Raw genomic sequence first — 71,835 nt, forward strand, 5'->3', positions numbered from 1 at the left:
ATCAAGGAAGGCTGATCTTGCCTTCTGTCGACTGGCGCACCGGACAGTCCGGTGCACACCGGACACTGTCCGGTGCCCGATTTCTTTCCAAAAATGACGCAGTCGACCATTGGCAGCCTAAGAGCCGTTGGCGCACCGGACATGTCCGGTGCACACCGGACAGTCCGGTGCCTTCTTCTAGCCGTTGGCTCGGCCACGTGTCCCGCGCAGATTGCGCGGCCGACCGTTGGCCCGGCCGACCGTTGGCTCACCGGACAGTCCGGTGCACACCGGACAGTCCGGTGAATTATAGCCGTACGTCGCCAGTGAATTACCGAGAGCGGCCACTTCGCTCGAGCCAGTCTGGCGCACCGGACACTGTCCGGTGCATCACCGGACAGTCCGGTGCTCCCAGACTCAGCAGATTCTTGGCTGCTCGAGCCAAGACATTTTCAATTGGATTTTTCCTGTTTCCAGCACTTAGACACAATACATTAGTCCATAAAACAATGTACTAAGTCTAAGAAACATACCTTTATCCTTGATTTGTACTTTGTCCACCTTTTTACAATTAGGCACTTGTGTTGGACACTAAATCACCAAAATACTTAGAAATGGCCCAAGGGCACATTTCCCTTTCAATCTCCCCCTTTTTGGTGATTTATGCAAACACAACATAAAGCTAGTAGAACAAGTACAAAATCACTTCAAATAAGAACTCAAATTATTTTGATTCAAATTTGACATATATGGATCACTCTATGCCACCACTTGGTTTGTTTTTGCAAATCAAACTCAAATTCCTATCTCTAAGTCAAAACCACTTGTAGAGACATAAACAGAGGTTTTCCAAAGAAACTTGATCAAGGATTTCAAAAACTCCCCCTTTTTCCCATAATCAACACTTCTCCCCACAAGAGGCCAACTTTTGACATAAGAGACAATAAGAGAGTTTTGACAAACAAAAAGCTCTATTCTACTAATTTCAAAATCTCTCAAGTGGTAGCTGATCCATTTATCGCTTTGGCCTTTATTTTCTCCCCCTTTGGCATCAAGCACCAAAACGGGATCAATCTTGGCCCTTTAACCCCATTGCCTCACCAAAATCTTCAAATAAGAACACAAAGGCAATAAGAGTATATGAGATGAACTTGGAATAAGTTACCCTCTCATCGGAGTGCAGTGGAAGTCTTTTATGGTCCAAGTCCACCTTTTCCCTTTCAAACCTCCTTTGAGACTAAAACAAGCAAACTCAAGCATATGGTTAGTCTCAAAGGGTCAAGTTGTAGCACAGCTCCCACTAAATATGTGCATCACTTGCAAAAAGGACTTGTGAGGTCCAGGGAGTGTTTGTACAACTTGAGCACCACAATAAGCAACAAAATGCAGAATGAACATGATCAAAGGCATAAACACATGTATGCTACAATTCAATCCAAGTTCCGCGAATCTAGGACATTTAGCTCACTACGCAGCCTGCAAAAGGTCTTTTCATCTAAAGGCTTAGTGAAGATATCGGCTAGCTGGTTCTCGGTGCTAACATGAAACACTTCGATATCTCCCTTTTGCTGGTGGTCTCTCAAAAAGTGATGCCGGATGTCAATGTGCTTTGTGCGGCTGTGCTCAACAGGATTTTCCGCTATTCGGATAGCACTCTCATTGTCACATAGGAGTGGGACTTTGCTCAGATTGTAGCCAAAGTCCCGGAGAGTTTGCCTCATCCAAAGTAGTTGCGCACAACACTGTCCTGCGGCAACGTACTCGGCCTCAGCGGTGGATAGGGCAACGGAAGTTTGTTTCTTAGAGTTCCACGACACCAGGGACCTTCCTAAGAATTGGCACGTCCCCGATGTACTCTTCCTATCGACCTTACATCCAGCATAGTCGGAATCTGAATATCCAATCAAGTCAAAGTTAGACCCCTTTGGATACCAGATCCCGAAGCAAGGCGTAGCGACTAAATATCTGAGAATTCGCTTCACAGCCACTAAGTGACACTCCTTAGGATCGGATTGAAATCTAGCACACATACATACGCTAAGCATGATATCCGGTCTACTAGCACATAAATAAAGCAAAGAACCTATCATGGACCGGTATGCTTTTTGATCAACGGACTTACCTCCTTTGTTGAGGTCGGTGTGTCCGTCAGTTCCCATCGGCGTCTTTGCGGGCTTGGCGTCCTTCATCCCAAACCGCTTTAGCAAATCTTGCATATACTTCGTTTGGGAGATGAAGGTGCCGTCCTTGAGTTGCTTCACTTGGAACCCAAGGAAGTAGTTCAACTCGCCCATCATCGACATCTCGAATTTCTGCGTCATCACCCTGCTAAACTCTTCACAAGACTTTTGGTTAGTAGAACCAAATATTATGTCATCGACATAAATTTGGCACACAAAAAGATCACCATCACAAGTCTTAGTGAAAAGAGTTGGATCGGCTTTCCCAACCTTGAAAGCATTAGCAATTAAAAAGTCTCTAAGGCATTCATACCATGCTCTTGGGGCTTGCTTAAGTCCATAGAGCGCCTTAGAGAGCTTACACACGTGGTCGGGGAACCGTTCATCCTCGAAGCCAGGGGGTTGCTCCACGTACACCTCCTCCTTGATCGGCCCGTTGAGGAAAGCGCTCTTCACATCCATTTGGTACAACCTGAAAGAATGGTGAGCGGCATATGCTAGCAAGATACGAATTGATTCTAGCCTAGCCACAGGAGCAAAAGTCTCCTCAAAGTCCAAACCTACGACTTGGGCATAGCCTTTTGCCACAAGTCGAGCCTTGTTCCTCGTCACCACCCCGTGCTCGTCCTGTTTGTTGTGGAACACCCACTTGGTTCCCACAACATTTTGCTTGGGACGAGGCACCAGTGTCCAAACTTCATTGCGCTTGAAGTTGTTGAGTTCCTCCTGCATGGCCAACACCCAGTCCGGATCTAGCAAGGCCTATTCTACCCTGAAAGGCTCAATAGAAGAGACGAAGGAGTAATGCTCACAAAAATTAACTAATCTTGAACGAGTAGTTACTCCCTTGCTAATATCACCCAATATCTGGTCGACGGGATGATCCCTTTGGATTGTTGCTCGAACATGGGTTGGAGGTGCCTGAGGTGCTTCTTTCTCTTCAACTTGATCATCCTGTGCCCCCCCTTGATCATGCGCCTCCATTTGAGGTACCTGTTCGTCATCTTGGGTTGGGGGATGCACCATAGTTGAGGAAGACGGTTGATCTTGCTCCAATTGTTCCTGAGGCCGTACATCTCCAATCGCCATGGTGCGTATTGCGGCCGTTGGAACGTCTTCTTCATCTATATCATCAAGATCAACAACTTGCTCTCTTGGAGAGCCATTTGTCTCATCAAATACAACGTCGCTAGAGACTTCAACCAAACCCGATGATTTGTTGAAGACCCTATACGCCTTTGTATTTGAATCATAACCTAACAAAAACCCTTCTACAGCCTTGGGAGCAAATTTGGAATTCCTACCCTTCTTCACTAGAATGTAGCATTTACTCCCAAATACACGAAAGTACGATACATTGGGTTTGTTACCAGTTAGCAGCTCGTATGAGGTCTTCTTGAGGAGGCGGTGAAGGTAGACCCTGTTGATGGCGTGGCAAGCCGTGTTCACGGCTTCCGACCAAAAGCGCTCAGGGGTCTTGAACTTTCCAAGCATAGTCCTCGCCATATCTATGAGCGTCCTGTTCTTCCTCTCTACCACACCATTTTGCTGAGGTGTGTAGGGAGCGAAGAACTCGTGCTTGATCCCCTCTTCCTCAAGGAATTCCTCCACTTGAAGATTCTTGAATTCGGACCCGTTGTCGCTTCTTATCTTCTTCACCTTGAGCTCAAACTCATTTTGAGCTCTCCTTAGGAAGCGCTTGAGGGTCCCTTGGGTTTCAGACTTATCCTGCAAAAAGAACACCCAAGTGAAGTGGGAAAAGTCATCAACAATAACTAGACCATACTTACTTCCTCCTATGCTCAGATAGGCGACGAGTCCGAAGAGGTCCATATGTAGCAGCTCTAGAGGTCTTGACGTGGTCATCACATTCTTGCTGTGATGTGCTCCTCCCACTTGTTTACCTTGCCTTGGTTCCCATCACCGAATATGATTGAATCTTGGGAATCCTTATTCTTGACGTAGGAGGTGAACATCTTCTTCTCCCCCGTCATATGGTTTGTGCATCCGCTGTCGATAATCCAGCTTGAACCCCCGGATGCATAAACCTGCAAGGCAAATTTAGGCTTGGGTCTTAGGTACCCAACTCTTGTTGGGTCCTACAAGGTTAGTCACAATTTCCTTAGGGACCCAAATCCAAGTTTTATCACCCTTGCATTTTGCCCCTAATTTCCTAGCAACTATCTTCCTATCCTTTCTACAAATAGCAAAGGAATCATTTAAAGCATGATAAATTGTAGAGGGACCATTCATAACTTTTCTAGGAACATGAACAATATTCTTTCTAGGCACATTTCTACCATGCATATAGGAAGAGCTAGAAGCATACATGGCATAAGAATCATAGGCATGTGAATCAAAAGCATTACAATTCCTATGGGACTGTCTTCTATTATTGTACATAAAAGCATGGTTCTTTTTAGTACTACTTGCCATAGGGGCCTTCCCTTTCTCCTTGGCGGAGATGGGAGCCTTATGGCTTGTTAAGTCCTTGGCTTTCCTCTTGAAGCCAATTCCATCCTTAATTGAGGGGTGTCTACCAATCGTGTAGGCATCCCTTGCAAATTTTAGCTTATCGAAATTACTTTTGCTAGTCTTAAGTTGGGCATTAAGACTAGCTACTTCATCATTTAATTTTGCAATAGAAGCTATGTGTTCACTACAAGCATCAATGTCAAAATCTTTACATCTATTACAAATAACAACATTTTCTACACAAGTTGTTGATTTCCTAGCTATTTCTAACTTAGCATTCAAATCATCATTAATGCTCCTTAAGCTAGAAATTGTCTCATGGCAAGAAGATAATTCACAAGAAAGCATTTCATTTCTTTTAACTTCTAAAGCATGAGATTTTTGTGCTTCTATAAATTTGTCATGTTCTTCATACAACAAATCTTCTTGTTTTTCTAGAAGCCTATTCTTATCATTCAAGGCATCAATCAATTCATTAATTTTGTCTACCTTGGTTCTATCTAGGCCTTTAAATAGACATGAATAATCTATTTCATCCTCATCACTAGATTCATCCTCACTTGAAGAAGCATAAGTAGAGTCTCGAGTACATACCTTCTTCTCCCTTGTCATAAGGCATGTGTGACGCTCGTTGGGGAAGAGGGATGACTTGTTGAAGGCGGTGGCGGCGAGTCCTTCATTGTCGGAGTCAGACGAGGAGCAGTCCGAATCCCACTCCTTGCCAAGATGAGCCTCGCCCTTTGCCTTCTTATAGTTCTTCTTTTTCTCCCTCTTGTTCCCTTGATCCTGATCACTATCATTGTCGGGACAGTTAGCAATAAAATGACCAAGCTTACCGCATTTGAAGCATGAGTGCTTCCCCTTGGCTTTGGTCCTGCTTGGCTGTCCCTTGCGACCCTTAAGCGCCGTCTTGAATCTTTTGATGATGAGAGCCATCTCTTCATCATTAAGTCCGGCCGCCTCAATTTGTGCCACCTTGCTAGGTAGCGCCTCCTTGCTTCTTGTTGCCTTGAGAGCAAGGGGTTGAGGCTCGTTGATTGGACCATTCAATGCGTTGTCCACGTACCTCGCCTCCTTGATCATCATCCGCCCGCTTACAAATTTTCCAAGGACTTCTTCGGGCGACATTTTGGTGTACCTGGGATTCTCACGAATATTATTCACCAAATGAGGATCAAGAACGGTAAAGGACCTTAGCATTAGTCGGACGACGTCGTGGTCCGTCCATCGCGTGCTTCCATAGCTCCTTATTTTGTTGATAAGGGTCTTGAGCCGGTTGTATGTTTGGGTTGGCTCCTCGCCCCTTATCATCGCGAATCGTCCAAGCTCGCCCTCCACCAACTCCATCTTGGTGAGCAAGGTGACGTCGTTCCCCTCATGAGAAATCTTGAGGGTGTCCCATATTTGCTTGGCGTTGTCCAAGCCGCTCACTTTGTGGTATTCATCCCTGCACAATGAAGCTAGAAGAACAGTAGTAGCTTGTGTATTCTTATGTATTTGCTCATTAATGAACATGGGACTATCCGTACTATCAAAGTGCATTCCACTTTCTACAATCTCCCATATACTAGGATGGAGAGAGAACAAGTGACTACGCATTTTGTGACTCCAAAATCCGTAGTCCTCTCCATCAAAATGAGGAGGTTTACCAAGTGGAATAGATAATAAATGAGCATTTGCACTTTGAGGAATACGTGAATAATCGAAAGAAAAGTTCGAGTTGACCGTCTTTCGTTTGTCGTAGTCGTTGTCGTCGTTGTCCTTGTGGGAAGAAGTGGACTCATCGCTGTCGTCGTAGTAGACGATCTCCTTGATATGCCTCGTCTTCTTCTTTTTCCCTTCTCTCCGTCTATGGCCTGAGTCGGAGTCGGTAGGCTTGTCGTCCTTCGGCTCGTTGACGAAGGATTCCTTCTCTTTATCGTTGATCATGATACCCTTCCCCTTAGGATCCATCTCTTCGGGCGGTTAGTCCCTTTGTGAAGAGAACGGCTCTGATACCAATTGAGAGCACCTAGAGGGGGGGGTGAATAGGTGATCCTGTAATACTTCAAAACTTAAGCCACAAAACTTAGTTAATCGTTAGCACAATAATTGCCAAGTGGCTAGAGAGGAATCCTCAACAAAACACAATAACCAACAAAGATCAATCACAGAGATGGCACGGTGGTTATCCCGTGGTTCGGCCAAGACCAACGCTTGCCTACTCCACGTTGTGGCGTCCCAACGGACGAGGGTTGCAATCAACCCCTCTCAAGCGGTCCAAAGACCCACTTGAATACCACGGTGTTTTGCTTTGCTTTACTCAATCCCGTTTGCGAGGAATCTCCACAACTTGGAGCCTCTCGCCCTTACACTTGAAATTCACAAAGAAGCACAGAGCAAGGGAGGGATTAGCAACGCACTCAAGACAAGAAATCACAGTAACACCACGCACACAAGTCGCAATGAGAGCTCACAACACAACTCAATGAGTTCACCACTCAATTAGAGCTCTAATTGCTATCGCAAAGAATCAAAGGCGTGGAATCGATGTCTTGGTGCTTAGGAATGCTTAGGAGATGCTTGATATGCTCCTCCATGCGCCTAGGGGTCCCTTTTATAGCCCCAAGGCAGCTAGGAGCCGTTGAGAGCAATCAAGGAAGGCTGATCTTGCCTTCTGTCGACTGGCGCACCGGACAGTCCGGTGCACACCGGACACTATCCGGTGCCCGATTTCTTTCCAAAAATGACGCAGTCGACCGTTGGCAGCCTGAGAGCCGTTGGCGCACCGGACATGTCCGGTGCACACCGGACAGTCCGGTGCCTTCTTCTAGCCGTTGGCTCGGCCACGTGTCCCGCGCAGATTGCGCGGCCGACCATTGGCCTGGCCGACCGTTGGCTCACCGGACAGTCCGGTGCACACCGGACAGTCCGGTGAATTATAGTCGTATGTCGCCGGTGAATTCCCGAGAGCGGCCACTTCGCTCGAGCCAGTCTGGCGCACCGGACACTGTCCGGTGCACCACCGGACAGTCCGGTGCTCCCAGACTCAGCAGATTCTTGGCTGCTCGAGCCAAGACATTTTCAATTGGATTTTTCCTGTTTCCAGCACTTAGACACAATACATTAGTCCATAAAACAATGTACTAAGTCTGAGAAACATACCTTTATCCTTGATTTGTACTTTGTCCACCTTTTTACAATTAGGCACTTGTGTTGGACACTAAATCACCAAAATACTTAGAAATGGCCCAAGGGCACATTTCCCTTTCACCGCTGGCTCACCGGACAGTCCGGTGCACACCGGACATGTCCGGTAAATTATAGCGGAGCGAATTCCCGAAGCTGGCGAGTTCCTGAGACGCCCTTTCTTGGAGCACCGAACACTGTCCGGTGTACACCGGACAGTCCGGTGAATTATAGCGAAGCGCCTCTGGATTTTCCCGAAGGTGAGGAGTTCAGCGTGAAGTCCCCTGGTGCACCGGACACTGTCCGGTGGTGCACCGGACACTGTCCGGTGGCACACCGGACAGTCCGGTGCGCCAAACCAGGGCACACTTCGGTTATCCCTTTGCTCTTTTGTTGAACCCAATTCTTGGTCTTATTATTGGCTAAGTGTGAACCTTTGGCACCTGTATAACTTACACTGGAGCAAAACTAGTTAGTCTAATTATTTGTGTTGGGCAATTCAACCACCAAAATCAATTAGGAACTAGGTGTAAGCCTAATTCCCTTTCAATCTCCCCCTTTTTGGTGATTGATGCCAACACAAACCAAAGCAAGTATAGAAATGCATAATTGAACTAGTTTGCATAATGTAAGTGCAAAGGTTGCTTGGAATTGAGCCAATATAAATACTTATAATATATGCATGGATTGTTTCTTCATTTTTAACATTTTGGACCACGCTTGCACCACATGTTTTGTTTTTGCAAATTCTTTTGTAAATCTTTTCAAGGTTCTTTTGCAAATAGTCAAAGGTAAATGAATAAGATTTTTCGAAGCATTGTCAAGATTTGAAATTTTCTCCCCCTGTTTCAAATGCTTTTCCTTTGACTAAACAAAACTCCCCCTAAATGAAATCTCCTCTTAGTGTTCAAGAGGGTTTTGATATATCAATTTTGAAATACTACTTTCTCCCCTTTTTAACACAATCGGATACCAATTTGAAATTTCCAATTGAAAATCATTAAAATTAGGTGGTGGTGCGGTCCTTTTGCTTTGGGCTAATATTTTCTCCCCCTTTGGCATAAATCGCCAAAAACGGAGTCATTAGAGCCCTTAGAATTACTTTCTCCCCCTTTGGTCATAGATAAAGGAGTGAAGATTATACCAAAGACGAAGTCCTTTTACTTGGGACTTATGCTCTCTCCCTCAAAGATGGCGAGTTGCCCGTAGCGACGGCGAGGAATGAGTTACGGAGTGGAAGCCTTTGTCTTCGCCGAAGACTCCAATTCCCTTTCAATACACCTATGACTTGGTTTGAAATAGACTTGAAAACACATTAGTCATATGAAAGAGACATGATCAAAGGTATATGAATGAGCTATGTGTGCAAATCAACAAAAGAAGTTCCTAGAATCAAGAATATTTAGCTCATGCCTAAGTTTGTTAAAGGTTTGTTCATCAAGAGACTTGGTAAAGATATCGGCTAATTGATCTTTAGTATTAATGTATGAAATCTCGATATCTCCCTTTTGTTGGTGATCCCTTAAAAAGTGATACTGAATGGCTATGTGTTTAGTGCGGCTATGCTCAACGGGATTATCCGCCATGCGGATTGCACTCTCATTATCACATAGAAGGGGAACTTTGGTTAATTTGTAACCATAGTCCCTGAGGGTTTGCCTCATCCAAAGTAGTTGCGCGCAACAATGGCCTGCGGCAATGTACTCGGCCTCGGCGGTAGAAAGAGCTACCGAATTTTGCTTCTTTGAAGCCCAAGACACCAAGGATCTTCCCAAGAACTGGCAAGTCCCCGATGTGCTCTTTCTATTGATTTTACAACCCGCCCAATCGGCATCGGAATAACCAATTAAATCAAAAGTGGATCCCCTAGGATACCAAAGCCCAAACTTAGGAGTATAAACTAAATATCTCAAGATTCGTTTTACGGCCGTAAGGTAAGCTTCCTTAGGGTCGGCTTGGAATCTTGCACACATACATACGGAAAGCATAATATCCGGTCGAGAAGCACATAAATATAGTAAAGAACCTATCATCGACCGGTATACCTTTTGATCGACGGATTTACCTCCTTCGTCGAGGTCGAGATGCCCATTGGTTCCCATGGGTGTCTTGATGGGTTTGGCATCCTTCATTCCAAACTTGTTTAGAATATCTTGAGTATACTTCGTTTGGCTTAAGAAGGTGCCCTCTTGGAGTTGCTTTACTTGAAATCCTAAGAAGTACTTCAACTCCCCCATCATAGACATCTCGAATTTTTGTGTCATGATCCTACTAAATTCTTCACATGTAGACTCGTTAGTAGATCCAAATATGATATCATCAACATAAATTTGGCATACAAACAAGTCATTTTCAAGAGTTTTAGTGAATAAAGTAGGATCGGCTTTTCCGAGTTTGAAGCCATTATCTATAAGAAAATCTCTAAGGCATTCATACCATGCTCTTGGGGCTTGCTTGAGCCCATAAAGCGCCTTAGAGAGTTTATAAACATGGTTAGGGTACTCACTATCTTCAAAGCCGGGAGGTTGCTCAACATAGACCTCTTCCTTGATTGGTCCATTGAGGAAGGCACTCTTCACGTCCATTTGATAAAGCTTGAAGCCATGGTAAGTAGCATAGGCCAATAATATACGAATTGACTCAAGCCTAGCTACGGGTGCATAGGTTTCACCGAAATCCAAACCTTCGACTTGGGAGCATCCTTTGGCCACAAGTCGAGCTTTGTTCCTTGTCACCACACCATGCTCGTCTTGCTTGTTGCGGAAGACCCATTTGGTCCCTACAACATTTTGATTAGGACGTGGAACCAAATGCCATACCTCATTCCTAGTGAAGTTGTTGAGCTCTTCTTGCATCGCCACCACCCAATCCGAATCTTGAAGTGCTTCCTCTACCCTGTGTGGCTCAATAGAGGAAACAAAAGAGTAATGCTCACAAAAATGTGCAACACGAGATCTAGTAGTTACCCTCTTATGAATGTCGCCGAGGATGGTGTCGACAGGGTGATCTCGTTGGATTGCTTGGTGAACTCTTGGGTGTGGCGGCCTTGGTTCTTCATCCTCCTTGTCTTGATCATTTGCATCTCCCCCTTGATCATTGCCGTCATTTTGAGGTCGCTCATTTGCTTGATCTTCACCTTCATCAACTTGAGCCTCATCCTCATTTTGAGTTGGTGGAGATGCTTGCGTGGAGGAGGATGGTTGATCTTGTGCATGTGGAGGCTCTTCGGATTCCTTAGGACACACATCCCCAATGGACATGTTCCTTAGCGCGATGCACAGAGCCTCTTCATCACCTATCTCATCAAGATCAACTTGCTCTACTTGAGAGCCGTTAGTCTCATCAAACACAACGTCACAAGAAACTTCAACTTGTCCAGTGGACTTGTTAAAGACTCTATATGCCCTTGTGTTTGAATCATATCCTAGTAAAAAGCTTTCTACAGTCTTAGGAGCAAAATTAGATTTTCTGCCTCTTTTCACAAGAATAAAGCATTTGCTACCAAAGACTCTAAAATATGAAATGTTGGGCTTTTTACCGGTTAGGAGTTCGTATGATGTCTTCTTGAGGATTCGGTGTAGATACAACCGGTTGATGGCGTAGCAAGCGGTGTTGACCGCCTCGGCCCAAAACCGATTCGAAGTCTTGTACTCATCAAGCATGGTTCTTGCCATGTCCAATAGAGTTCGATTCTTCCTCTCCACTACACCATTTTGTTGTGGCGTGTAGGGAGAAGAGAACTCATGCTTGATGCCCTCTTCCTCAAGGAAGCCTTCGATTTGTGAGTTCTTGAACTCTGTCCCGTTGTCGCTTCTAATTTTCTTGATCCTTAAGCCGAACTCGTTTTGAGCCTGTCTCAAGAATCCCTTTAAGGTCTCTTGGGTATGAGATTTTTCCTGCAAAAAGAATGCCCAAGTGAAGCAAGAATAATCATCCACAATAACTAGACAGTACTTACTCCCGCCGATGCTTATGTAAGCGATCGGGCCGAATAGATCCATGTGTAGGAGCTCCAGTGGCCTGTTAGTCGTCATGATGTTTTTGTGTGGATGGTGAGCACCAACTTGCTTCCCTGCTTGGCATGCGCTACAAATCCTGTCTTTCTCAAAATGAACATTTGTTAATCCTAAAATGTGCTCTCCCTTTAGAAGCTTATGAAGATTCTTCATCCCAACATGGGCTAGTCGGCGGTGCCAGAGCCAACCCATGTTAGTCTTAGCAATTAAGCAGGTGTTGAGTTCAGCTCTATCAAAATCTACTAAGTATAGCTGACCCTCTAACACTCCCTTAAATGCTATTGAATCATCACTTCTTCTAAAGACAGTGACACCTACATCAGTGAAAAGACAGTTGTAACCCATTTGACATAATTGAGAGACGGAAAGCAAATTGTAGTCTAAAGAATCTACAAGAAAAACATTGGAAATAGAATGGTCAGGAGATATAGCAATTTTACCCAATCCTTTGACCAAACCTTGATTTCCATCCCCGAATGTGATAGCTCGTTGGGGATCTTGGTTTTTCTCGTAGGAGGAGAACATTTTCTTCTCCCCTGTCATGTGGTTTGTGCACCCGCTATCGATGATCCAACTTGAGCCCCCGGATGCATAAACCTACAAAACAAGTTTAGTTCTTCACTTTAGGTACCCAAATGGTTTTGGGTCCTTTGGCATTACATACAAGAACTTTGGGTACCCAAACACAAGTCTTTGACCCCTTGTGCTTGCCCCCAACATATTTGGCAACTACTTTGCCGGATTTGTTAGTTAAAACATATGATGCATCAAAGGTTTTAAATGAAATGTCATGATCATTTGATGCACTAGGAGTTTTCTTCTTAGGCAACTTAGCATGGGGTGGTTGCCTAGAGCTAGATGTCTCACCCTTATACATAAATGCATGGTTAGGGCCAGAGTGAGACTTCCTAGAATGAATTCTCCTAATTTTGTTCTCAGGATAACCGGCAGGGTACAAAATGTAACCCTCGTTATCCTGAGGCATGGGAGCCTTGCCCTTAACAAAATTCGACAATTTCTTGGGAGGGGCATTGAGTTTGACATTGTCCCCCTTTTGGAAGCCAATGCCATCTTTAATGCCAGGGCGTCTCCCACTATAAAGCATACTACAAGCAAATTTAAAATTTTCATTTTCAAGGTTATGCTCGGCAATTTTAGCATCTAATTTTGCTATATGATCATTTTGTTGTTTAATTAATGCCATGTGATCATGAATAGCATCAATGTTAACATCTCTACATCTAGTGCAAATAGTAGTGTGTTCAATGGTAGATGTAGAGGGTTTGCAAGATTTTAATTCTACAACCTTAGCATGCAATATATCATTTTTAGTTCTAAGGTCGGAAATTGTAGCATTGCAAACATCTAATTCTTTAGCCTTAGCAAGCAATTTTTCATTTTCAATACTAAGGCTAGCAAGAGACATGTTTAATTCTTCAATCTTAGCAAGCAAATCATCATTATCATTTCTAAGATTGGGAATTGAAACATTACAAGCAATAGAATCAACCTTAGCTAACAAATTTGAATTCTCATTTCTAAGGTTGTCTATAGTCTCATGGCAAGTGCTTAGCTCACTAGATAAATTTTCACATTTTTCAACTTCTAGAGCATAAGCATTTTTAATTTTAACATGCTTTTTGTTTTCCTTGATTAGGAAGTCCTCTTGGGAGTCCAAGAGATCATCCTTCTCATGGATGGCACTAATTAATTCATTTAATTTCTCTTTTTGTTGCATGTTTAAGTTGGCAAAAAGAGTACGCAAATTATCTTCCTCATCACTAGCATTATCATCACTAGAGGACTCATATCTAGTGGAGGATTTAGATTTAACCTTCTTCTTTTTGCCGTCCTTTGCCATGAGGCACTTGTGGCCAACGTTGGGGAAGAGAAGTCCTTTGGTGACGGCGATGTTGGCGGCGTCCTCATCGTCGGAGGAGTCGCTAGAGCTTTCGTCGGAGTCCCACTCGCGACAAACATGGGCATCACCGCCCTTCTTCTTGTAGTACCTCTTCTTCTCCTTTCTTCTCCCCTTCTTGTCATCGCCCCTGTCACTGTCACTAGAGATAGGACATTTTGCTATAAAGTGACCGGGCTTACCACACTTGTAGCAAACCTTCTTGGAGCGGCGCTTGTAATCTTTTCCCCTCCTTTGCTTGAGGATTTGGCGGAAGCTTTTGATGACGAGCGCCATTTCCTCATTGTCGAGCTTGGAGGAGTCGATGGGTGTTCTACTCGGTGTAGACTCCTCCTTCTTTTCTTCCGTCGCTTTGAATGCGACCGGTTGAGCTTCGGACGTAGAAGGACCGTCAAGCTCGTTGATCTTCCGTGAGCCCTTGATCATAAATTCAAAGCTCACAAAATTCCCGATAACTTCCTCGGGGGTCATTAGTGTATATCTTGGGTTGCCACGAATTAATTGCACTTGAGTAGGGTTAAGGAAAATAAGTGATCTTAGAATAACCTTAACCACCTCGTGGTCATCCCATTTCTTGCTTCCGAGGTTGCGCACTTGGTTCACCAAGGTTTTGAGCCGGTTGTACATATCTTGTGGCTCCTCCCCTTGGCAAAGACGGAAGCGACCGAGCTCCCCCTCGATCGTTTCCCGCTTGGTGATCTTGGTGAGTTCATCACCCTCGTGCGCGGTCTTGAGCACGTCCCAAACTTCCTTGGCGCTCTTCAATCCTTGCACCTTGTTGTACTCCTCCCTACTTAGAGAGGCGAGGAGTATTGTTGTGGCTTGGGAGTTGAAGTGCTCAATTTGGGCCACTTCATCAATATCATAATCTTCATCCCCTACGGATGGTACCTGCACACCAAACTCAACGACATCCCATATACTTTTGTGGAGTGAGGTTAGATGAAATCGCATTAAATCACTCCACCTAGCATAATCTTCACCATCAAAAGTTGGTGGTTTGCCTAACGGGACAGAAAGTAAAGGTGTATGTTTAGGAATGCGAGGGTAGCGTAGGGGGATCTTACTAAACTTCTTGCGCTCATGGCGCTTAGAAGTTACGGAGGGTGCGTCGGAGCCGGAGGTGGAAGGTGATGAGGTGTCGGTCTCGTAGTAGACCACCTTCCTCATCTTCTTTTTCTTGTCCCCACTCCGATGTGACTTGTGGGAAGAAGCTTTCTTCTCCTTCCCCTTTCCCTTTTTGCGGGACTCTTCCGATGAAGCCTTCCCGTGGCTTGCAGCGGGCTTGTCGCCGGTCTCCATCTCCTTCTTGGCGTGTTCTCCCGACATCACTTCGAGCGGTTAGGCTCTAATGAAGCACCCACCTCTGGTACCAATTGAAAGTCGCCTAGAGGGGGGGTGAATAGGGCGAAACTGAAATTTATAAAGTTAATCACAACTACAAGCCGGGTTAGCGTTAGAAATATAATCAAGTCCGCGAGAGAGGGTGCAAAACAAATCGCAAGCAAATAAAGAGTGTGACACGCGAATTTGTTTTACCGAGGTTCGGTTCTCGCAAACCTACTCCCCGTTGAGGTGGTCACAAAGACCGGGTCTCTTTCAACCCTTTCCCTCTCTCAAACGGTCTCTCGGACCGAGTGAGCTTCTTCTTCATAAACACTTTGGAACACAAAGTTCCCGCAAGGACCACCACACAATTGGTGTCTCTTGCCTCAATTACAAGTGAGTTTGATCTCAAGAAAGATTGAGAAAGAAAAGAAGCAATCCAAGCGCAAGAGCTCAAAAGAACACAAGCAAATCTCTCTCACTAATCACTAAGGCGTTGTGTGGAATTTGGAGAGGATTTGATCACTTGGGTGTGTCTATAATTGAATGCTAGAGCTCTTGTAAGTGGTTGGAAGTGTGAAAACTTGGATGACTTGAATGGTGGGTGGTTGGGGGTATTTATAGCCCCAACCACCAAACTAGCCGTTTGGTGGGGCTGTCTGTCGCATGGTGCACCGGACAGTCCGGTGCACACCGGACATGTCCGGTGCGCCAGCCACGTCACCAAGGCCATTGGGTTCCGACCGTTGGAGCTCTGTCTTCTGGGCCCGCCTGGATGTCCGGTGGCACACCGGACATGCACTGTAGAGTGTCCGGTGTGCCACCACGCGCGTGCCTGACTTTTGCGCGCTCTGGCGCGCATTTAATGCCTCTGCAGGTGACCGTTGGCGCGAAGTAGTCGTTGCCCCGCTGGCTCACCGGACAGTCCGGTGCACACCGGACATGTCCGGTGAATTATAGCGGAGCGAATTCCCGAAGCTGGCGAGTTCCTGAGACGCCCTTTCTTGGAGCACCAGACAGTCCGGTGAATTATAGCGAAGCGCCTCTGGATTTTCCTGAAGGTGAGGAGTTCAGCGTGAAGTCCCCTAGTGCACCGGACACTGTCCGGTGGCACACCGGACAATCCGGTGCGCCAAACCAGGGCACACTTCGGTTATCCCTTTGCTCTTTTGTTGAACCCAATTCTTGGTCTTATTATTGGCTGTGAACCTTTGGCACCTGCATAACTTACACTGGAGCAAAACTAGTTAGTCTAATTATTTGTGTTGGGCAATTCAACCACCAAAATCAATTAGGAACTAGGTGTAAGCCTAATTCCCTTTCACTAAGTTTGTTAAAAGTTTGTTCATCAAGAGGCTTGGTAAAGATATCGGCTAATTGATCTTTAGTGTTAATATATGAAATCTCGATATCTCCCTTTTGTTGGTGATCCCTTAAAAAGTGATACCGAATGGCTATGTGTTTAGTGCGGCTATGCTCAACGGGATTATCCGCCATGCGGATTGCACTCTCATTATCACATAGAAGAGGAACTTTGGTTAATTTGTAACCGTAGTCCCTAAGGGTTTGCCTCATCCAAAGTAGTTGCGCGCAACAATGTCCTGCGGCAATATACTCAGCTTCGGCGGTAGAAAGAGCTACGGAATTTTGCTTCTTTGAAGCCCAAGACACCAAGGATCTTCCCAAGAACTGGCAAGTCCCCGATGTGCTCTTTCTATTGATTTTACACCCCGCCCAATCGGCATCGGAATAACCAATCAAATCAAATGTGGATCCCCAAGAATACCAAAGCCCAAACTTAGGAGTATAAACTAAATATCTCAAGATTCGTTTTACGGCCGTAAGGTGAGCTTCCTTAGGGTCGGCTTGGAATCTTGCACACATGCATACGGAAAGCATAATATCCGGTCGTGATGCACATAAATAGAGTAAAGAACCTATCATCGACCGGTATACCTTTTGATCGACGGATTTACCTCCCTCGTCGAGGTCGAGATGCCCATTGGTTCCCATGGGTGTCTTGATGGGCTTGGCATCCTTCATCCCAAACTTGCTTAGAATATCTTGAGTATACTTCGTTTGGCTTAGGAAGGTGCCTTCTTGGAGTTGCTTCACTTGAAATCCTAAGAAATACTTCAACTCCCCCATCATAGACATCTCGAATTTTTGTGTCATGATTCTACTAAATTCTTCACATGTAGATTCGTTAGTAGACCCAAATATAATATCATCAACATAAATTTGGCATACAAACAAATCATTTTCAAGTGTTTTGGTGAAGAGTGTAGGATCGGCCTTTCCGACTTTGAACCCATTAGTGATAAGGAAATCTCTAAGGCATTCATACCATGCTCATGGGGCTTGCTTGAGCCCATAAAGCGCCTTGGAGAGTTTATAAACATGGTTAGGGTACTCACTATCTTCAAAGCCGGGAGGTTGCTCAACATAGACCTCTTCCTTGATTGGTCCATTGAGGAAGGCACTCTTTACGTCCATTTGATAAAGCTTGAAGCCATGGTAAGTAGCATAGGCCAATAATATACGAATTGACTCAAGCCTAGCTACGGGTGCATAGGTTTCACCGAAATCCAAACCTTCGACTTGGGAGTATCCTTTGGCCACAAGTCGGGCTTTGTTCCTTGTCACCACACCATGCTCGTCTTGCTTGTTGCGGAAGACCCATTTGGTTCCTACAATATTTTGGTTAGGACGTGGAACTAAATGCCATACCTCATTCCTTGTGAAGTTGTTGAGCTCCTCTTGCATTGCCACCACCCAATCCGAATCTTGTAGTGCTTCCTCTACCCTGTGTGGCTCAATAGAGGAAACAAAAGAGTAATGTTCACAAAAATGTGCAACACGAGATCTAGTAGTTACCCCCTTATGAATGTCGCCGAGGATGGTGTCGACGGGGTGATCTCGTTGGATTGCTTGGTGGACTCTTGGGTGTGGCGGCCTTTGCTCTTCATCCTTCTTGTCTTGCTCATTTGCATCTCCCCCTTGATCATTGCCGTCATCTTGAGGTGGCTCATTTGCTTGATCTTATCCTTCATCCATTTGAGCCTCATCCTCATTTTGAGTCGATGGAGATGCTTGCGTGGAGGAGAATGGTTGATCTTGTGCATTTGGAGGCTCTTCAGATTCTTTAGGACACACATCCCCAATGGACATGTTCCTTAGCGCGATGCACGGAGCCTCTTCATCACCTATCTCATCAAGATCAACTCGCTCTACTTGAGAGCCGTTAGTCTCATCAAACATAATGTCACAAGAAACTTCAACTTGTCCAGAGGACTTGTTAAAGACTCTATATGCCCTTGTGTTTGAATCATATCCTAGTAAAATGCCTTCTACAGTCTTAGGAGCAAATTTAGATTTTCTACCTCTTTTAACAAGTATAAAGCATTTGCTACCAAAGACTCTAAAATATGAAATATTGGGCTTTTTACCGGTTAGGAGTTCGTATGATGTCTTCTTTAGGATTCGGTGTAGATACAACCGGTTGATGGCGTAGCAAGCGGTGTTGACCGCCTCGGCCCAAAACCGATCCGAAGTCTTGTACTCATCAAGCATGGTTCTTGCCATGTCCAATAGAGTTTGATTCTTCCTCTCCACTACACCATTTTGTTGTGGCGTGTAGGGAGAAGAGAACTCATGCTTGATGCCCTCCTCCTCAAGGAAGCCTTCAATTTGAGAGTTCTTGAACTCCGTCCCGTTGTCGCTTCTAATTTTCTTGATCCTCAAGCCGAACTCATTTTGAGCCCGTCTCAAGAATCCCTTCAAGGTCTCTTGGGTATGAGATTTTTCCTGCAAAAAGAATACCCAAGTGAAGCGAGAATAATCATCCACAATAACTAGACAGTACTTACTCCCGCCGATGCTTATGTAAGCAATCGGGCCGAATAGGTCCATGTGTAGGAGCTCCAGTGGCCTGTCGGTCGTCATGATGTTCTTATGTGGATGATGGGCACCAACTTGCTTCCATGCTTGGCATGCGCTACAGATCCTGTCTTTCTCAAAATGAACATTTGTTAATCCTAAAATGTGCTCTCCCTTTAGAAGCTTGTGAAGATTCTTCATCCCAACATGTGCTAGTCGGTGATGCCAGAGCCAGCCCATGTTAGTCTTAGCAATTAAGCAAGTGTTGAGTTCAGCTCTATCAAAATCTACCAAGTATAGCTGACCCTCTAACACTCCCTTAAATGCTATTGAATCATCACTTCTTCTAAAGACAGTGACACCTATATCAGTAAATAGACAGTTGTAGCCCATTTGACATAATTGAGAAACAGAAAGCAAATTGTAGTCTAAAGAATCTACAAGAAAAACATTGGAAATAAAATGGTCAGGATATATAGCAATTTTACCCAATCCTTTGACCAAACCTTGATTTCCATCCCCGAATGTGATAGCTCGTTGGGGATCTTGGTTTTTCTCGTAGGAGGAGAACATCTTCTTCTCCCCTGTCATGTGGTTTGTGCACCCGCTGTCGATGATCCAACTTGAGCCCCCGGATGCATAAACCTACAAAACATTTTAGTTCTTGACTTTAGGTACCCAAATGGTTTTGGGTCCTTTGGCATTAGATACAAGAACTTTGGGTACCCAAACACAAGTCTTTGACCCCTTGTGCTTGCCCCCTACATACTTGGCAACTACCTTGCCGGATTTGTTAGTTAAAACATATGATGCATCAAAAGTTTTAAATGAAATGCTATGTTCATTTGATGCACTAGGAGTTTTCTTCTTAGGCAATTTAGCATGGGTTGGTTGCCTAAAACTAGATGTCTCACCCTTATACATAAAAACATGGTTAGGGCCAGAGTGAGACTTCCTAGAATGAATTCTCCTAATTTTGCTCTCGGGATAACCGGCAGGGTACAAAATGTAACCCTCGTTATCCTGAGGCATGGGAGCCTTGCCCTTAACAAAATTAGACAATTTCTTAGGAGGGGCATTGAGTTTGACGTTGTCCCCCTTTTGGAAGCCAATGTCATCCTTAATGCCAGGGTGTCTCCCACTATAAAGCATACTACGAGCAAATTTAAATTTTTCATTTTCAAGGTTATGCTCGGCAATTTTAGCATCTAATTTTGCTATATGATCATTTTGTTGTTTAATTAAAGTCATGTGATCATGAATAGCATCAATGTTAACATCTCTACATCTAGTGCAAATAGTAGTGTGCTCAACGGTAGATGTAGATGGTTTGCAAGATTTTAATTCTACAACCTTAGCATGCAATATATAATTTTTACTTCTAAGGTTGGAAATGGTAGCATTGCAAACATCAAAATCTTTAGCCTTAGCAAGCAATTTTTCATTTTCATTTCTAAGGCTAGCAAGAGAAATGTTTAATTCTTCAATCTTAGCAAGCAAGTTATCATTATCATTTCTAAGATTGGAAATTGAAACATCACAAGAAATAGAATCGACCTTAGCTAACAAATTAGCATTCTCATTTCTAAGGTTGTCTATAGTCTCATGGCAAGTGCTTAGTTCACTAGATAATTTTTTACATTTTTCAACTTCTAGGGAATAAGCATTTTTAACTTTAACATGCTTTTTGTTTTCCTTGATTAGAAAGTCCTCTTGGGAGTCCAAGAGGTCATCCTTCTCATGGATGGCACTAATTAATTCATTTAATTTCTCTTTTTGTTGCATATTTAAGTTGGCAAAAAGGGTACGCAAATTATCTTCCTCATCACTAGCATTATCATCACTAGAGGACTCATATCTAGTGGAGGATTTGGATTTAACCTTCTTCCTTTTGTCGTCCTTTGCCATGAGGCACTTGTGGCCGACGTTGGGGAAGAGAAGTCCCTTGGTGACGGTGATGTTGGCGGCGTCCTCGTCGTCAGAGGAGTCGCTTGAGCTTTCGTCGGAGTCCCACTCGCGACAAACATGGGCATCGCCGCCCTTCTTCTTGTAGTACCTCTTCTTCTCTTTTCTTCTCCCCTTCTTGTCATCGCCCCTGTCACTGTCACTAGAGATAGGACATTTTGCAATAAAGTGACCGGGCTTACCACACTTGTAGCAAACCTTCTTGGAGCGGGGCTTGTAATCTCTCCCCCTCCTTTGCTTGAGGATTTGGCGAAAGCTTTTGATGACAAGCGCCATTTCCTCGTTGACGAGCTTGGAGGCGTCGATGGGTGTTATACTCGGTGTAGACTCCTCCTTCTTCTCCTCCGTCGCTTTGAATGCGACCGGTTGAGCTTCGGACGTAGAAGGACCGTCAAGCTCGTTGATCTTCCGTGAGCCCTTGATCATAAATTCAAAGCTCACAAAATTCCCGATAACTTCCTCGGGGGTCATTAGTGTATATCTTGGGTTGCCACGAATTAATTGTACTTGAGTAGGGTTAAGGAAAATAAGTGATCTTAGAATAACCTTAACCACCTCGTGGTCATCCCATTTCTTGCTCCCGAGGTTTCGCACTTGGTTCACCAAGGTTTTGAGCCGGTTGTATATATCTTGTGGCTCCTCCCCTTGGCGAAGACGGAAGCGACCGAGCTCCCCCTCAATCGTTTCCCGCTTGGTGATCTTGGTGAGTTCATCACCCTCGTGCGCGGTCTTGAGCACGTCCCAAACTTCCTTGGCGCTTTTTAATCCTTGCACCTTGTGGTACTCCTCCCTACTTAGAGAGGCGAGGAGTATGATTGTGGCTTGGGAGTTGAAGTGCTCGATTTGGGCCACTTCATCAATATCATAATCTTCATCCCCTACATATGGTACCTGTGCTCCAAACTCAACAACATTCCATATACTTTTGTGGAGTGAGGTTAGATGAAATTTCATTAAATCACTCCACCTAGCATAATCTTCACCGTCAAAGGTTGGCGGTTTGCCTAATGGAACGGAAAGTAATGGAGTATGTCTAGAAGTGCGAGGGTAATGTAAGGGAATCTTACTAAACTTCTTGCGCTCATGTCGCTTAGAAGTTACGGAGGGCGCGTCGGAGCCGGAGGTAGATGGCGATGAGGTGTCGGTTTCGTAGTAGACCACCTTCCTCATCTTCTTTTTCTTGTCCCCACTCCGATGCGACTTATGGGAAGAAGCTTTCTTCTCCTTCCCCTTTCCCTTCTTGCGGGACTCTTCTGATGAAGCCTTCTCGTGGCTTGTAGTGGGCTTTTCGCCGGTCTCCATCTCCTTCTTGGCGTGTTCTCCCGACATCACTTCGAGCGGTTAGGCTCTAATGAAGCACCGGGCTCTGATACCAATTGAAAGTCGCCCAGAGGGGGGGTGAATAGGGCGAAACTGAAATTTACAAAGGTAATCACAACTACAAGCTGGGTTAGCATTAGAACTATAATCAAGTCCGCAAGAGAGGGCGCAAAACAAATCGCAAGCAAATAAAGAGTGTGACACACGGATTTGTTTTACCGAGGTTCGGTTTTTGCAAACCTACTCCCCGTTGAGGTGGTCACAAAGACCGGGTCTCTTTCAACCCTTTCCCTCTCTCAAACGGTCCCTCGGACCGAGTGAGCTTCTTCTTCTCAAACACTTGGAACACAAAGTTCCCGCAAGGACCACCACACAATTGGTGTCTCTTGCCTCAATTACAAGTGAGTTTGATCTTAAGAAAGATTGAGAAAGAAAAGAAGCAATCCAAGCGCAAGAGCTCAAAAGAACACAAGCAAATCTCTCTCACTAATCACTAAGGAGTTGTGTGGAATTTGGAGAGGATTTGATCACTTGGGTGTGTCTAGAATTAAATGCTAGAGCTCTTGTAAGTGGTTGAAGTGGAAAAACTTGGATGACTTGAATGTGGGGTGGTTGGGGGTATTTATAACCCCAACCACCAAACTAGCCGTTTGGTGGGGCTGTCTGTCACATGGTGCACCGGACAGTCCGGTGCACCGGACAGTGTCCGGTGCGCCAGCCACGTCACCAGGTCGTTGGGTTTTGACCGTTGGAGCTCTGACTTCTGGGCCCGCCTTGATGTCCGGTGGCGCACCGGACATGCACTGTAGAGTGTCCGGTGCGCCACATCGCGCGTGCCTGACTTCTGCGCGCACTGGCGCGCATTTAATGCTTCTGCAGGTGACCGTTGGCGCGAAGTAGTCGTTGCTCCGCTGGTTCACCGGACAGTCCGGTGCACACCGGACATGTCCGGTGAATTATAGCGGAGCGAATTCCCGAAGCTGGCGAGTTCCTGAGGCGCCCTTCCTTGGAGCATCGGACACTATCTGGTGCACACCGGACAGTCCGGTGAATTATAGCGAAGCGCCTCTGGATTTTCCCGAAGGTGAGGAGTTCAGCGTGAAGTCCCCTGGTGCACCGGACACTGTCCGGTGGTGCACCGGACACTGTCCGGTGGCACACCGGACAGTCCGGTGCGCCAGACCAGGGCACACTTCGGTTATCCCTTGCTCTCCTTGTTGAACCCAATTCTTGGTCTTTTTATTGGCTAAGTGTGAACCTTTGGCACCTGTATGACTTATACACTAGAGCAAACTAGTTAGTCCAATTTATTTGTGTTGGGCAATTCAACCACCAAAATCATTTAGGAAATAGGTGTAAGCCTAATTCCCTTTCACTTTTCCCACCTTCACCAGAAAATTTAGAGAAGTCTGGTATTCTAGTTCCCTGTGGATACGGCACGGTGTCGAATTAGTGGCTATAAGGCTTCCGATACGATTGCCCTGTACCTGACACACTAACACCGAGTTTGTCCCTAAACACCCCAGCTACTTCGTCTCCGATCCTCTCCGCCATGTCTGGCGACCATCCATTGAGTTTGTGGGTGGAAATCTCAGGTTGCCTGACATCACTCTATCGGCTTTCCTCCCAGGGATGTTTGAGGTGTGTGTTAGGTGTCCTATTAATGTCACCAGCTCCTGCCCTATGCCTCTCAGGCTCTCTTGTGGCCGAACAGTATTCAGCCCTATGTCCATGAGGTGGTATGGTATGATTATAATGTGTTGCTGGTGGGGCACCATAATGTTGTTGCGATGAATGTGGAAACTGTGCGTATTGCGCAGCTCTCGGCTCTGCGTACGCATATCTGAACGGTCCGGTGTAAGAGGCCGGATGGTCCGCGACCTGGCCAAACGGTCCGAAGGTATATACGGATTGTCCAGCCGTATATGGTGCTACGTGGGTAGTCTCGTACCCAGACCGTCTGTCGTAAAGGACTGGACGGTCCGCGATCGGGCCGAATGGTCCAGGGCTGTACCCAAACGGATCGGTCATATATGGCGCGACTTGGGCAGTCTGCGCGTGGACTCGTGTAGAGTCGGATGGTCCAGCGTAATACGTCGGTCGGTTCATGCCATGTCCGGACGGCCCGACGTAAGATGGCGGACGGTCCGCAACATATCCGGACGGTCCGGCGTGATGCACCAGATAGTTCGTGATGGGGCCGAATTGTTCGAGGTTGTACCCTGATGGTCCGGCCATGTACGGTGCGACCTGAGCGTTTTGTGTGCGGGCCTGCATCGGGTCGGACGGTCCGGCGAAATACGCCGGACGGTCCGCGGTATAACCGGACTGTCTGAGATGATGCTCGGACGGTCCGGCCGCGTCCAGTACGTGTCGCGTGCCTAGTGGTTGCGGTTGTGATGGTGACTCGAAAGCGTGTATTGGCATACCATATGATGGCTGGGTCAAGGGTGACCCGTTTATAGCCGATGTGTTAGATGCGGGTGGCTCTGTATTAGACTCTCGCGATGGAAAGCTAGGAGCAACTGATTTCTCGTATTCATGTAGATGCATTTTAATAGATTCATCTACATATTGCTTTAATTGATCTCCTCGTTGATCCATGAAAGTCGTAAGAGATAGATCTGGAGTACTTACAGCGGGACCCTGAAGTGGAGGTAGGAGAGATTCCATATCGATCTCCCCTTGACGGATGATCTTCTGGTGGCGATCCACCGTGAAGTGTGGCAAGTACTTTTCCGTCGCCTCCTTGTGCCGTTCGGAGAGTTTATGCAGCAGTTCTGCCTCTTCCTTGTCGCGATGTTCGTTCCATTGCCACATCACCTCCTTCTCATCGCGCATTACAAGGTCTTCAAAGGGTCTTTGGTCATCAGCCGGGAGCGCCTCCATGGCCGGCTTGATGATGTTGGTGGTGGAGATCTTGGTGTGATCCTTAGAACCGGCCATCTATGGGCCGATTTCTAGCAGGTCTAGACACCTAGTCCCCAGCGGAGTCGCCAAAAGTATGTTGACACCTTTTCGGGCGCCAAACACTGCGTGAGAACCGGTGGCGGTGCCCTCTGCAGAGGCGCGAACGGTTCGCGGCCAGGGGCCGGACAGTCCGCGACCTGGTACAGGGGCTGGCGTTCCCTGCCTGACGGCCGGACGGTCCGCGTGTGCGCAGGGGCGGCGAAGGTCGCCGATGGCGCCTGGATCTCGCTCCCGGGAGGGACCCCGTCGAGGAGGAGAGATCCTAGGGGTTATCTAGGCTCGGCAGGCCGACCTAGACTCCTCTAATCGACGTAGAGTCGAAGAGAAGCGGAGAATTTAGGGATTGAAATACTAAACTAGGGCTAAACTAGAACTACTCCTAATGCGTAAGGTAAAAACGAGGAATAGATTTGATTTGATCGATTGTTGGGGGTTTAATCGGTCGTAGCCCTTCATCTATATAAAGGGGAGGTCTGGATCCGCTTCGAACTGATTTCCGAGTCAATCCCACGGTTTTAGGTAACAAATCCCGCGAGAAACTAGGAACCCTAACTATCTCTGCGCACGCGCGGACCGTCCGCGCCGCGGGCCGTCCGCCTCAGGGCCGGACCGTCCGCAAGGCCTTTTTGGCTTCCAACAATGCGTTAAGCTAACTAAGCACGCACGAGTGGCGCTAGATCCTGGCCTGATGCCTGGACAGAGCACCTTCTTCCTCGAACACCTTTAGACCTTGTTCGGTTATTCCCGATACACATTGATTGGATGAGATTGAAAAAAAAAAATTAAGAAGAAGTTTGACTCGTTTAGGATTCAAACTCATCCAATCTCACTCAATCCACATGAATTGAAAGCTAACCGAACGAGCCCGTTTAGGATTCAAACTCATCCAATCTCACTCAATCCAAACTCGTTTACTGAACTTTTTTTTTCTTCAAGAAAATGTATGCAACCTTTCACTGAACTTTATGCCTCATCTCGCATTTTTCAGTTTACACAGAGCAGCACGCAGGGAAACACTATCTCCGTCCGCCACCCACCGGGACAAGTGTTCGATGCTACTAGCTAACATATATATGTATGTATATCTATACAGAGTGAAGCGATGCTGATGTACAGTACAGATACAGATATGGTAGCTAGGACTGGTCGAGCAGGTTCTGGAGGTAGAGGTTGAGGATGTATCTGCCGGTGGAGAGGACGTCGAGGCGCTTCTCGCTCGGCTCGTACCGCCCCTTGCGCAGCTGGTACCGGTGCGTCACCGCCGACACCGTGTACGCCTGCCCCTCGATCGTCACGCTCTCGCCGCAGTGGATGTTCTGCTCGCCGTAGTCGTCCGTCCGTGTCCGTGTCCGTCGTCGTCCATAACCAAGAACAACAGCACCGTTAGCTAGGAACCGGCAGCGGCGTTTAGCAGAGTTACTGCTGAATATTCAGCAGAAGGAACTCTAGAAAATAATACTCCATTCAGAATGAGCTCAGAATCTGAGCAAGGAGACGTGAATTTCCGCACGCATGCCAGCGCATTCAGCTTCTTGAACATGCCAATTTGCCATGCAGGCTGGGGGCACGCAGAAAGAAAACAGATCGGGAGAGAGACGTCGCGTACGGTGGGGAAGCAGCGGACGCCGAGGCACCGCGGAGGCGGCGTGATCTCGACGACCTTGAAGGGGTGCTTGTGCTCCTTGCCGTCCCGCTCCCTGTCCCGGCCGTCCCTGTTCTTCCTGCACACCACCGCGAAACGCGGCTGCGCATGCAGGCCGAAGCAGCAGAGCAGCAAAGGGAGATTAGCGAGCCGCTTCATTCGTCACCGCAGCTGCAGCAACGACGCTAGCTGTTCGATCTGGGAATATCATCACATCACAGAGCGCGCGGCAGACCGTGCGCGCTTACCTTGTGGTACGCGAAGGAGGTGGACGCGACCATGGCCATGGGGGGCGGACACTGCTCGCTCGCTCGCTCGATTCCTGCTGGTGCTTGAGAGTTGAGAATTCGACCTTTTGCTCGACGCTCGTTTCCTGCGAGGCCGATGAACCGCGGATGCGTCGTGTGGCTAGGTTACACTACAACTACAACGCGGCGGCCATCGGTAGGTAGGCAGGCAGATATTTTTGATTCTGTGCTGGTTTTGGTGGCCGCGGATGGCTACGCGGTTGATTTGGGCCTGGCCGCCGATGTGCATGCTTCGGGCAGCAGACCAGGAAGTGTGGAACGCGCCGCGCCACGCGCCGGCGTACGTGCGGCTTGTTCAGAGCCTGCTTTGAGGCTGAAAACGAGCCGGTTCAGTTTGGTGGCGGCTCACGAGCCACATATATATAATTATATTATATAGTAAATTATTAATATATAAATACGAAAGATATAGAATCATTGTGAGTAATCTAAATTATAAATTGTTATATATCTATCATAAAACGCTAAAGAACAAATTGACTATCTATAAAATTATCTAATATCCGTTATTATTCTAGATATTAAGTAATTTGGCACAGACGAGACGAAACGAGCCGGCTCAGCTTGCTACAGCAACAAGCCCAAAAGGATGGCTCAGCTCGAGGCTCACAAGCCGCTCCGAGCCGACTAGCGAGACTCGAGCTTATTTTCCAGCCTAGCCTCTTTGCTGTACATGCATAGCAAGGGCCTTGCCCAGCCCAGCTGATCAAAACGGCTGGAGAGGGAAAAAAAATAAAACTGCAGCTACGCAAAATACACAACAGATAAGCCAGAAGGATGGAATTTCCTGTCACAAACCACAACTTCTGGCGATGGTCAGTCAGGACTCAACGGACCCATGGCTCATGGGTGAGAGACTAAGCGTGCGTATCATTCTTACATACATTAACACATATATATAGCTGGTAAGCTGTATCATGAACATCATCGATTCATCCTCAGGCAGATCACAGCTTAAGCCCGACAAAATAAGGGAACTGCGTGTGGCGTATGGCAATGCCATCAGCGACATCACGCATTCGGGCATGTGTTTTAGACAACTTATAAAGCCCACCAGCGTATCAGGTGGACAATGGCAAAAAAGGATGAAGCAGGGTCGGCGCTTCTCTTGACGATAACCATGTTCAGCCCCAAAGGCCATCCGCGGGCTGGCTATCAGGCACAATGGTGTCGTCGTCTAGCAGCTCCATTTGCCTCTTTAGTGCCTTCTTGTAGCTACGGGAGCCACGGAGGATGGAGCTAATGTGCAGACCTTTGAAACTCTTCTGAGATCTGAACAAGTGGGAGCAAAGCAGACTCAGGTGTCAGTAAGCGTCAGCTGACGGCAAGGAAACAAGCATGACTGTTACGAACTCAGTTCAGAAATAAGGGATTATGAACCTGGACACAGCAGGGGTAAGTAGAGTAGACAAACAATTTTATCAAACAAGTCACTGTATGGTGGTGGTTTCAACCAGCCAAGGCCCTGCTGTTTGTTTCCTTTCAGGATTATATAATCCAGCTTATGGATTATATAAGCACCTAATGATCTGCTTATGGATTATCATAATCTAGGTATCTAGATTATATAATCCACCTAATACTTTATGCTGTTTGTTTGTCTCTTAACTTATTTAAGCTTGATTATATAATCTAGAGGGTAAACAAACATGACCTAAGTTTATTCTCAAAAGGCAGCCACTTTACAGCACTATGCTGTATTTGGTGAAACACCATTATCCTCTGCCACCAGTGTATATTAGGACAGTATCAGAACACGTTTTCCCCTAGACACAGTAAGTAACTAAGTATTAGGGTTTAGGTTTTTACTATAATACTATGTGGCATTTATACTTGCTCGTCCACATTGTCACAAGCTGGTAAGGAAAATAGGCTTTTCTCTAATAACTATTTTCTCAATTTGCAGGTCAGAGAACATACAGTGATACGGTGCCATCATCATCAGGAACCTCGCTTTCACCAGAGGCTGCAGATGAAATACCTGTCAAAGGCAAATTGATTAGACACATGTGGACCTGGATATCTGATGCCACGTCTAAAACAATCCATGAGCAGTTTAGATGAATAATGAACCTGCAAAACATGCTCTGAACAGAGTAGATTGCTACCAACATTCATGTCCTAAGTTAACTAGAACTTACAAACCTTTTACGGATTAGAGTACATCAGCACCAGAGATATTAATGCAACACTCCAATGAACATGTGAATATGACTATCCCTACTAGATGTGGACCGATCCGCATTCTAAAGGAGGGAGGCAATTTTTCACTAATTTTGGCTGCAGGAACGGTATCCACCCCGAAGGAGCATAGATAGATAAACAACGCAAGGGAAGTAATGTTGCAAGTCCCAAGGAACAAACTAATACCTAACCAAGTGCAAATGTGATCCTATTCCATGTGATACTATCTCATTAAGGTTCCTACCTGAATCAGCAGATGTAGATGACTTATTAGGTGATCTTTCCATGACAGTCTTGGTGTCCAATTCATCACCAGAACCTTCGCTGATAGAGTCATTGAATATTGCACCAGAGCCTACTTTCCTACTCGCCTTATTGGAGTTTCCACTGGTCTCTTCATACCTTTTACTTGGTACTTTCCGGACTGCAACTCTATATCGGTTAGCACTTTGTGGCATGCCCTCTGTGCTGTCACTTGATGCTCGTGGGCTCATGGAAAAATCCTTCACAAGGTTGGTTACAGGTTTAGGATTTGGAGCCACCTTTTCCTTGATAGTAGACCCATCAGGCTTTCTAATCTTAGCATGGGCCTTTGTTTGAGGAGTGAATTTTCTCACTTCTTTATTTATATGTGCATGATCCTTTTCAGTGAGCAACTTGTTCTGATCATCATCAACACTCTGGTGGTGATTCTTCTCAGGGCTACGATTCCAAGTGGCATCTTCTGGTTCATGTTGCATTATACTGGCATTCTGAGTAGCTTTACTGTTGCTCTCTTTTCCATTGTCTTGACCTGTCCTTTCTTTTTGTACAATAGAAATAAGTGATTCTTGGGTACCAATATCAATGAATTGAGTATCACAATTAGGATGGTCCTTTCCAGCAGTAGGTACTTCCATATTAGATTTGCCCTTTCTCTTCTTCTCCTTGCCTTTATTCACATTCTCATTTCCTCCATTCATGTTTTCTGTTGCAACAGATGACACAACAGCTTTGCTGGTACCAAAATGACCAGTTAAGCTAGCTATCTCTGAGGGAAGAGATTCTATAACATCATTTGGTTCAACGCTACCAGTACCTTGCTTTCGTTTCTTCTTTTTATTCTTCACTTCCCTTAAACTTCCATCTTCATTGTTTTGCTTACTTTCTGCGACAATTGATGAACCATCATTCAAATTGCTGCGGCTAAAATGATCAAGGACATTGATTCTACCATTAGCAGGATGAAACATGGTGTTGTAATCAGATTTAACAGCACTAGCAGAACTTGTAGTCCTGACTCCCTTTTCAGTCCTGGAGTTCACCAAATCTGCACTAAAACCATGTTCCAGAGGACAATCCTGACTTTGTAGTTCAGAGTTCAAAGATGTTTCCTGCTCCTTTTGAGAATTAGGGCTGGCGGATTTGAGGGCCATGGCATCTTTCTGAACTACATGCAAGGCTGGGGTTCCTGCAGCATTTTCATTATCATGGGTCCCAATGGTGTCAGTTACATACTCATCCTGGCTGTCCTTAGCTGTGTGACTATCCAGCCCATGAGTAGAACAATTAGTTTCTTGTTCTTTAGGACTCAAAGTCTCAGAAGACCAGTCTTTCTGCTCTACGTTCCCAGCAGTGCTCAAGGGAGTGTCAACTACAGAACCTCCCTGAACCAAATTTTCTTCTGTGTCATTCACTTCCTTCAAGTCCAATGTATCAAGTACCTGCTTTACAGAACCTTTCTTTCTTTGACGCTTAGTGGCTTTGCGTTTTTCATCAGCTTGAGCAACCACATTTGCAGTTACTATATCCTCATGATCACTTGTTTTATCAGCAAACCTCAAAGAATCAGACTCTTTTAATTTTCTATTAGCATCTTCTTCGGGTACACCACTTGATTGATGAGAAGAGTCAGCCATGGTGGATAGCACTTTCAATTTTTTCCCCTTAGACTTCCTTTGTCTAGGTGAGTTAACAGGAGAAGCAGAGTGAACTGTTGCAGGATATTTCGGAGGTAATGCTGCAGTAGTACTACCAACTTTAACAGCAATGGATTCAGGAACTTCTATTCCATTCTGATTGCTGCCTAGGTGAGTTTGTCCTGGTAATAGATTTTCATCCAGATCCTTACTTAAGCCGTCTTTAGATCTTAGATCTGCCAATACCTCATCAACAACATGTGTTGCCGCTACATCTAGATTTTCACTAAGCTTCCTGTGCCCAGTAACTGTTTCTCCTTCTATAATGACTAAGTTTGTTTGCTTTGCATTTATTGGAGCAGCACCTGTGCATTGTATCGAGCTTTCGTTTGTTACAAATCCAGAAGATTTGGTCAGATCTTGACTAGGATTCATACCCTTTAAGGATTCTGAATGGTGTCTTCTTTTTTTCTTTTTCTTTCCATCACCACTTGGATTTTCTATTACATTTGAATCCCCCTGATGCACAATGTTTGACATCTGTTGCATAGAAGGTTCGTGGACAATCTCCCTTTTAGTAGAAGCTGTATCTTGTTTGGTCGCATTTTCACTATACCGATGATCTTTTTCACCAGAAGCATCCACGGAAGGCATGTCAACAGAACCAACCTTTGATTTCTTGCGCTTCTTCACTTGCGAGGTATTTTGACTTGTTTGCCTCTTGTCAGAGACATCTGTACTTTTGCCATCTTTCTCCATGTTGCTTGTTTCAGGTACACCTGCATTATGACATCCCTCATTGAGGTGTTTTATTTCTTCATGCCTGTCCCCTCCATTTAAAGGGGCACAACTTCCTTTTGTAGTCTTTCCTTCAATAGCTACATTTTCACCTGTAGAATAAATGTCATCTGCAATTAAAGGATCCCTACATCCCTTGAGAGCATGATCAAACTTCTCTTGTTCAGAGATTAAATCAGTAGATGCTTGATCATCGCTCACAAACTTAACACTTTTGCCCCCCTGGTTTCCATCATTATGTTCATATGATGAAAGAGGCAAACCAGATGCTTCAACTACAGTTTCACCTTTGCTAGTCAATTCAGCATTATATGCTTTGTCACCTGGATGATACAAAAAATAAAAGAAAATCAATACCCCTAATGAAAATACTCTCAAAATTTGTCATTAAGAAGATAAATAAGGTGGATTTATAGTTCTATAATATATACGACATTCAAGGCAAGTATGGAGCATTCTGGGTCTTTTGGCCAGAGGAAAAAATGTATAGACAAATTTTCCATTAGTTGTTCAGCTCAAGTATCAATGGCCTGCAGTTAATACCAAGTTGCATGATGAAATACTTCAAGCCTATGATAAATATATTTGCAATTGAATGGCATGTGGTACATTATAGTATCTCATGCTAGACTACAAACAATTTTCAATAATGTAATACAATATATGGATATTATTGCTCTGTAGCCCTAGACTGTTGTGAGATAGAACCTCACCTGTGGATTTTGATAAATCCGCTGGGGCTGCCCCAGACGATGGTTCTGTCGTTATTTGAGCAGAAGCATATTTAGAAGGGACCAATTGACGCCTTTTCTTTTTCTTCTTACCAGCAGCACTTGGGTTTTCTGGCTGGATGAACTCCTCATCTAAAGTGTCATGGCCTTGATGATTTGAAGTGTTTAGAGTTTCCCTAAGAGAAGTAGGGTTTGTTTCCAGTAAATGCCTATTTGATGTGTCAGGAGAACTAGTCCTAGATTTTTTCTGCTCCTTTTCTTGTGAAAGATTATCCATTGCATGTATATTATGGATCTGTATCCCTGGGCTGTTATTAGACAGAACTTCACCTGTGGGTATTAATAAATCAACTGCTGTAGCTGACGGTTCTGTTGTCTCTTGAGCAGAAGCAGATTTTGAAGGGGACAATTGACGCCTTTTCCTTTTCTTCTTCTTTCCAACAGTGCTTGGATTTTCTAGCTGAATGGACTCCTCATGTAAGGTGTCATGGACTTCTTGATGATTAGAAGTGTTTAAAGATTCCACAAGAGAAGTAGTGCCTGTTTCCAGTAGATCCATACATGATGTGTCAAAAGAACTAGTCCTACATTTTTTGTGCTCCTTTGCTTGTGAAAGATTATCCTTTGCTTGTATCTCTTCCAGCAGTTGCTCCTCTACCATGACTTGCTTTTTATCAGAAACATCATCACCAACCCCATGGTCTCGACTTGCATGTAGCTCCTCCACAGCATGTGACATATTACTCTCATTTAAAGATTTATCAACACATGCCTTTGATGTGGAAATAATATAAGCACCTTCAGTTTGATTAGCATGTTTTATCTGGCCACTGTAACTCTTTGCTTTGTCAATAACTTGAGCAATTCCTGCTTCAGTATAACTGGCCAGACCCACTGCATTGTTCTTCGGTACTTCAGTATTTAGCTGTGATGAGGATGGCACCAAGGTACAATTTGGCAACACATCATGTGTTTGAACAGTATTCAGCACGGCATCATCATTACAACCTTCAAAAAAGAAGAGATACTTCGATTACAACAGCTAGAGGTAAAGAACAAAAGAACTGATATAATAAGTTATGGAAAAGGAAGCAGCTTCAACCTCGCACCTCAAGGGTCAAGACTCAGGACAGCTACTAACCACATGCTGTTTTCGACAAAAAGTTTCTTATGCATCAAAGAGAGGTTTAAACACGAAGAAGAAACTCCTCACTGGAATAGGATGGATGTGTAGTTTTATCATCTACTGGGTGACAGACACCTTTAGATTGATCTTGATACAAGAGGCACGCATAAAGATTCTTTTTTGGAAATACACAAACTTGAATATCCAGTTCAACTGAATTGTGTAGCCAATCAAGCACATTAATAACAAGCAAATTAGTAAGAAGGAATGGTAACTTGATATGTTCCATATGCCAGGGATAATTCCTTAGGGTGGGTTTACCTTCAAGGCCTCTAGGGAGCATATCACAAGCAACATCTGGTGCCACTGCAGGCAGCTCCTGAACATGGTTCTTTTCATAAATTCCAAGACTAACACCATTCAATCTTCTAGTGTCAGTTGCTGGCGCATCTTGGCAGCAGTGTGTGGCTGCTGTAGCCTCTGCCATATTGACATGAAGAAAGCACCCACCTTTGATTTTGGTGAAGGCACTCATCACTGTCATTGAATCAGAGAGGCGATACAGTACACCCTTCCGCCGGACCTGGTGAATAGCAAACACTTATATAAGCTAACAATATTATTTTGCAAGGTTTTGATATGATTAGATAGAAATGCTACATTCCTAGTTATTCCCTCAATTATCAATAAGTGACTTTGACCCCATGCCTTCGATTTACATAATAATTTTGAATATATCTTAAGAAACATGTCCATCAGAACATGACCCTCCAAAATTTGCATGCACAGCTAAACCAGATTATGAAACTGCAATAAGATAACAAATCATTTGACTTAATTGGTCAAAATACAACAAAGCAAATGGCAGATTACATGCAAGAACCACCCATCCATTACTTAAAGCTACACCACTATTGATGTTTATGGAGAAAATCACATTTGCAGACTCATAGCACCTCTAGGCGTGATAAACTAATTCAGCACCAACTGACGAGTGACGAGTCCATCAAGAATCCTCTGCGGGATGCAACCCCCAAACCTTAGAAACAATTACTTGACACCAAAATATGACTAGCTCTAGCGCCTAACTAAAATGCGTCTATGCGATCTTCATGGGCTGATTGCAGTCACAAAACTTCCCATGAAAAACGACTACTACGAAACAGCACCTGGAAGGACTTCACGGTGACGGGGCCGAGGTCGGGGAAGGCGACAGCGTGTTCCACAGCCACCTGCGCTGCGCATAGGCCAACACACGAATCAGTTCCGACGGGCAATCGCGGCACGAAGAGACGGGGGAAAAAGGCGCGAGGGGAGTACACTTGAGGCCACGGATGTCGGTGTCCGGGGCGACGAGCAGGGCGAGATGGGTGCCAAGATCGGTGTCAAGGAACAGGGAGATGGGGACGTCTCCACCTTCGCGGTGTGCCATTAGCAGCGGCGGCGGGGCGGCGGTGGTCATAGCGGGGCAAGCGGCCGCCGCTACCAGGGAGGCGAGGGCAAAGACGAGGGAAGCCGTGAGGGTCAGGGTACGTTTTAGGAGATGCAAAGGCGTATTTCTTTTTTTTTCTTTTTATCCGCAAAGGGATATTTGTTGGGGGCACGTTTAAAAAACTCTAAATATAAAAAATCAGCTTTAGGAGGGCGTTTGATTTCTATGGACTATTTTTTATCTCTTCATTTTAGTCTATTTTAGTCTCTAAATTACCAAATACAAGACTAATTAGGTTATTTTAGTCTCTAATTGCCAAAGATAATTTTTCTTTTGTGTCTTTGTGTTTATTGTTTAGTAATTTAAAGGCTAAAATGAACTAAAATGAAGGAACTAAAAATTAGTTCTTAGAAACCAAACAACCTCTTAGTTTAGATCATTTGGATGGAGCTCTGGCATTGAGACTCTAGCACACGCAGATGCATCATTCAAGCCCAAATAATAGCATTGAGGGTGTGTTTGATTGGAATGAGCTAAATTTTAGCCACATTATATTTGACTACTATTTAGTGATATTAAATATAATATAATTATAAAACTAATTACACATATAAGGAGTAAATGGTAATATGAGTCTTTTAAATCTAATTAGCCAATGATTCGATCATGTGAGGCTACATTAAATATGTGTTAATCATAGATTAGATTAATTAGGCTTAAAAATTTTGCTCGTGTAATTAGTTTTTATAACTAGGCTACATTTAATGCAAGTGATAGCCTAATAGACATTCAAATATCCGATAAGGCACGAGCTAAACTTTAGTCCCTAGAACAAAACACTCATAAGGTGTTACCAGACGTAACAGGACGTGAGCCAAGGCACAAACAATGGCTCGGAGCAGCAGACACTCAGGCAACCCATCTAGAAGCGTGAGTATGTGTGGCACGAGCAATAGAGAGGGGAACATTTTTTTCTCGATAACAGAATTGTTGTTTTCTATGTACTCCCTTCCTCTACTTCTACCTTAAGACTTTGTCCTTCATTTAGTCCCTAGAACAAAACACTCATAAGGTGTTACCAGACGTAACAGGACATGAGCCAAGGCACAAACAATGGCTCGGAGCAGCAGGCACTCAGGCAGCCCATCTAGAAGTGTGAGTATGTGTGGCACGAGCAATAGAGAGGGGAACATTTTTTGTCGATAACAGAATTGTTGTTTTCTCTGTACTCCCTTCCTCTACTTCTACCTCAAGACTTTGTCCTTCATGTATCATGTGTTCTTAACTATTCCATGTACCCTGGATATTAAGAGAAGAAATACTACCATCATAATGCGTCAATTATGGTTTTTTATGCCTGAATCCTTGTGACATCACACTGGTATCAAAGACCGTCTTGGTGATTGATTTCTCGTATATTCTCGACTTTGATCCATAAAATTCCAAAGGGGGAGGTGGGGACCGCGTGTGTTTTTTGTAAATTTGTTGCCCTAGTTGGATCAGCTTGGAGGAGATACATCATGGTGTCTTTCCGTCCGGATCCATAGGCTCGTTACCTGGTCGACAAGATGTCTAAGTCTGAGCAAACGTTGGTGACCTCTATCACCAAGTTGACGGAGAAGCTCGGTTCGTTAGAGCAGAAGATGGACTTGTACTGGACCAATCTGGGCAAGGTACATGCTAAGGTGGATCTCGCTATGACCTCAATTAGCTTGGTATAGCAGGAACAAGTGAATGTTGTGAAAGTGCTCAAGTGAGTGCATGATTCCAACGGGCAGACAAAGGCAGGGGAGATAGGCAGTTCCCTAGGTTCATCGTCGGTGTGTTCATCTAGGTCGTTGTCGCCATACAACCAAGTGAATCCACCCTTTACATCTCTATTTAGTACAAGCACATGCATCATGTTCGAGCGTCTAATGATCAGCACAAGTTCTGGATGCCCAAAATGGATTCCCCTTGTTTTGACGGCAGTGATGCTCGCATTTGGGTGGATAAGTGTGATGCATATTTCACCGTGTTTCAAATTCCACCTATCTTTCGTGTCTCTATCCTTTCGATTCACATGACTAATGTCGCTAGGGACGGAGCCAAAAAATTAGGAGGAACTGAACTAAACTGCTGCGGTATAGAAGACTCTTCTGCATTATATTATGTACATTTTAGATTAAGGGAGGCTCTAGTGGGTCTCCATGTGATCCGAAGCGATAGGTGGGTCTCGAGCCCCACCCTCCCCACCGCTGGATCTGTCCCTGGATGTCAAGATGCATTGGTACCAGTCTTACAAGCACACATATGGGTTTCAGTAGTGGGATCGATTTGTTATGGCTATTGTCGTGGTTTCAAAAAACTGGGGGACAATGAGATTTGTGTTTGGCGGGGGATGCTAACACGGACTCACTCCAAATAGTGAATCATTGGTACTCAACGAGGAATCTAAGACAAAGGGTTATACTGGTTCAAGCTCGCACCCTACTCCAGTGTAATGCTAATCGTATTATTGCTTGTAGCGTGTTACAAAAGGTGTGCTTGTGTGTCGGAGAAGAAGAGGGGCCTTCCCTTTTATATCTCGAGGGATAGACCTTATATCAATGTCTACAGTTTTAGAGAGAGGGAGAGAGAGAGAGAGTCCTTCGGTTGTCATGGTGGCCCCTCTAGGTCATGTGGTGTAGTGCTTTCGGTATGGCGCCATCAGTCACACCTATTCCTGTGGCAAGTTCGGGTTGATGTCCCCGTGGTAGCATGCGGCGGGTCCCACGGCTTAGCCTCGTGGCTCGATTTAGATGGCACGCTTTCTCCTATCGTCGTGGACCCTACGTCGTCCTTCTGTGCACACTGATTCACCTATTCAGTATGGTGCCCCGTCTTGTCGCTTCTGACATATCGACTACTATGGAGACTTCGGTACTGAGGTCACCTCTGACCGGGGCTGCTTCATCCCATCAGACATCATGGTATGCTCATATTATAAAGAAGGGGTGTACAATCGTGTTGACGACTACCGTGTTGGCTCCTGGTGATGTGTCCCGCTTTGGTCGACGAATGCTCGCGGTACCGATCTAGGACTCGGGTTTGCTTGGCGTGGACTTTGTTGGTTGCTTCGCCTCATGGATTTTCTCGGCGGTACGTGGTCTGCTAGTCCACCTCATAGACTTGCTCGGTGGGGATTTGATCATCCTACCTCGTAGGCTTTACTCGATGGATATGCTTGGTTGGGACTTGGTCGTCCTGCCTCGCAGGCTTTGCTCGATGGGTGCTTGGTTGGCCGCTCCACCTCACAGACTCGCTCGACGGGGACCTTGTCGTCTCGCCTCGTAGGCTTTGCTCGGTGGGGACCTAGCGAGCTGGGTTAGAACAGGGGTTACAGGCTTACTCTGGGTACCCTATTCTTAGGCATCTGATAGTTGTCATCGCTTAGTTTGTGGTGGATACTCACTAAGCTAATACCATGGAACTGTTAAATTTGCGCCAGACTGGCTCTATGAGAAATAATGTAAATCATTTGAGTAGTTGGTTTTAACATGTTAGGTTATATGAGCCATCTGTGAGTTCTAATATGCTTACTGCTCAATTCTTGGTTGGTTTGAAAGAGTGAGAGCATCTTGAGGGGGTGAATAGGTGATCTAGCAAAATATGACTTAAAACACAACAACTTGGTCTAAAAGTTAGAGCCAACACAAATTAAACCAAGTTTGAAGGAGAGAAAGAGAGAGAGAGAGAGAGCTTCCCTTCACTTGATTGGTCTATCAAGATATAAATTAGACTTAGAGCAATATCACAAGTGAGAATAGAGAACTTAAGAAGATAGAAAAATCGCAATAATTAAAATAGCACAAGAGTCACAACGTTTTTTATCCGTGGTTCGGTCAAGCGTAATATGCTTGCCTACTCCACACTGTGGCGTCCAAATGGGTGAGGGTTGCACTCAACCCCTCTCAAGTGATTCAAAGATCAAACTTCAATACCATGATTCTTCCTTATATCTCAATACCTCGTTTCTGAGGAATCTCCACAAATTTTGAGTCTCTCACAGCCTTACACAACGATCTCAATCAACACTTAGAGTAAGGAGGGAGAAAGAATACACACACAAAAGCACAACATAGCAGCACACACAATAGAAGCAAAGACAAGAGCGCGAGTATAAGATCACACAAGAATAACTCAAAAACAACGCTCTAATCTCTCTCAAGTCACTATAGGGAATGGTCGCAGTGCCAGAGTGTTGGTGTGCTATAGAGATGTTTGGATGACAAATGGAGGCGCCTTGGGGTCCCTTTTATAGCCCAAAGAGGCCTAGGAGACATTGCTTGTTCCTTGTAAATTTGCCAAATTCTTACACTATACAGGGCACCGGACTGGTCCGGTGCACATTGGACCGGGTCCTGTAGCACCCAATATGGGGATCTGATTCGCTAGTTTCCAAATCGGGCGGGCACCGAACCGTCCGGTTGAAAGTTCCCTTTGACCGGGAACAGATCTAGATGTCGCCTAGAGGGGTGATTAGGCGAATAAAAATATCACTTTAAACCTAGAGTTTCTTACTCTACTCGAAGACTGGATCACAGAGAAATGAAAGATAATTCGAGTAGATCACACCAGAAATGAAGTTCCTGTCTCAAAAACCCCTGCACTTCAAAGACAACTTATACCACAGATAAGTATTGAAGTGCAAATATAAAAGCAATAAAGACACAAAGATAGAACATAGCATAGAGCAGAGCACACAGACACATGGATTTATCCCGAGGTTCGGCCAAGCCTGAAATGTTTGCCTAGTTTTTGTTGTAGTTAGCCACACCTTGGCTTGGAGTCTATTTCAAATCCTTCCTCCATTTGCTCAAATATGTCAATGTGAAAGATAGAATGTTCCACTATGTTGATGATGGTTACAACGATGTTGCGACTGCTTACAGTCTTCTTGACAGCACTCCGGTAGAGTAATAATGCTCAAGATCTTGCTCTTGCTCTCAGTAGCACCTCCCCTCTTGAAAGTCGCCTAGAGGGGGGTGAATAGGGCGAATCTGAAATTTATAAACTTAAGCACAACTACAAGCCGGGTTAGCGTTAGAAATATAAACGAGTCCAAGAGAGAGGGCACAAAACAAATCGTGAGCAAATAAAGAGCGAGACACAATGATTTGTTTTACCGAGGTTCGGTTCTTGCAAACCTACTCCCCGTTGAGGTGGTCACAAAGACCGGGTCTCTTTCAACCCTTTCCCTCTCTCAAACGGTCACTTAGACCGAGTGAGCTTCCCTTCCCAATCAAACGGAACACTAAGTTTCCGCAAGGACCACCACACAATTGGTGTCTCTTGCCTTGGTTACAATTGAGTTTGATCACAAGAAGAATGAGAAAGAAAAGAAGCAATCCAAGCGCAAAAGCTCAAATGAACACAAATGTCGCTCTCTCTAGTCACTATTTAATTTGGAGTGATTCCGGACTTGGGAGAGGATTTGATCTCTTTGGTTGTGTCTAGAATTGAATGCTATATCTCTTGTAATGTGTTGAAGGTGGAAAACTTGGATGCAATTGAATGTGGATGGTTGGGGTTGTGAGACCTTGTTTGGTTTTGGTAATTGATTGACAACTTATGTGGACTAATAAGTGTTTATGTTGAGATACACATGTGATTAGTCCACAGGTACACTAGTGTGAGTTATTTTAGCCATGGTGATGATGTGGCTTGGTGATATTGAGATGCTCAACTAGTGTGATAAAGGAGCTCATTGCATATGAAGACATGACATGGTGTCATGTGGCTATATGGAGAAGATCAAGAGATATGGCTTGGCTTCGATGGACCAAGTGGCTAGTGTGAAGGGCAAGTCAAAGGCTCATGTGTGAGGGACCGCGTGGCGGTGAAGCAAGAGCAAGGACTTAGCACCGATGGACATAAAGCAATGGTGAAGAGCAAGCTATGTTGAGATTGATGAACCAAGAAGGCCATGTGATAACATGGAGTGGATCATATCATTATAGAATTATCAAGACATGTGTTGATCTGGGTTTTTGATCAAGTGGCTTGATGATGATGGTGGAGGAACTTCATGCTATGGACAAATGGTAAAAGGTATCATGGTTGGCTACACTTATGGATGCCCATTGTTCATCATTTAAGGAGATGGAATTGAATGCTCAAGGCAAAGGTATAACAATAGGTTTTTGTTTTATCGGTCAAAAGGTGCTTAGAGGTTGATAATTGACCGGGTTAGTAGGCTAGATAGCCGTACTATCAAGAGGGGTCAATTATCTTACTTGACATGTCTTTAGTGCCTCATTGCTCATATAGTTGGTGCATTTGCATGAGGGCTAACAACGCTTTGGTTCGTGAAAGAAACTTATTCAAAAGCGATTTCTTGAATGTGGGCTGAATTGAGGTACCGCGGACCGTCCGGGCCAGCATGGCGGACCGTCCGCAGGTCTAACTTGAGATTGAAAGGGAAATGTGCCCTTGGGCCATTTCTAAATATTTTGGTGATTGAGTGCCAACTCAAGTGCTTAAATGTGAATTTATGCCATGGATGAATAAAGTGCAAATCAAGAGCAAAGGTATGTTTCTAAGTCTTAGTACATTGGTTTTGTGTACTAATATACTTGTCTAAGTATTGGAAACAGGAAGAAAAAGAAAAGAAAAGAGTTGGCTGTGTACAGCCAGAAGGCTGCTTCGGTCTGGAGCACCGGACTGTCCGGTGGTGCACCGGACAGTGTCCGGTGCGCCAGGCTGCCTCGGCCGAAGAGGCCGCTCTCGGGAATTTGCTGACGGCGTACAGCTAAAATTCACCGGACTGTCCGGTGTGCACCGGACTGTCCGGTGAGCCAACGGTCGCCGGTCGGCCGGGCCAACGGTCGGCCACGGATTCTGCGCGCGACACGTGGCAAAGCCAACGGTCGGAAGGGGGCACCGGACTGTCCGGTGTGCACCGGACATGTCCGATGCGCCAACGGCTCCCAGATCTGCAATGGTCGGCTTCGCCATTTAAGGAAAGAAATCGGGCACCGGACAATGTCCGGTGTGCACCGGACTGTCCGGTGCGCCCGATGACAGAAGGCAAGGATGGCCTTCCAGATTTGTTCTCAACGGCTCCTAGCTGCCTTGGGGCTATAAAAGGGACCCCTAGGCGCATGGAGGAGCACACCAAGCATTACTACAACATTCCTAAGCACCAAGACATCGATCTCACGCATTCGTTTCATTGTGATAGCATCTAGAGCTCTTGTTGAGTTGCGAACTCTTTGAGTTGTGTTGCGAGCTCTTGTTGCGACTTGTGTGCGTGTTGTTGCTCTGATCTTTTGAAGTCTTGTGTGCGTTGCTCATTCCCCCTTTGCTCTGTGTTCTTTGTGAATTTCAATTGTAAGGGCGAGAGGCTCCAAGTTGTGGAGATTCCTCGCAAACGGGATTGAGAAAAAGCAAGCAAAACACCGTGGTATTCAAGTGGGTCTTTGGACCGCTTGAGAGGGGTTGATTGCAACCCTCGTCCGTTGGGACGCCACAACGTGGAGTAGGCAAGCGTTGGTCTTGGCCGAACCACGGGATAAACCACTGTGTCATCTCTGTGATTGATCTCTTGTGGTATTGTGTTTTGTTGAGACTCCTTTCTAGCCACTTGGCATTTATTGTGCTAACACTTAACAAGTTTTTGTGGCTATAAGCTTAAGTTTTACAGGATCACCTATTCACCCCCCCTCTAGGTGCTCTCAATTGGTATCAGAGCCGTTCTCTTCAAGATGGATCCTAAGGGGAAGGGAATCGTGATCAACGTCAAGGAAAAGGAGTCCTTCGTCAACGAGCCAAAAGATGACAAATCCAACGACTCTGGCTCGGGCCACAGACGTAAAGATGGGAAGAAGAAGAAGACAAGACGTATCAAGGAGATCGTCTACTACGACAGCGACGAGTCTACTTCTTCCCACAAGGACGACGACTACGACAAACAAAAGACGGTTAACTCAAACTTTTCTTTTGATTATTCGCGCATTCCGCACAGCTCAAATGCTCATTTGCTCCCCATTCCACTTGGCAAGCCTCCTCACTTTGATGGAGAGGACTACGGATTTTGGAGTCACAAAATGCGTACACACCTATTTTCTCTCCATCCAAGCATTTGGGAGATTGTGGAAAGTGGAATGAAATTTGATAGCTCGGATAGTCCTTCGTTTATTAATGAACAGATCCATAAAAATGCACAAGCTACTACTGTGTTGCTAGCCTCTTTGTGCAGGGACGAGTATCACAAGGTGAGCGGCTTGGACAATGCCAAGCAGATTTGGGACACCCTCAAGATCTCTCATGAAGGGAATGATGTCACCTTACTCACCAAGATGAAGTTGGTGGAGGGCGAGCTCGGACGATTCGCGATGATAAGGGGCGAGGAGCCGACGCAAACATACAACCGGCTCAAGATCCTTATCAACAAAATAAGGAGCTACGGAAGCACGCGATGGACGGATCACGACGTCGTCCGCCTAATGCTAAGGTCATTTACCGTTCTTGATCCTCATCTCGTGAACAATATTCGTGAGAATCCCAGGTACACGAAGATGACGCCCGAGGAGGTACTCGGAAAATTCGTAAGCGGGTGGATGATGATCAAGGAGGCAAGATACGTGGACAACGCCTTGAATGGACCGATCAACGAGCCTCAACCCCTTGCTCTCAAGGCAACAAGAAGCAAGGAGGCGCTACCTAGCAGGGTGGCACAAATTGAGGCGGCCGGACTTAATGATGAAGAGATGGCCCTCATCATCAAAAGATTCAAGACGGCGCTTAAAGGTCGCAAGGGACAGCCAAGCAAGACCAAAGCCAAGGGGAAGCGTTCGTGCTTCAAATGCGGTAAGCTTGGTCATTTTATTGCTAACTGTCCCGACAATGATAGTGATCAGGACCAAGGGAACAAGAGGGAGAAGAAGAAGAATTATAAGAAGGCAAAGGGCGAGGCTCATCTTGGCAAGGAGTGGGATTCGGACTGCTCCTCGTCTGACTCCGACAATGAGGGACTCGCCGCCACTGCCTTCAACAAGTCATCCCTCTTCCCCAACGAGCGTCACACTTGCCTCATGGCAAGAGAGAAGAAGGTAATCACTCGTAATGATGTCACTTATGATTCTTCTAGTGACGATGAGTCTAGTGATGATGAAATAGATTACTCTAGTTTGTTCAAGGGATTGGATAGAAATAAAATTGATAAAATCAATGAATTGATTGATGCCTTGAATGAAAAGGATAGGCTTTTAGAAAAGCAAGAGGATTTGTTGTATGATGAACATGGTAAGTTTGTAGAGGCACAAAAATCCTATGCTTTAGAAGTTAAAAGAAATGAAGTGCTTTCTAGTGAATTATCTTCTTGTCATGAAAACATTGCTACTTTAAAGAGTGTTAATGATGACTTAAATGCTAAACTAGAAGTAGCTAGTAAATCAACATCTTGTGTAGAAATTGTTGAAACTTGCACTAAGTGTAAAGATCTTAATGTTGATGCTTGTAGTAAACATCTAGTTTCAATTTCTAAATTGAATAATGAAGTGGCTAGTCTTAATGCTCAACTTAAGGCTAGCAAAAGCGAGTTTGATAAGCTAAAATTTGCAAGGGATGCCTACACGATTGGTAGACACCCCTCAATTAAGGATGGACTTGGCTTCAAAAGGGAAGCCAAGAACTTAACAAGCCATAAGGCTCCCATTCCCGCTAAGGAGAAAGGGAAGGCCCCTATGGCTACTAGTGCTAAAAAGAACCATGCCTTTTTGTATCATGATAGGAAAAATTCTAGAAATGCTTTTAGAAGTTATGATGCTTTTGATTCACATGCTTATGATTCTTATGCTATGACTGCTTCTAGTTCTCATGTTGTGCATGATAGAAAGGTTGGTAGAAGAAATGTTATTCACAATATGCCTAGGAGAAATGTTGTTAATGCTCATAGGAAAGTTCATGGACCTTCTACAATTTATCATGCCCTAAATGCTTCCTTTGCTATTTGTAGAAAGGATAGGAAGATAGTTGCTAGGAAGTTAGGGGCAAAATGCAAGGGAGACAAAACCTGCATTTGGGTCCCTAAGGAAATTTGCACTAACCTTGTAGGACCCAACAAGAGTTGGGTACCTAAGTCCCAAGCCTAAATTTGCCTTGCAGGTTTATGCATCCGGGGGTTCAAGCTGGATTATTGATAGCGGATGCACAAACCATATGACGGGGGAGAAGAAGATGTTCACCTCCTACGTCAAGAATAAAGATTCCCAAGATTCAATTATATTCGATGATGGGAATCAAGGCAAGGTAAAAGGGTTAGGTAAAATTGCAATTTCTAATGAGCACTCTATCTCTAATGTGTTTTTAGTAGAGTCTCTTGGATATAATTTGCTATCTGTTAGTCAATTATGCAACATGGGGTATAACTGTCTATTTACAAATGTAGATGTGTCTGTCTTTAGAAGAAGTGATGGTTCACTAGCATTTAAGGGTGTATTAGACGACAAACTTTATTTAGTTGACTTTGCAAAAGAGGAGGCCGGTCTAGATGCATGCTTAATAGCTAAGACTAGCATGGGCTGGCTGTGGCATCGCCGCTTAGCACATGTGGGGATGAAGAACCTTCACAAGCTTCTAAAGGGAGAACACGTGATAGGTTTGACTAACGTACAATTCGAAAAAGATAGACCTTGTGCAGCTTGTCAAGCAGGTAAACAAGTGGGAGGAGCACATCACAGCAAGAATGTGATGACCACATCAAGACCCCTGGAGCTACTACACATGGACCTCTTCGGACCCGTCGCCTATCTGAGCATAGGAGGAAGTAAGTATGGTCTAGTTATTGTTGATGACTTTTCCCGCTTCACTTGGGTGTTCTTTTTGCAGGATAAGTCTGAAACCCAAGGGACCCTCAAGCGCTTCCTCAGGAGAGCTCAAAATGAGTTTGAGCTCAAGGTGAAGAAGATAAGGAGCGACAACGGGTCGGAGTTCAAGAACCTTCAAGTGGAGGAGTTCCTTGAGGAGGAAGGGATCAAGCACGAGTTCTCCGCTCCCTACACACCACAGCAAAATGGTGTGGTAGAGAGGAAGAACAGGACGCTAATCGACATGGCGAGGACTATGCTTGGAGAATTCAAGACCCCCGAGCGTTTTTGGTCGGAAGCCGTGAACACGGCTTGCCACGCCATCAACAGGGTCTACCTTCACCGCCTCCTCAAGAAGACGTCATATGAGCTTCTAACCGGTAACAAACCCAATGTATCGTACTTTCGTGTATTTGGGAGCAAGTGCTACATTCTAGTGAAGAAGGGTAGAAATTCTAAATTTGCTCCCAAAGCAGTAGAAGGGTTTTTGTTAGGTTATGACTCAAATACAAAGGCGTATAGAGTCTTCAACAAATCATCGGGTTTGGTTGAAGTCTCTAGCGACGTTGTATTTGATGAGACTAATGGCTCTCCAAGAGAGCAAGTTGTTGATCTTGATGATGTAGATGAAGAAGACGTTCCAACGGCCGCTATGCGCACCATGGCGATTGGTGATGTGCGACCACAGGAACAATTGGAGCAAGATCAACCCTCTTCCTCAACTATGGTGCAACCCCCAACTCAAGACGATGAACAGGTTCATCAACAGGAGGCGTGTGATCAAGGGGGAGCACAAGATGATCATGTGATGGAGGAAGATGCGCAACCGGCACCTCCAACCCAAGTCCGAGCGGTGATTCAAAGGGATCATCCTGTCGACCAAATTTTGGGTGACATTAGTAAGGGAGTAACTACTCGATCTAGATTAGTTAATTTTTGTGAGCATTACTCCTTTGTCTCTTCTATTGAGCCTTTCAGGGTAGAGGAGGCCTTGCTAGATCCGGACTGGGTGTTGGCCATGCAGGAGGAGCTCAACAACTTCAAGCGCAATGAAGTTTGGACACTGGTGCCTCGTCCCAAGCAAAATGTTGTGGGAACCAAGTGGGTGTTTCGCAACAAACAGGACGAGCATGGGGTGGTGACGAGGAACAAGGCTCGACTTGTGGCAAAAGGTTATGCCCAAGTCGCAGGTTTAGACTTTGAGGAGACATTTGCTCCTGTGGCTAGGCTAGAGTCTATTCGTATCTTGCTAGCATATGCCGCTCACCACTCTTTCAGGTTGTTCCAAATGGATGTGAAGAGCGCTTTCCTCAACGGGCCAATCAAGGAGGAGGTGTACGTGGAGCAACCCCCTGGCTTCGAGGATGAACGGTACCCCGACCACGTGTGTAAGCTCTCTAAGGCGCTCTATGGACTTAAGCAAGCCCCAAGAGCATGGTATGAATGCCTTAGAGACTTTTTACTTGCTAATGCTTTCAAGGTTGGGAAAGCCGATCCAACTCTGTTCACTAAGACATGTGATGGTGATTTGTTTGTGTGCCAAATTTATGTCGATGACATAATATTTGGTTCTACTAACCAAAAGTCTTGTGAAGAGTTTAGCAGGGTGATGACGCAGAAATTCGAGATGTCGATGATGGGCGAGTTGAACTACTTCCTTGGGTTCCAAGTGAAGCAACTCAAGGACGGCACCTTCATCTCCCAAACAAAGTACACGCAAGATCTGCTGAAGCGGTTTGGGATGAAGGACGCCAAGCCCGCAAAGACTACGATGGGAACCGACGGACACACCAACCTCAACAAAGGAGGTAAGTCCATTGATCAAAAAGCATACCGGTCAATAATAGGGTCTTTACTTTATTTATGTGCTAGTAGACCGGACATTATGCTTAGCGTATGCATGTGTGCTAGATTTCAATCCGATCCTAAGGAGTGTCACTTAGTGGCGGTGAAGCGAATTCTTAGATATTTGGTTGCTACGCCTTGCTTCGGGCTCTGGTATCCAAAGGGGTCTACCTTTGACTTGGTTGGATACTTAGACTCCGACTATGCTGGATGTAAGGTCGATAGGAAGAGTACATCAGGGACGTGCCAATTCTTAGGAAGGTCCCTGGTGTCATGGAACTCTAAGAAACAAACCTCCGTTGCCCTATCCACCGCTGAGGCCGAGTATGTTGCCGCAGGACAGTGTTGCGCGCAACTACTTTGGATGAGGCAAACCCTTAGGGACTTTGGCTACAATCTGAGCAAAGTCCCACTCCTATGTGATAATGAGAGTGCTATCCGCATGGCGGAGAATCCTGTTGAGCACAGCCGCACAAAGCACATAGACATCCGGCATCACTTTTTGAGAGACCACTAGCAAAAGGGGGATATCGAAGTGTTTCATGTTAGCACCGAGAACCAGCTAGCCGATATCTTTACCAAACCTCTAGATGAGAAGACCTTTTGCAGGCTGCGTAGTGAGCTAAATGTCTTAGATTCGCGGAACTTGGATTGAATTGTAGCATACATGTGTTTATGCCTTTGATCATGTTCATTCTGCATTTTGTTGCTAATTGTGGTGCTCAAGTTGTACAAACACTCCCTGGACCTCATAAGTCCTTTTTGCAAGTGATGCACACATTTAGGGGGAGATGTGCTACAACTTGACCCTTTGAGACTAACCATTTGCTTGAGTTTGCTTGATTTAGTCTCGAAGGTGGATTGAAAGGGAAAGGTGAACTTGGACCATGCAAGACTTCCACTGCACTTCGATGAGAGGGTAACTTATTCCAAGTTCATCTCTATGATCTTATTGCCTTTGTACTCTTAATTGAAGATTTTGGTGAGGCAATGGGGTTAAAGGGCCAAGATTGATCCCGTTTTGGTGCTTGATGCCAAAGGGGGAGAAAATAAAGGCCAAAGCAATAGATGGATCAGCTACCACTTGAGAAACTTTGAAAATAGTAGAATAGAGCTTTTGGTTTGTCAAAACTCTTGTATTGTCTCTTTTGTCAAAAGTTGGCCTCTTGTGGGGAGAAGAGTTGATTATGAAAAAAAGGGAGTTTTTGAAATCTTTGATCAATCTCCTTTGGAATAACTCTCTATATGCTTCAACATGTGTGTTTGACTTAGAGATAGAGATTTGAGTTTGATTTTCAAAAACAAACCAAGTGGTGGCAAAGGATGATCCATATATGCCAAAATTGAATCAAAATCAATTTGAGTTTTATTTAAAGTGATTTTGCACTTGTTCTAGTTGCTTTATGTTGTGTTGGCATAAATCACCAAAAAGGGGGAGATTGAAAGGGAAATGTGCCCTTGGGCCATTTCTAAATATTTTGGTGATTGAGTGCCAACTCAAGTGCTTAAATGTGAATTTATGCCATGGATGAATAAAGTGCAAATCAAGAGCAAAGGTATGTTTCTAAGTCTTAGTACATTGGTTTTGTGTACTAATATACTTGTCTAAGTATTGGAAACAGGAAGAAAAAGAAAAGAAAAGAGTTGGCTGTGTACAGCCAGAAGGCTGCTTCGGTCTGGAGCACCGGACTGTCCGGTGGTGCACCGGACAGTGTCCGGTGCGCCAGGCTGCCTCGGCCGAAGAGGCCGCTCTCGGGAATTTGCTGACGGCGTACAGCTAAAATTCACCGGACTGTCCGGTGTGCACCGGACTGTCCGGTGAGCCAACGGTCGGCCGGGCCAACGGTCGGCCGCGGATTCTGCGCGCGACACGTGGCAAAGCCAACGGTCGGAAGGGGGCACCGGACTGTCCGGTGTGCACCGGACTGTCCGGTGTGCACCGGACATGTCCGGTGCACCAACGGCTCCCAGATCTGCAACGGTCGGCTTCGCCATTTAAGGAAAGGAATCGGGCACCGGACAATGTCCGGTGTGCACCGGACTGTCCGGTGCGCCCGATGACAGAAGGCAAGGATGGCCTTCCAGATTTGTTCTCAACGGCTCCTAGCTGCCTTGGGGCTATAAAAGGGACCCCTAGGCGCATGGAGGAGCACACCAAGCATTACTACAACATTCCTAAGCACCAAGACATCGATCTCACGCATTCGTTTCATTGTGATAGCATCTAGAGCTCTTGTTGAGTTGCGAACTCTTTGAGTTGTGTTGCGAGCTCTTGTTGCGACTTGTGTGCGTGTTGTTGCTCTGATCTTTTGAAGTCTTGTGTGCGTTGCTCATTCCCCCTTTGCTCTGTGTTCTTTGTGAATTTCAATTGTAAGGGCGAGAGGCTCCAAGTTGTGGAGATTCCTCGCAAACGGGATTGAGAAAAAGCAAGCAAAACACCGTGGTATTCAAGTGGGTCTTTGGACCGCTTGAGAGGGGTTGATTGCAACCCTCGTCCGTTGGGACGCCACAACGTGGAGTAGGCAAGCGTTGGTCTTGGCCGAACCACGGGATAAACCACTGTGTCATCTCTGTGATTGATCTCTTGTGGTATTGTGTTTTGTTGAGACTCCTTTCTAGCCACTTGGCATTTATTGTGCTAACACTTAACAAGTTTTTGTGGCTATAAGCTTAAGTTTTACAGGATCACCTATTCACCCCCCCTCTAGGTGCTCTCAGAGATGATGGGCAGAAACACGGAGTTTTTGTGTTTCGTGAAGTTTTTGTACTGCGGACCGTCTGGTCCCAGGTGGCGGACCGTCCGTAGTTGAAGGACTGGTGTTTGGACAGAACTCGAGTAGTTCTGTTTTGGTTTTATTTTTTGAACTGCGGACCGTCCGGGGCCTGAGTGCGGACCGTCCACAGTACAAAAATTTTGTATTGCGGACCGTCCAGGGTCTAGGTGCGGACCGTCCACAGTACAAATATTTTGTATTGCGGACCGTCCGGGGTCCAGGTGCGGACCGTCCGCAGTACAAATTTCAGCAAATGTGCAGAGTCAGCAAAACTTCGTTTTGGCTCAGTTTTATGTATCGCGGACCGTCCGACCTTGAGAGGCAGACCGTCCGCAAGTCATTTTTGAATGCTCTGACATTTTTATAACCGTTTATAGCCGTTGGGATTCTTATGCGGACAGTCCAAGCTTGTATTGCAGACCATCCGCATGTGCGCAGAAAAGGGGCAATTGACCCATAACGGCTAGTTTTGGAGAGGGGGGCTATATATCCTTGTGTTGCCCGGGTTGAAAGCTAGAAGGAGGCCATTTGGAACACTTGTGAGCATATTGGAGCCTTTCCTCTCCCTCTCTCTCACTCATATTGGTTGGGATTGCATTCTAGTGAGATTGAGAGCCATCTAGTGCATTGCATCAAGTTGTTGATCTTTGAGGCACTAGGGAGATCATCAAGTGAGGTCGTTGGCTTGTTACTCTTGGAGGTTGCCGCCTCCTAGATGGCTTGGTGGTGGTTCCCCGTGAGCTCTTCAAAGGAGACTGTGAAGAGGCCGCGGTGGTGATTGTGAGAGGCGTTGTGCTTGCCTCGCCGGAGCGGTGAAAAGCAATTCTAGTGGAATCGAGGTTTGAGGGTTCATTGACCAATCCGGCTCAAGAGATCAAGTGGAGACTTGATAGAGGAGCGGTTGGGAGCTTTGAATCTACCTCAACGTGGACTAGGGGTGACCGGCAAGTCATCGACACCACGGGAAAAAAATCATTGTGCCACGTGTCATCATCTTTCCGTTGGTTTGCAACTTTCCTCACTAGCTTGTATTTACTTGTTCATATACTTATGCTAGTGAGTATTTGTTGCTCGTATATGCTCTTGTATATCTAGTCATATCTATAATAAAATAGTTGCTCACTTGTTGTTAGCTTGTGTAGCTAATCTGTTTTACTTAGCTTGTGTAGCTAAGTAGTTGTTTCTCTCTAGTAGTGCTTGTGCTTTGTGCTCTTTGCTTACTAGTATGTTTAGGAGCTATCGTTGTGCTTAAAATTACATTTGCATAATTTGTATGTCGTTGCTAACCAGATATGTATGGGAGAGCTCTTTCACTATCTTGGCACCTTAGTTGTTTCAATTAGAATCTTTTGTCAGGTGTTTGTAATAGTTAGAGGAGTGTAGTCTTGGCTAAACCAAAATAGTTTTAGTTCCGTATTTATTTGTGTTAGCCATTGTAATTAGTTTTAGAAAGGACTATTCACCCCCCCTCTAGTCCGCCATCTCGACCCTACAAGTGGTATCAGAGCCTGGTTCTCTCATTTGGTGGTCTTAACCGACCCAAGAGTAAGCTGGATGGCGACTAAAGGGCTAGAGGTTACTTGTGAACCACATATTTTTGATGGCACACATTTTGCACAGTGGAAAACTTGCATGAGCCATTATTTTCATACAATTGATGTAAAATTGTGGTGGATCATAAGTGTAGGCTTTTATGAACCTTTTGATGAGAACACAAAAGATCTCACCCAAGCCAAAAAGAAATGCTTACATCTTGAACATCGAGCTACTAACATTTTATATCAATGGATAAGTGATAAGGTGTTTAAGGAAATTATGTATATGGAGACCGCTCATGATATTTGGACATATCTTGATGACATATATGGGAGGATCTCTAGAGAGAATGTTGAGCACATCCACAACACGGTGGTTGTGAAAGATTGCTTCACCTCATGGTCAAGTGATGATGATGAAAGACACACCACAAGTTCACTTGATAATAATGATTGTGTTGGCTCTAACTCAAGTAATGCAAATGATGGTTCTATCTCAAGCATACTTGATGATTATGGTGATTGTTCATGCTCGGACAATGATATCGCTACTACAAGCCCATCCATTACATCACATTGCTTCATGTCACAAGGTAATACGAAGGTATATAATGCTAATGTGACTAATCATTCATATTCATATGATGAGCTTGTTGGTATACTTGCAAGCATGAACATCGCTTTAGAAATTGAGAAAGATAAAACAAGAAACTTGGAAAATGAAAACTCATTTCTAAAGTATTCATGTGAACAACAAAAGCATCTACTTTATGTTGTTACTTGTTCACATGAGGAGCTAAAATTGAGTCATGAGGAACTTAGTGTTGCTCATGAAAATTTGATACAAGAGCATGCTTTTCTCACTAACGAGTTTTCTAGTAAAGAAAATAAAACTAGTGATAATTCATCCCATGAATTATATGATCAATTGAAAAATGTTGCTAATCCATGTGATGAAGACAAGAAGCATGTATCCACCTCTTGTGATGATTTATTAGCTATGCCATGTTCTTCAAGTATAGATTATTACTATTCTTCCTTGTCTTGTGAGACTAACCTTTTGAAGGAAAATAATAAGCTCAAAAACAAAGTGAAGAATTTAAGCAACATGTTTGAGAGATGACATAAATCAAAAGTCACTCATGATCTTATATTGAAAAATCAAAGAAGATATGATGACAAGAGTGGCCTTGGTTTCAACAAGAGCAATATCAAAGGCATACAATTCAAATTAAAAGGAAATGAGCTATCTCACTTCATGTGCTATAAATGCCATGAGATGGGTCATCTTGCAAAGGCATGCCCCAATAAAAGGAAGCTCAAGTTGAAGAAGGAAGAAAGGAGGCTAAAGCATGACAAGTGCTTCAAGTGCCACACTTGGGGTCACCTCACCTCAATGTGCCCAACCAAGAAATTAGTGAAGCCACAAGTGAAGCCTCAACCAAAGCCACGAGTTGAGCAAAGGAAGGATCCCCAAAAGCAAATCAAGATTAACCATGAATATAATGGTGATGTGGGGAAGAAAAAGAAAACAAGAAGAAGACATTCAATATATAATCAAGATAACATGATGAGCACAAATCAAAAGAAGAAGGATGGTTTGGCTCAAATCAAGTGCTACATGTGTGATGATATGGGTCACTTTGCCTCAAGGTGTCCCGACAATCTTGAGAAGAAGGCTCAAGCAAATGAGAAGAGGCAAGACAATGTGAAGCAAAATTTGAGAAAGAAAGAGAAGGCTCAAACAAAGAGAACTTGCTACACATGTCGGGAAAGGGGACACATGGCAAATTCATGTCCCTTAGGTAACAATTCGAAGCCTATTTTAATTCATAAGAATATTATGCTTAGAAAGGATGGCAATGGCACCTCATTTGTTGCAATTGCAAAACATCCCGCTATTCATACTAAGGCAATGCCTAAGTATGTTGCTCCTAACTTAAGAGGACCCAACTTAGTTTGGGTACCATCAAAACGTGGATGATCATGAACAGGTACCTTGGGCGTTGGAGGCTTGATTCGATAATATTCATTTAATCATCATATGTTGAATTAAGTGTTGAAGACTAATAAAATTCTATCCCAATGCCAAGTCAATAATAAGTGAAGTCCAAATTCTACCAAATACAAGTGCTTTATTCAAGTTGGTTAAATTATGAATGGATTGCAAATAAGTTAAGTTCAAACTTGCTATTGGATGATCATGAGGTATATAAAGTATAATATTTGTTGATCAAATTCATTTGAATGCATATGAGTTGATTGAATTGGATATATATGCATATGTTGCTTGTTATAAGATGATTGAATGGACAACTTGCTAAATAATCAAGTTTGGATTGATTTGTGTTGAATAAATTCAAGAGACTTCATTTAGTAAGTGGTTTGAATGGATACTTCTCTTTTGAAAGTAGTTCATTTCAGATTTGATTCAACTTGAAGAAGAATAACTCAATATACTGAAATCTGGCCAATATTGAAAATCTGACAAGGCTGTGCTCATAACCATGTTTGAGTGATCAAATCTATTTGGATTGGCTTGAAATTCAGTTTACTTGCTCTATGCATATGATAGCAAAGTCTGTGCAAATTTCATAATCATTGGATAAGTGAAACTTCTTGATTAAGTCAATCTTGTCAGCACAAACACAGCAGTTTTCAGCATGTACCTACCGTGGGAGATGTTATGGCTGGCAGCACATATGAAGTCAAATGAGTCTCAACTTTTTACAGCTGTTAGCAGACTTATTAAAGCACATCTCCACCAATTGTCGTGGTCATAGGATCTGTACATCAAAATTTATGAATGTTTCTTTGGAGTATACAGAATCTATCATAAGTGACAAGTATTTGAAATATTGAAAGTCACTTTGATTGGAAGGCTCTCATATAGGATAAATCACATAAGTTGTCTGAGAGACCATAGTTTGGTTTTTAATTGATCTATAATCATGGAAAGTGAAGGGGTACAAGGATATTTGTTCAGAAATATTTTGGCACTTATCTTGGTACTCCAAGTTGAAGATCAAGACCAAAGATGATCAAAGTTGAGGTTATCATATAACCGATTGCATAATCTTCTTTCTTACATATGGCAATCCAAATGCTTAAATTGGTTTCATAAAGTTCATAAATGAGCAATGATCCTATTTTAAAATTCAACTATTGAGAAATTAACAGTCAGCTCAATGGAGTGCAAGTTCCAGGTCTCGGACCGTCCGGTCCTAGGCCACGGACAGTCCGAGAGATCAGGACACGGACCGTCCGAGCTCCCACTGCGGACCGTCCGTGAGTAGCAGTCTTGCATAAACAAAGGAATTTTCTGGACCAATATCTCAACAAGTGGTATCATCCTTACAAGTGATATTCCTATATTTCGTGCAAATTCATAATTCTTTCACATACAAGTGGTATTGGAGGAACAAATGCATGTGAACTACAACGTTCAATTGTGCACTTGATCTTAAATGGGTTCTCAACTTCATACTGGTGAAGAATGGATTTCTTATTGATAATTGGTCTTCACCAAGCTATTCAATTGGACTTCACATTGCTATTGGAGAACTAAATCAAAAAAATCTTGACTATTCTCTACTCCAACATAGCAAAGGTATCATTGTGATGTGCATGATCATATCATCCCTACTAGTATGCGGTTAGTGCATATAGTACATACTTAATAGTATCATGCATATTAAATGAAAGATTTAAATTCATGTTCTACCACTATTGGTTATTTTTGTTGATTGAAACTAGTGGTAGCATATGAGTTTGTACATGAGCAAAGTGAACCCATGTACTTAATTTATTTTGGATTGCAACAAGCTACAAGAACAACCTCGATAAGATAACCGCTTAATGCGTGTGAAGAAGCTTAAAGAGGGTTCAACCCGAACTTGGAAGCTTAAGCAAATCTATTTGGTTAAGTCACATATTGAGCTGCTCATGAGGATGACTTATGAAGAAGATACCAATGCAAATGAATATCAAAACCTTCAAGTGGCATCAATATCTATAGAGAAATGTCCAGGCTAATATTATTCCTTCAAATGGTATTCACTAAGTGGTGTCTAGATCAATCATACAATTGATATCCTTTGAGTGGTACAAGACTTCAAGTGATCCACAACCTTAAGTGATCATCAACTCAAGAGAGCAACTCTCTCCTAAAATAAGTTCATGCAAGTGATGTCAAGGATTTTATCATGCATATGGTGTCCATCAAAAACTTATTGATTACTTTCAAGTTGGTATAATATTCACAAGTACATTTTCCCAGAGCCTTAGAACAACCCTTTTATGGCAATTAATGACAAAGGGGGAGAGGTTGGAACAAAGATATGTAAATGTGCAAGTTGGAACAAAGATATGGAAATATGCACAAGAGAAAATTGGACATGAACTCAGGGGGAGCTATTGATCAATTGAGTTAGAATGAATACGAATGGATCAAGAGCAAAGTATACTGGTATGATATTTTATTGAACAAGAGATGCACACAAGTAGGGGGAGCAAGCTCGTGAATATATGTTTGATGCATTTGTTTGTGCACTACATTTCTTGCTTGCATCACATTTGTCTTATATTCCTACATACTTGTGTGTAAGTGTTTGCTAGAACTAAGACTTGGATGATGATTGATTTAGTGATATTTATAAGACTAGTCTTAGTGTGAAAGGAGTAACTAGAATCATATTTATTATGATCTCATGTGGTATCTAGTTTCACTTGTTTCTAGCAAGATGATGCTAAGGAAGAAATGAAAAGTAGTAAACACGCTACAAAGGTACATTTCTATTTTGTATACTTTAGCATCATGTGGTAGTGATAATGTCCCCTCAATTTTCATATCTTTGCATGTGTGTAAGCTTGAAACCAAACTGTTGGGGACTTGTTCTCAAATGCTAGGAGTTAAGAACAAGGCAACATAGAAAATGTTAATTGCTAAAGTCCTTCGTCCTTCGAAGCATTATTTCCCTTAGGGTATAATGATTCTCGGACGAAAGGTAATGAAGAGCGTACCTTCATAAATTTATTATACAGTAACGAAGGATAAAATGTAAAGAATATAAGAGGTAACACAAATAATTATATATTACTATTAGACATAGACATAAATATCTTTGAGTTACAAATGTACCTCCAACTGGAAGGAGATGACAATACAAGCGTGACGCAAAAAGCGAATGCTGAGTCAGCGTGAACAGTACGGGGGTACTGTTCTCTTATTTATAGGTACGGGACACAACCCATACAAAATTACATTCATGCCCTTTACACTTGATAATAATTCTATAGTAATCTGTCGAGGTTTAAATAGCCTTTTCATCTATAAGTCGGTTTCACTTTTTGCTACTGCGCCGAAGCTTTCCTGCTCACACCTTCGGCTCTGTATCAACCTTCGTATTTGTTGGGGACTTGTTCTCAAATGCTTCGGCTTGGAAGGAAATGAAAATACAAGTGTGACGCAAAAGCAAATGCTAAGTCAGCGTGAACAGTACGGGGGTACTGTTCACCTATTTATAGGCACGGGGTACAACCCATACAAAATTACATACATGCCCTTTACATTTGGTGATAATTCTATAGCATTCTATCGAGGTCTAAATGGCCTTTTCATCTTTAAGTCGGTTCCCCTTTCTGCGAACATGCCGAAGCTTTCCTGCTTCACAGCTTCGGCACTGTGTCAACCTTCGTATCTTTTGAGCTTCTCCCTTTCTGATTCAAGTCCGAAGATACCTGTTCACACATTATACTCCAGAAACATTGTTAAATCATGTTTTTGAGGACCTTCGGAAGCCGAAGGCCCCCAACAGTAGCCCCTCGCAATATTAATTTGTTTGAAATAATAAATTCAGATTGCGATATGAACGAAGGCTTTATGCCGAAGGTCCGAAAAAACACCTTCCCTTTGCTAGAATAGCAACATTCAATGACAAGTGGGGTCTTTCAACTTTCAACGCATCAAGCGTATAAATACGGCCATACCGCAAACTTATTTTGCACGCTTTCTGGCCAACCACTCCTGCTCACTCATTTTTTAGCTCTTGTGCACTGTGATCTGCTAAGTTTTTAGCTTTGAAGCTTCGGCTTTTAGAAACAGTTTTTTAACGCTTCCGAAGATGTCTGAAGCTGCTAAGAAGGCTGCTGCTGAGATGAAGCTGAGTCTTGATGAAGAGAAGAACCTAGGGTTTCTTATAGCGATGTCGAAGTCCAACACAGAAAAGATTACCAAGGAAATTCTGGAGGGGTTGTCTGAAGATACTGGTGACAGTGAAAGTTATGATATGGACAGCGGTGGCGAAGACTCCGAAGATCGCCCCTGGCGACCAAGCCATTCAGTTTATGGTAAGTCAACTATCAAAGAGAATCATCTTGTTAATATGAGAGGAAGGTATTTCCGGGATCTGTCTATTGTGAGGGCGGACGAAGGGGAAAAAACTTGTCCACACCCTGAAGAAAATGAAGTTGTGGTGTACCGAAGCTTTTTGAAAGCTGGATTGCGATTCCCCTTGAGCAGCTTCGTCGTGGAGGTGTTGAAAATCTTCGAAGTCTATCTTCATCAACTTACTCCCGAGGCAATTATAAGGCTAAATATCTTTGTGTGGGCCGCGAGGAGTCAAGGTCTGAAGCCTGACGCAAGAAGCTTTTGTAATGTTCATGAATTATTATATGAAACAAAGCCTTGGGGCAAAGAACAGTACCATAACAACTTTGGCTGCTACAGCTTCGTTTCTCGGTCCGGGGCAAGCTGTCCCGTACCAACCTTTCGGAAGAGATGGCCCGGGGATTGGATGACAGAATGGTTTTATGTGAAGAATGACTTATCAGCACGAGAAGACATCAAAGGTATAATTATGCGTCCTATTTGGCAAAGCTTCGGCCTTCGGAGGCCGAAGGTTGAAATGAACGAAGCCGCCGAAGAGTGCCAAAGAGCCTTCGGCGTTGTCTGCTCTTTTATAGGAACAAGGGACTTAGTACAAGAACATATCGCCTTCAGGGTGTGGCCGCTTGCTGAGAAATGGGAAATGCCACAAGAAACCATAAAAGAGGCCGACGAAGGTGAGCTTGTGAGACTGAAGTACACGTTCAAATTTGGAGATAAATTTATTGAGCCAGATGATGAGTGGTTGAAAAGCATTGACAATTTAAGTGATGAGCTACTCGGGACCTACTCGAAGGCTGAAGATAATGCAATGTCAGCAGCCTTCGGAGGCCGAAAAAAGAAGAGACTGAATCGGGTATTTGATGCCATTGGATTTGTCTACCCTGATTACTGCTATCCCATTCGAAGGCAGAAGAGAAAAAACACAATCTCTGCAAAAGAAGAAGCTGCAGCTGCTCCTAGCGAGCCAGAACCCAAAAGGAAAAAGATAAAGGTTCTTACGCAACGGCCTCGTTATATTGAACCAGCTTCGGTGCCGGAGTTTACCGGGAAGACTTCTTCAGCCACCGAAGCTGAAAAACTAATCGAGCCAGCCTTGTTGCCAGAGATCGCAGAAACGGCCGAAGTGCCACCAAAGATAGAATCAGAACAATCAAACATTTTGTTGTCAGAAACAAAAGAGAAAACCGAAGCGCCGCTCACAGAAAAAATTGAGGAGGTAAAAGAAGCAACTGAGGGCTCCAAAACATCAGAAGTTTTGAGTCCTACAGCAATCATTGGGACAGCAAAAAACCAAAAGGGGCCATCAGTGACCCCAAAAAGGAAAAGAATGGTAAATGTACTAGACGTCTTGGAGACAATTAAGTCTTCAAGCACAATTCCAAAAAAGAGTGTTGAAGTTGCTGAAGCTTCTACTGAAGCTTCGGCTCAACAAGCTGAAGCTGAAGCTGGGCCTTCAGAGCCCTTCAAAGAACATCCTTTTGAAGCCGAAGCAGTAAAAATTCCGGAACCAATATTAGTTGAAGAAACGGACACCGTCATCCCCGAAGCACCTGCCGGCATGCATGATTACATCATACGACATGCTTCGGGGAAAAAGCTATCTGAGGAAGAAACTCATGAGGCCAACCATTATGCAAAGGAGCTGAAATATCCGAAGGGGGCAGTAATATTCAATGGAACAAATGAAGATGACTTCTTATACTGCCTGCCTGATAACAAAGAGCTATCCGTCTGCCGAGAGATGGCGAGAAGCATAGGCTTTCCGAAGCTTGAAGCTGGGTTAAGTGCCATGACGAAAGAGGATCTCGCAGACAGCCTCGCGTACAACAGCCTGAAGGTACGGGAATTAAACACTTGAGAAAAAACCCCCTATCTTTTTTTTTACGCAACTCATTCCTTTTTTCTTATATGAATTCTTTTTTCATATAGGGCCTGATCCTAAGCAACGCGTTAAGAGCGCAAAAGAGCGCCGAAGATGAAAGTTATGAAATTGCGTTTAATAATTTACGCTCCGAAGTTATCAAACTGAGAAACGAAGCTTTGGAAAAAGATAAAATTCTACTTACACTGGTAGATAAAGTGAAAAAAGACGAAGCTGCTTCAAAGGCCCAGGCCGAAGCTCAAAAACGCGAGATTAAAGATCTTCAGAAACAGCTGGCTAGAGCTAAAGAGGAGCGCGCGCTTGAGGAAACGAAACGAGAACTTAGTGATTTTATGGTCAACAAATTGGAATCAAAAGTTAAGGAGCTTCGCACATCTCAGGGGAAATGCTATGTCAAATCTGTAGAATGTGTGAATAAAATTAAATCCAGCTTCGCCAGCGTAGGCGCCTTTTCCAGCGAAGAGAATTTCTCTCGAGGCAATCCCGAAGGTCCGCTGGAATGGATTAGCCACGAAGCAGAGGCCTTCGAAGAGATTCTGAACAGTCGTGGCGACATATGTGCTTTTTCGGGCGCCAGAGGAATTGCTTCCGTCTTAGAGAAGAAAGGTTGCGAACATGTAAAATTTTTAGCTCAATCCGAAGCTACCTTATCTACCGAAGACATCAAGGACCCCTCGGCCGAAGCGAGCGTGGTTGGTGGCAAATTTTTTACTGATATCTGGAACGACGGCGGCCGAGGAATGGCGCGAGAGATCATTGAAAGAAGCGAAAAAGGCATTCACGATGCTAGAAGAGTAGCAGACGCTGCCGAAAGGAGTAGGGAGCCCGAAGGACAGTTAGGTACCAACTAGTCGTCCTTGTTGCGTTGTAATTTTCATTTTAAACTTTGCTCACGATTTTGTAAAAGTACTGAAGAAGTGTTCTCTTCGCTCAGAAGCTGTTGGACGATCTGCCGACCCCCACACAAAAGGGGATGAAGAAATTAATCAAATGGCCGAAACTATCATGGACAAGGTTGTTGACCAACTTCTGAATGAAGCCGCCGAAGCAGTATTGAGGGAAGATTAGGTGCTATTTGGAAAAAACATTTAAAGTGTAATCTATGCAACACTTTGTACATTTGAATGTAATATACAAGTCTCTTTTCATTATTGAATTCTTTACGATGCATGAAACTTTAAATACATACCACTTTTGAGCCTTCGGCGAAAAAACACCTTCCCTTCTTTTCATGCGTCGTGAAGAAGATAGCCTTCGTCAAAATTATTCTGATGAATGACATCGATGCCTCGTGAAAACATTTTCCGAAGCTATTTTCCGAAGCTATGCAACTTTGATATTGATCTGATAAAGTTCGCCCATGTTTCGTGAAAATATTCCCCGAAACTGTATTCCGAAGCTATACAATTTCAATGTCACTTTTTCAAAGCATCCCTTCGAAGGTTGAGAGTGTCCCCTTCTCTTGCCAAATGCGATATGATGTATGATGCTTATGCTATGCAAAATGATGTGATGATGTTATGTTATGCATGTGACATTTGTTCCGAAGATACACATAAAATATATTCGTAAGCTCTGCATTCCCTTAGGAACGTCTTTGGAGCTTCTTCGTCTTTTACTTAGACGGCATCAGCGTTGACTTTTCGCTGTAAGCCTCCCTTAGGAGCTTCTTCGTCTTTTACTTAGACGGTATCAGCGTTGACTTTTCGCTGTAAGCCTCCCTTAGGAGCTTCTTCGTCTTTTACTTAGACGGTATCAGCGTTGATTTTTCGCTGTAGGCTCTGCATTCCTTTAGGAACGACTTCTGAGCAGAAAACTTACGCTGCGCTCCCTTTGGAACGACTTTTTGTGACTTTATAAACTTACTCTGCGTTCCTTAGAACGACTTTTTGTTACTCCGAAGGATTTTTAGTCCGAAGGTCCTTCTTGGTAACGGAAGAAATTTTAGGCTTCGGCAACTTAGGCCTGTGAATCAAATAAATTTTTCTCGTGGAAACAACGAAATTATTACATGGAAACTATCAATGTTTTTTGCTTGACAGAAAACAAAACTGAATAGAAAAGACTGCTATCAAAGGTAGGATATGTCAATAAATGTGCTTCGACTCTGGCACAGTGCTGTTGACTGTGCGAGCTTCGGACTGTTCTCTGAAGTCCCTCTGCTGTGGAGCGTATTGACTCCCTTCTGGCTGTTGACCTTGCTGCAATGGAGGTGGAGGCGGAAGCTGCTGCCAGGAAGCTTGAGGTTGACTTGCCGAAGCTACAGAAGCCGCAGGGTGGTTGTCTATGTATTGTGGGACATAAGGCGGATGAAACGAAGCAGTATGCATAACCTGCTTCGACTGAGCTTGTTGAGATGCAGCTTCGGCTAGTTCCTTTTGCTTCTGGATTGTAACATGGCACGTCCTAGTGGTGTGGCCCTTGCCCTCTCCACAGAATAGGCAAAACAGTCTCCTTGGCTGATCTCCGAATCTTCCGCCGAAGCCCCTGGCGCCTCTGCCTCTTGGAGCTGGTGGCCGAAAGGAAGTTTGTTGTTGCCCCGAAGCCTGTGAGGAGCACTGCGGCCTGTTTTGCTGACTCCCCTTATCATCATTCTGAGTGCTGTGAATGGAACGGACATGCCTCGGGTAGTATCTCCCTCCGAAGCCCCTGGTCATCTCAGAAAATCTGAAGGCCTCCTCCCTTCTCTGGCGAAAGTCATTGTCGGCACGAATGTACTCATCCATCTTTTGGAGCAATTTCTCCAAGGTCTGAGGAGGCTTCCGAGCAAAGTATTGAGCTGCAGGTCCAGGACGAAGCCCCTTGATCATGGCTTCGATAACGATTTCATTGGGCACCGTTGGTGCCTGCGCCCTCAATCGTAAGAACCTTCGGACATACGCCTGAAGGTATTCTTCGTGATCCTGAATACACTGGAAGAGGGCTTGAGCTGTAACCGGCTTCGTTTGAAATCCTTGAAAGCTGGTCAGTAACATATCCTTCAGCTTCTGCCATGAAGTGATTGTTCCTGGCCGAAGGGAGGAATACCAGGTCTGAGCAACATTCCTGACGGCCATGACGAAAGACTTCGCCATGACTGCAGCGTTGCCCCCGTACGAAGACACTGTTGCTTCGTAGCTCATCAAGAATTGCTTCGGGTCGGAGTGGCCGTCAAACATGGGGAGCTGGGGTGGCTTATAGGATGGAGGCCAAGGAGTAGCCTGCAGCTCAGCAGACAGAGGAGAAGCATCATCAAAAACAAAATTTCCCTGATGGAAATTATCATACCAGTCGTCTTCGTTGACGAAGCCCTCCTGATGAAGGTCTTTCTGATGAGGCCTTCTGTTCTGCTCATCGTGAGTGAGATGGCGAACTTCCTCAGAAGCTTCGTCAATTTGCCTTTGCAACTCAGCTAGGCGGGCCATCTTCTCCTTCTTCCTCTGCACTTGTTGATGTAGCATCTCCATCTCTCTGATTTCTTGGTCTAGCTCTTCTTCCTCAAGCGTCGGGCTAACAGCTTTTCTCTTCTGGCTTCTGGCCTCCCGAAGAGAGACGGTCTCCTGGTTGTGGTCCAGCGGTTGTAGTGCTGCAGCCCCAGCCGCTGAAGCTTTCTTCGGCGCCATAGCGAAGGTCTATAGCTTCCGAAGGTGTTCACGAAGACTCGAAGTGGAAGTGAGTTCACCGGAGGTGGGCGCCAATGTTGGGGACTTGTTCTCAAATGCTTCGGCTTGGAAGGAAATGAAAATACAAGTGTGACGCAAAAGCAAATGCTAAGTCAGCGTGAACAGTACGGGGGTACTGTTCACCTATTTATAGGCACGGGGTACAACCCATACAAAATTACATACATGCCCTTTACATTTGGTGATAATTCTATAGCATTCTATCGAGGTCTAAATGGCCTTTTCATCTTTAAGTCGGTTCCCCTTTCTGCGAACATGCCGAAGCTTTCCTGCTTCACAGCTTCGGCACTGTGTCAACCTTCGTATCTTTTGAGCTTCTCCCTTTCTGATTCAAGTCCGAAGATACCTGTTCACACATTATACTCCAGAAACATTGTTAAATCATGTTTTTGAGGACCTTCGGAAGCCGAAGGCCCCCAACAGTATTACTCTGGTCTACTGTGCTGCTGACTTGAATCCGAAGATACCTGTTCACACATTATACTCCAGAAATACTGTTAAATCCTGTTTTTGAGGACCTTCGGATGCCGAAGGTCCCCAACACAAACCATCCAAGCACACATGTAGGCGAGGATATCACTACCAAACCGTTTTTATGGTGCTTATCCAAATCTTAACAAATGAGCTTAAAGTTGGATAAGGAACATAAGAACTTTGCCAAACTAGCAATTTACACTTGTGTGAAAAGCTAGCTTGGAAAAGAACAAAAACGACAAATCTTTGTAGTGTTGTCATCAATTACCAAAAAGGGGGAGATTGTGAGACCTTGTTTGGTTTTGGTAATTGATTGACAACTTATGTGGACTAATAAGTGTTTATGTTGAGATACACAGGTGATTAGTCCACAGGTACACTAGTGTGAGTTATTTTAGCCATGGTGATGATGTGGCTTGGTGATATTGAGATGCTCAACTAGTGTGATAAAGGAGCTCATTGCATATGAAGACATGACATGGTGTCATGTGGCTATATGGAGAAGATCAAGAGATATGGCTTGGCTTCGATGGACCAAGTGGCTAGTGTGAAGGGCAAGTCAAAGGCTCATGTGTGAGGGACCGCGTGGTGGTGAAGCAAGAGCAAGGACTTAGCACCGATGGACATAAAGCAATGGTGAAGAGCAAGCTATGTTGAGATTGATGAACCAAGAAGGCCATGTGATAACATGGAGTGGATCATATCATTATAGAATTATCAAGACATGTGTTGATCTGGGTTTTTGATCAAGTGGCTTGATGATGATGGTGGAGGAACTTCATGCTATGGACAAATGGTAAAAGGTATCATGGTTGGCTACACTTATGGATGCCCATTGTTCATCATTTAAGGAGATGGAATTGAATGCTCAAGGCAAAGGTATAACAATAGGTTTTTGTTTTATCGGTCAAAAGGTGCTTAGAGGTTGATAATTGACCGGGTTAGTAGGCTAGATAGCCGTACTATCAAGAGGGGTCAATTATCTTACTTGACATGTCTTTAGTGCCTCATTGCTCATATAGTTGGTGCATTTGCATGAGGGCTAACAACGCTTTGGTTCGTCAAAGAAACTTATTCAAAAGCGATTTCTTGAATGTGGGCTGAATTGAGGTACCGCAGACCGTCCGGGCCAGCACGGCGGACCGTCCGCAGGTCTAACTTGAGATGATGGGCAGAAACACGGAGTTTTTGTGTTTCGTGAAGTTTTTGTACTGCGGACCGTCTGGTCCCAGGTGGCGGACCGTCCGTAGTTGAAGGACTGGTGTTTGGACAGAACTCGAGTAGTTCTGTTTTGGTTTTATTTTTTGAACTGCGGACCGTCCGGGGCCTGAGTGCGGACCGTCCACAGTACAAATATTTTGTATTGCGGACCGTCCAGGGTCCAGGTGCGGACCGTCCACAGTACAAATATTTTGTATTGCGGACCGTCCGGGGTCCAGGTGCGGACCGTCCGCAGTACAAATTTCAGCAAATGTGCAGAGTCAGCAAAACTTCGTTTTGGCTCAGTTTTATGTATCGCGGACCGTCCGACCTTGAGAGGCAGACCGTCCGCAAGTCATTTTTGAATGCTCTGACATTTTTATAACCGTTTATAGCCGTTGGGATTCTTGTGCGGACAGTCCGGGCTTGTATTGCAGACCGTCCGCATGTGCGCAGAAAAGGGGCAATTGACCCATAACGACTAGTTTTGGAGAGGGGGGCTATATATCCTTGTGTTGCCCGGGTTGAAAGCTAGAAGGAGGCCATTTGGAACACTTGTGAGCATATTGGAGCCTTTCCTCTCCCTCTCTCTCACTCATATTGGTTGGGATTGCATTCTAGTGAGATTGAGAGCCATCTAGTGCATTGCATCAAGTTGTTGATCTTTGAGGCACTAGGGAGATCATCAAGTGAGGTCGTTGGCTTGTTACTCTTGGAGGTTGCCGCCTCCTAGACGGCTTGGTGGTGGTTCCCCGTGAGCTCTTCAAAGGAGACTGTGAAGAGGCCGCGGTGGTGATTGCGAGAGGCGTTGTGCTTGCCTCGCCGGAGCGGTGAAAAGCAACTCTAGTGGAATCGAGGTTTGAGGGTTCATTGACCAATCCGGCTCAAGAGATCAAGTGGAGACTTGATAGAGGAGCGGTTGGGAGCTTTGAATCTACCTCAACGTGGACTAGGGGTGACCGGCAAGTCATCGACACCACGGGAAAAAATCATTGTGCCACGTGTCATCATTTTTCCGTTGGTTTGCAACTTTCCTCACTAGCTTGTATTTACTTGTTCATATACTTATGCTAGTGAGTATTTGTTGCTCGTATATGCTCTTGTATATCTAGTCATATCTATAATAAAATAGTTGCTCACTTGTTGTTAGCTTGTGTAGCTAATCTGTTTTACTTAGCTTGTGTAGCTAAGTAGTTGTTTCTCTCTAGTAGTGCTTGTGCTTTGTGCTCTTTGCTTACTAGTATGTTTAGGAGCTATTGTTGTGCTTAAAATTACATTTGCATAATTTGTATGTCGTTGCTAACCAGATATGTATGGGAGAGCTCTTTCACTATCTTGGCACCTTAGTTGTTTCAATTAGAATCTTTTGTCAGGTGTTTGTAATAGTTAGAGGAGTGTAGTCTTGGCTAAACCAAAATAGTTTTAGTTCCGTATTTATTTGTGTTAGCCATTGTAATTAGTTTTAGAAAGGACTATTCACCCCCCCTCTAGTCTGCCATCTCGACCCTACAGGGGTATTTATAGCCCCAACCACCAAAAGTGGCCGTTGGAAGGCTGCTGTCGCATGGCGCACCGGACAGTCCGGTGCGCCAGCCATGTCAGCCGGCCGTTGGGTTCTGACCGTTGGAGCTCTGACTGGTGAGGCCTCTGGGCTGTCCGGTGGTGCACCGGACATGTCCTGTAGACTGTCCGGTGCGCCGTCTGGCGCTGCTCTGACTCTAGCGCGCACTGTAGCGCATTGAATGCGTTTGCAGTCGACCGTTGCGCGCGAAATAGCCGTTGCTCCGCTGGCACACCGGACAGTCCGGTGAATTATAGCGGAGCGGCCTCCCATTTTCCCGAAGGTGGCAAGTTCAGCTTCGAGTTCCCTGGTGCACCGGACACTGTCTGGTGGCACCCCGGACAGTCCGGTGCGCCAGACCAGGGTGCCTTTGGGTTGTCTTTTGCTCTCTTTGTTTGAACCCTTTCTTGGTCTTTTTATTAGCTTATTGTGAACCTTTGGCACCTATAAAACTTATAGTCTAGAGCAAACTAGTTAGTCCAATTATTTGTGTTGGGCAATTCAACCACCAAAATCAATTAGGAAAAATGTGTAAGCCTAATTCCCTTTCAATCTCCCCCTTTTTGGTGATTGATGCCAACACAAACCAAAGCAAATATAGAAATTCATAATTGAACTAGTTTGCATAATTGTAAGTGCAAAGGTTACTTAGAATTGAACCAATATATTTTCATAAGATATGCATGGATTGTTTCTTTATATTTTTAACATTTTGGACCACGCTTGCACCACATGTTTTGTTTTTGCAAATTCTTTTGTAAATTCTTTTCAAAGTCCTTTTGCAAATAGTCAAAGGTAAATGAATAAGATTTTGAGAAGCATTTTCAAGATTTGAAATTCTCTCCCCCTATTTCAAATGCTTTTTCTTTGACTAAACAAAACTCCCCCTCAATAAAATCCTCTTCTTAGTGTTCAAGAGGGTTTTAAGATACCAATTTGAAAAATCACCATTTTGAAAAACCTTTTCTTAATTAAAATTTTAAAATTGGTGGTGGTGCAGTCCTTTTGCTTTGGGCTACTACTTTCTCCCCCTTTGGCATGAATCGCCAAAAACGGATACTTGAGTGAGATATAAGCCCTTTCTAATTTCTCCCCCTTTGGCGAACAAAATATGAGTGAAGATTATACCAAAGTTGGAGAGTTGCTCGGAGCGACGACGAAGGATGAGTTATGGAGTGAAGTGGAAGCCTTTGTCTTCGCCGAAGACTCCTATTCCCTTTCAATCTATGACTTGGTTTGAAAGACACTTGAAAACACATTATTCATAACACATGAAAGAGATATGATCAAAGGTATATTTATGAGCTATGTGTGCAAAACATCAAAATAAATTCCTAGAATCAAGAATATTTAGCTCATGCCTAAGTTTGTTAAAGGTTTGTTCATCTAGTGGCTTGGTAAAGATATCGGCTAATTGTTCCTTGGTATTAATATATGCAATCTCGATATCTCCCTTTTGTTGGTGATCTCTTAAGAAATGATACCGAATGACTATGTGTTTAGTGCGGCTATGCTCAACGGGATTATCCGCCATGCGGATTGCACTCTCATTATCACATAGGAGAGGAACTTTGGTTAATTTGTAACCGTAGTCCCTAAGTGTCGGGGACCATAATTAGGGGTACCCTCAAGACGCCTAATTCTCAGCTGGTAACCCCCATCAGCATAAAGCTGCAGAGGCCTGATGGGTGCGATTAAGTCAGGGATCAGTCCATACGAGTGACTCGATCACGCTTCACCCGAGCCTAGCCTCGGACTCGGGCAGCCGACCTCGAGGGACTTCCGTCTCGCCCGAGGCCCCCCTTTTAACGGCGTACACATCTCCGGCTCGCCCGAGGCCTTGGCTTCGCTAAGAAGCAACCCTGACTAAATCGCCGCACCGACTGACCGAGTTGCAGGGGCATTTAACGCAAAGGTGGCCTAACACCTCTATCCTGACGCACGCCCCCCGGCAGAGCCGAAGTGACCGCTGTCACCCCGCTGCTCCACTGACCGGTCTGACAGAAGGACAGCGCCACCTGCGCCACTCCGACTGCGGTGCCACTCGACAGAGTGAGTCTGACAGGCAGTCAGGCCTCGCCAGGGGCGCCATAGGGAACTCCGCTCCGCCCGACCCCAGGGCTCGGACTCGGGCTAAGACCCGGAAGACGGCGAACTCCGCTCCGCCCGACCCCAGGGCTCGGACTCGGGCTAAGACCCGGAAGACGGCGAACTCCGCTCCGCCCGACCCCAGGGCTCGGACTCGGGCTAAGACCCGGAAGACGGCGAACTCCGCTCCGCCCGACCCCAGGGCTCGGACTCGGGCTAAGACCCGGAAGACGGCGAACTCCGCTCCGCCCGACCCCAGGGCTCGGACTCGGGCTAAGACCCGGAAGACGGCGAACTCCGCTCCGCCTGACCCCAGGGCTCGGACTCGGGCTCGGCCCCGGAAGACGACGAACTCCGCCTCGCCCGACCCCAGGGCTCGGACTCCGCCCTGGCCTCTGCCGAACGACTTCCGCCTCGCCCGACCCAGGGGCTCGGACTCAGCCTCGGCAACGGAAGACAGATTCGACCCCAGCTTCGGAGGAGCCCCCACGTCGCCCGGCCTCGGGCGCGGGCCCGCCACGTCAACAGGGAGCGCCATCACCACTCTACCCCGAGCCGACTCGGGTCGCAGAGAACAAGACCGGTGTCCCATCTGGCTAGCTCCGCCAGATAGGCAATGATGGCGCCTCCCAAGCTCTATGACGGCGGCGGCTCTCAGCTCTCTTACGAAAGCAGGTGGACGTTAGCAAGGACTCGACCGCTTCGACAGCTGTCCTTCCGCCAAGCTCCGTTGCTCCTCCGGCAGCCACGACATCACACCAGCAGGGTGCCAAGATCTCTCCGGCTGCCACATTGGCATGTACTTAGGGCACTAGCTCTCCCTCCGCTAGACACGTAGCACTCTGCTACACCCCCATTGTACACTTGGATCCTCTCCTTACGACTATAAAAGGAAGGACCAGGGCCTTCTTAGAAAGGGTTGGCCGCGCGGGACCGAGGACGGGACAGGCGCTCTCTTGGGGCCGCTCGCTTCCCTCACCCGCGTGGACGCTTGTAACCCCCCTACTGCAAGCGCACCCGACCTGGGCGCGGGACGAACACGAAGGCCGCGGGACTTCCACCTCTCTCACGCCCGTCTCCGGCCACCTCGCCTCTCCCCCCTTCACGCTCGCCCACGCGCTCGACCCATCTGGGCTGGGGCACGCAGCACACTCACTCGTCGGCTTAGGGACCCCCCCGGTCTCGAAACGCCGACAGTTGGCGCGCCAGGTAGGGGCCTGCTGCGTGTTGACGAACAGCTTCCCGTCAAGCTCCAGATGGGCGGTCTCCAGCAACCTCTCCGGCCCGGGACGGTGCTCCGTTTCGGGAGTCTTGAGTTCATGTCCTTCGACGGCAGCTACGACATGATACTCCTTCCACCGCCGTGCGACAACGACAATGGGGCCGACAACCCGCCCGCCGGCGGCGGAATCGACGACATCTTCCCCGCGTGGTGGAAGAACAACATTCGAGCTCGCTCCGTCCTCTCCCCTGCCAATGGAGGAGGAGGCGGGGCAACCAAGGCCAAGCGGGAGGCCGCGCTTCGTCGGCCGTCGAGCGAATCGACGCCCCCGACGCCCAGACGGAAGGCACGCCGGGCGTCGACCTCGCGTTCGAGACGAAGGCAAGCGCCGTCCCCCCGCGACACGCTAATCCCGAGCAAGAAGACGACGCCAGCGCGCTCGCGGAAAGCTTGCAGGACGTCGCCCTTGTACCTGAGATGACGGCGCAACCAGTCCCCGATGTGACTACGTCGCTCCGCGTCGACCAAAAGGTACTGACTAATCCCCATCTTACGTCATTTCGACTCGGCCTCAACCCGCCTAGCAACCTTGCTTTGGCGGGCGCCCTCATTGAGGCGAGTGCAACCCCACTAGGGTTTCGTATGCGGTCGCCTTGGGACCGGTTGACGGACGTCTCAACCTACGGGCCCTCTAGGTCCGAGGAAGATGACGATTCCAGCATCTGTTGGGATTTCTCTGGACTTGGCAACCCCGGTGCCATGCGGGACTTCATGACCGCATGTAACTACTGCCTCTCCGACTGTTCCGACGGAAGCTGCAGCCTTAACGACGAGGGCTGCGGCCCAAGCCGCGAATGTTTCCACATCAAGCTAGGGGATCCCTCCGAAGGCAACCATCTCGGCATGCCGGAGGACGGTGATCTTCCTAGGCCGGTGCCTCGCGCCGACATCCCGCGGGAGCTAGCTGTGGTCCCCGTTCCGACGGGGGGTCACGACCCACAACTCGAGCAAGTCCGCGGGGCGCAGGCCAGGCTCAACGAGGGAACAGGAGCGCTTGAGC

General features: G+C 45.2%; 2 protein-coding genes across 3 annotated transcripts; both read right to left on the bottom strand.

Moving 5' to 3' along the window:
• Positions 1–26,003: 26,003 nt before the first annotated feature.
• Positions 26,004–27,479, bottom strand: LOC100303883 (uncharacterized). The gene is made up of 3 exons (NM_001165477.3): positions 27,087–27,479; positions 26,803–26,940; positions 26,004–26,512 (listed from the first exon to the last, which is right to left on the bottom strand). The coding sequence occupies exons 1-3, from the start codon at positions 27,123–27,125 to the stop codon at positions 26,333–26,335; spliced, it is 357 nt and encodes a 118-aa protein (NP_001158949.1). The 5' UTR covers positions 27,126–27,479; the 3' UTR covers positions 26,004–26,332.
• A 432-nt stretch (positions 27,480–27,911) lies between these two features.
• Positions 27,912–35,464, bottom strand: LOC103641776 (uncharacterized). 2 transcript variants are annotated; one of them, XM_008665111.3, is made up of 7 exons: positions 35,204–35,464; positions 35,053–35,120; positions 34,205–34,466; positions 32,740–33,765; positions 29,575–32,349; positions 29,067–29,127; positions 27,912–28,418 (listed from the first exon to the last, which is right to left on the bottom strand). In XM_008665111.3, exons 1-7 carry the CDS (start codon positions 35,343–35,345, stop codon positions 28,271–28,273), a joined length of 4,482 nt encoding a protein of 1,493 aa, XP_008663333.1. In that variant the 5' UTR covers positions 35,346–35,464; the 3' UTR covers positions 27,912–28,270. The 2 variants fall into 2 exon arrangements, with proteins under 2 accessions (XP_008663333.1, XP_020401499.1); XM_020545910.2 differs by having other exon boundaries at positions 35,053–35,115; positions 35,204–35,446.
• Positions 35,465–71,835: the final 36,371 nt, after the last annotated feature.

This window comes from Zea mays, chromosome 10 (genome assembly GCF_902167145.1).
Source record: "Zea mays cultivar B73 chromosome 10, Zm-B73-REFERENCE-NAM-5.0, whole genome shotgun sequence".
Lineage (NCBI taxonomy): Eukaryota > Viridiplantae > Streptophyta > Magnoliopsida > Poales > Poaceae > Zea > Zea mays.

Bases quoted from the DNA above. Each gene is read 5' to 3' on its own strand.
- LOC100303883 (NM_001165477.3), bottom strand. From the start codon at position 27,125: ATGGCCATGGTCGCGTCCACCTCCTTCGCGTACCACAAG. The intron at 26,941-27,086 runs GTAAGCGCGCAC...CTGCATGCGCAG, and splicing joins CCTCCTTCGCGTACCACAAG to CCGCGTTTCGCGGTGGTGTG. The intron at 26,513-26,802 runs GTACGCGACGTC...TACGGCGAGCAG, and splicing joins GCGTCCGCTGCTTCCCCACC to AACATCCACTGCGGCGAGAG.
- LOC103641776 (XM_008665111.3), bottom strand. From the start codon at position 35,345: ATGACCACCGCCGCCCCGCCGCCGCTGCTAATGGCACACCGCGAAGGT. The intron at 34,467-35,052 runs GTGCTGTTTCGT...GCTATTCACCAG, and splicing joins TCACCGTGAAGTCCTTCCAG to GTCCGGCGGAAGGGTGTACT. The intron at 32,350-32,739 runs GTGAGGTTCTAT...TGTATCATCCAG, and splicing joins GGATTTATCAAAATCCACAG to GTGACAAAGCATATAATGCT.